The sequence below is a fragment of the Scardinius erythrophthalmus genome (genome assembly GCF_964197995.2).
Source record: "Scardinius erythrophthalmus genome assembly, contig: HAP1_SCAFFOLD_76, whole genome shotgun sequence".
Classification (NCBI taxonomy): domain Eukaryota; kingdom Metazoa; phylum Chordata; class Actinopteri; order Cypriniformes; family Leuciscidae; genus Scardinius; species Scardinius erythrophthalmus.
In genome coordinates this window covers 79-72,167 of record NW_028296527.1, presented here as the reverse complement: position 1 = coordinate 72,167, position 72,089 = coordinate 79, and the positions used below count along the sequence as shown (strand labels likewise).

Genomic DNA, 72,089 nt, shown 5'->3' with positions numbered 1-72,089 from the left:
TTTGGTCAAAAGTGACAATCCATTAAATCATATTTTGAATCACTTTTTACATGATTTTTCAGCCATTTCGCCTAAAATCCTCTTTAAATGTCTTTAATTGCTCATTGTTGCAGTTGGTCTGACACTTTCAGACATGTTGGCATGTCTTGTCGTCTTATTCTGCTTGGCCCCGGTAATTGCTGCTTGCAGCTATATTTATTATTATTATTATTCTTCCTTCTTCCGACTGGGAGTCTATGGCAGCCCATAGAACCGATCGCGGGAAAGTTGTAATGGTTTGACATTCTGATAGAGGATAGTCCCAACATTAAATACACCAATTTTGGTGTGTCTAAGTCATTCCCTCTAGCGCCACCACCTGTCCAAAGTTGCAGTCATGTTTATGCTAATAACTTTTGAACCACAAGGGCTAGAAACAAAATTCTTTTTTCCTCTAATTCCTGAGCTCATGACGATTCGATTGCACCATATGACGTCATTTTCCGTCATTATAATTTTTCCGCCATTTTGAATTTTTCAAAAAACCTACTTTTTCGAACTCCTCCTAGGCCGTTGCTCCAATTTCCACGAAAATTGAATCAGATCATCTTCAGACCATGCCGACAAAAAGTTATGCAATTCGTGTTGATTCGTCAAACCGTTCTCGAATACCGCGCAAACAAATTTTATGTAGCGCTTCCGAAAACAGACACAAGCCTGTATCTCCGCAACACTTTATCGTATTCAGACCAAACTAAACACATATCATCACAAGCATGACCTGAGCCTACATGCTGCGTTTCGGCGCAGTGCCACCTACTGGTCCGGAGATATGAAAAATGGCTGTTTTTGCTTATAACTTCTGAATGGTTTGTCCAAAAATCATAAAAGTGGTCTTGTTAGATTCAGGGCATCATGCTGAGTCGACTGATATCCAATTTTCCCAGATCAGCCATTTTGGCTGTCGGCCATTTTGAATTATGTGCTAAAATGCTGTATTTTAGGAATGCATGAACCTATCGTTACGAAACTCGGTATGGGTCATCAGCATGATGTCCTGAAGGAGCCTGAGAAGTTTCGAAACAGTGCCATCTAGTGGTGAATTTTTTTCCCCAAATGCTTCCAAATGCTTATAACTTTGGGTGTGGTCGACTTATTTTCACGAGACTCATCTCATTAGAGTCCTGAATCGTTGCCGAGTCCCACGATACCAAACATGCTAGGTTTCGCCTTACGGTTTGTGTAGCGTTGTGATTTAGCGCTTAAAAAACATTTGGCTATATCTTCGAAACCGCTAGTCCGATCGAGACGAAACCACCGTCAGAAGTTTGGAAACATAGGTCGATAGCCATACGCCAATGCCCAAATGCAAAAATATTGATGTTTAGGGGTAGTAAATTCCAATCAAAGTCATGTGTCAGTCATTTTTTACGTGTTTTTTCATATAAATGTCTATAACTCCGAAGCGAATTGAGATATCTTCACCAAAATTGACACACATATGTATGGGCTCACTCTGAGGACACATAAAAAAAATGGTGTGACTGAGCCTCTTGGTGGCGCTATAACAGAACAAAACATGAAATTCCCATTGACTTCAATACAGTTTTGTGAAATAAAATGCTATACTAAACAAATACATTGGTGTAAAATTACGAAACTCAGAATGTGCCATCAGCTCCATCCCCTGAAGGTACCCAAAATATTTCGAGACAGCGCCACCTAGTGGTCAAAAGTTATAACAAAATTTACAAAAAGGCTAATAACTTTTGAATACATTAGGCTATTGAAATGCCACTGGTCTTAATAGATTCCCTGGGTCAAGCCGAGAACATAGATACCAAGTTTTCCTTATTTGGCCTAACTTCCTGTCCGCCATCTTGATTTTCATTCAAAACCTACTTTTTCGAACTCCTCCTAGACCGTTTGTCCGATTTTCACCAAAATCAAATCGTATCATCTCCAGACGGTGCCAACTAAAAGTTATGGATTTCGTGTCGATTGACGAAACCGTTTTCGTATAGCGCAGCAGCAAAGTTGAGGCATGATGCCAAAAGCACTATTCAGGCGTTATCTCTGCAATCCGTTGAAATATTGACACCAAAATTTGAATGTGTCATTGTCACTTCACTCTGACCACATCACATCAGTTTTGTAACTGCTCCACCTATTGGTCGAAAGTGATAATCCATTAAATCATATTCTGAATTACTTTTTATATGATTTTTCAGCCATTTCGCCTAAAATCCTCTCTAAATGTCTTTAATTGCTCATTGTTGCAGTTGGTCTGACACCTTCAGCCATGTTGGCATATCCTGTCATCTGCTTGCGCTTGGCCCCGATAATTGCTGCTTGCAGCTATATTTATTATTATTATTATTAGGGGCCAAGCACCGAAGGTGCGGAGGCACCTATTGTATCTGTTCCCGTTCTTATTATTATTCTTCATTTTTCCGACTGGGAGTCTATGGCAGCCCATAGAACCGATTGCGGGAAAGTTGTTTTGGTTTGACATTCTGATAGAGGACAGTCCCAACATTAAATACACCAATTTTTGTGTTTCTAAGTCATTCCCTCTAGCGCCACCACCTGTCCAAATTTTCACTTTTATTTTGCTAATAACTTTTGAACCGTAAGGCCAATCAACAAAATTATTTTTTCCTCTTATTTCTGAGCTCATGCCGATTCGTTTGCACCCTATGACGTCATTTTCCGTCATATAAATATGGCCACCATTTTGAATTTTCTGAAAAAGCTACTTTTTCGAACTCGTCCTAGACGGTTTGTCCGATTTGCACGAAAATTGAACCAGATCATCTTCAGGCAGTGCTGACCAAAAGTTATGGAATTCAAATTGATTCGTCAAACCGTTTTCGATAAACGCACGAATACATTTTACGTAGCGCTAGCAAAAACAGTCGTAAGGCTGTATCTCCGCAACGGTTTATCGTATTCAGACCAAACCTGGTACATGTACTCACAAGCATGACCTGAGGCTACATGCTGCGTTTCGGCGCAGCGCCACCTACTGGTCTGGAGATATGAAAAATGGCTATTTTTGCTTATAACTTCTGAACAGCTTGTCCAAAAATCATAAAATTGGTCTTGATAGATTCAGGGCGACATGCCGAGTCGACTGATATCCAATTTTGCCATATCGGCCATTTTGACTGTCGGCCATTTTGAATTTTGTGCTAAAATGCTGTATTTTAACAACGCATGAACGGATTGTTACGAAACTTGGTATGGGTCATCAACACGATGTCCTGAAGGAGTGTGAGAAGTTTCGAAACAGCGCCACCTAGTGGTGAATTCTTTTTTTCAAATGCTTATAACTTTGGGAGTGATCGACTTATTTTCACGAAACTCATCTCATTAGACTCCTGAATCGTTGCCGAGTCCAACGATACCAAACATTCTAGGTTTCGCCTTACGGTTTGTGTAGCGTTGTGATTTAGCGCTTAAAAAACATTAGGCTATATCTTCGAAACCGTTTGTCCGATCAAGACGAAACCACCGTCAGAAGTTTGGAATCATAGCTTGTTAACTATGTGTCAAAGCCCAAATGCGAAAATATTGATGTTTAGGGGTAGTAATATTCAATCAAAGTCATGTGTCAGTCATTTTTTACGTGTTTTTTCATATAAATATCTATAACTCCGAAGCAAATTGAGATATTTGCACCAAAATCGACACATATATGTATGGGCTCACTCTGAGGACACATAAAAAAAATTGTGGGACTGAGCCTCTTGGTGGCGCTATAATTGAACAAAATATGAAATTCCCATTGACTTCAATACAGTTTTGTGAAATAAAATGCTATACTAAACAAATGCATTGGTGTAATATTACGAAACTCAGATTGTGTCATCAGCACCATCCCCTGAAGGCAACCAAAATATTTCAAGACAGCGCCACCTAGTGGTCAAAAGTTATAACAAAATTTCCAAAAAGGCTAATAACTTTTGAATAAATCTGGCTATTGAAATGCCACGGGTCTTAATAGATTCCTTGGGTCAAGCCGAGAACATAGATACCAAGTTTTCCTTATTTGGCCAAACTTCCTGTCCGCCATCTTGATTTTCATTCAAAACCTACTTTTTCGAACTCCTCCTAGACCGTTTGTCCGATTTTCACCAAAATCGAATCGTATCATCTCCAGACTGTGCCGACAAAAAGTTATGGATTTCGTGTCGATTGATGAAACTGTTTTCGTATAGCACAGCAGCAAAGTTGAGGCATGATGCCAAAATGACTATTCAGGCTTTATATCTGCAATGCCTCGACATATTGACACAAAACTTTGTATGTGTCACTGTCTCCTTACTCTGACCACACCACATCAATTTCGTAACAGCGCCACCTTTTGGTCAAAAGTGACAATCCATTAAATCATATTTTGAATCACTTTTTACATGATTTTTCAGCCATTTCGCCTGAAATCCTCTTTAAATGTCTTTAATTGCTCATTGTTGCAGTTGGTCTGACACTTTCAGACATGTTGGCATGTCTTGTCGTCTTATTCTGCTTGGCCCCGGTAATTGCTGCTTGCAGCTATATTTATTATTATTATTCTTCCGCCATGGGAGTCTATGGCAGCCCATAGAACCGATTGCGGGAAAGTTGTTTTGGTTTGACATTCTGATAGAGGACCGTCTCAACATTAAATACACCAATTTTGGTGTTTCTAAGTCATTCCCTCTAGCGCCACCACCTGTCCAAAGTTTCACTTTTACTTTGCTAATAACTTTTGAACCGTAAGGCCAATCAGCGAAATTCTTTTTTTCTCTGATTCCTGAGCTCATGGCGATTCGATTGCACCCTATGACGTCATTTTCCGTCATAAAAATATGGCCGCCATCTTGAATTTTCAAAAAAAGCTACTTTTTCGAACTCGTCCTAGACGGTTTGTCCGATTTGCACGAAAATTGAACCAGATCATCTTCAGGTAGTGCTGACAAAAAGTTATGGAATTCAAATGGATTCGTCAAACCGTTTTCGATAAACGCACAAATACATTTTACGTAGCGCTAGCAAAAACAGTCGTAAGGCCGTATCTCCGCAACGGTTTATCGTATTCAGACCAAACTTGGTACTTGTACTCACAAGCATGACCTGAGGCTACATGCTGTGTTTCGGCGCAGCGCCACCTACTGGTCCGGAGATATGAAAAATGGCTATTTTTTCTTATAACTTCTGAACAGTTTGTCCAAAAATCATACAATTGGTCTCGTTAGATTCAGGGCAACATGCCGAGTCGACTGATATCCAATTTGACCATATCGGTCATTTTGGCTGTCGGCCATTTTGAATTTTGTGCTAAAATTCTGTATTTTATGAACGCATGAACGGATTGTTACGAAATGTGGTATGGGTCATCAGCACAATGCCCTGAATGAGCCTGAGAAGTTTCGAAACAGCGCCACCTAGTGGTGAATTTTTTTTTTCAAATGCTTATAACTTTGGGTGTGGTCGACTTATTTTCACGAAACTCATCTTTTTAGACTCCTGAATCGTTGCCGAGTCCTACGATACCAAACATGCTAGGTTTCGCCTTACGGTTTGTGTAGCGTTGTGATTTAGCGCTTAAAAAACATTTGGCTATATCTTTGAAACCGCTAGTCCAATCGAGACGAAACCACCGTCAGAAGTTTGGAAACATAGGTCGATAGCTAAACGCCAATGCCCAAATGCGAAAATATTGATGTTTAGGGGTACTAATTTCCAATCAAAGTCATGTGTCAGTCATTTTTTTCGTGTTTTTTCATATAAATGTCTATAACTCCGAAGCGAATTGAGATATTTTCACCAAAATTGACACACATATGTATGGGCTCACTCTGAGGACACGTAAAAAAAATTGTGGGACTGAGCCTCTTGGTGGCGCTATAATTGAACAAAATATGAAATTCCCATTGACTTCAATACAGTTTTGTGAAATAAAATGCTATACTAAACAAATGCATTGGTGTAATATTACGAAACTCAGATTGTGTCATCAGCACCATCCCCTGAAGGCAACCAAAATATTTCAAGACAGCGCCACCTAGTGGTCAAAAGTTATAACAAAATTTCCAAAAAGGCTAATAACTTTTGAATAAATCTGGCTATTGAAATGCCACGGATCTTAATAGATTCCTTGGGTCAAGCCGAGAACATAGATACCAAGTTTTCCTTATTTGGCCAAACTTCCTGTCCGCCATCTTGATTTTCATTCAAAACCTACTTTTTCTAACTCCTCCTAGACCGTTTGTCCGATTTTCACCAAAATCGAATCGTATCATCTCCAGACTGTGCCGACAAAAAGTTATGGATTTCGTGTCGATTGATGAAACCGTTTTTGTATAGCACAGCAGCAAAGTTGAGGCATGATGCCAAAATGACTATTCAGGCTTTATATCTGCAATGCCTCGACATATTGACACAAAACTTTGTATGTGTCACTGTCTCCTTACTCTGACCACACCACATCAATTTCGTAACAGCGCCACCTTTTGGTCAAAAGTGACAATCCATTAAATCATATTTTGAATCACTTTTTACATGATTTTTCAGCCATTTCGCCTAAAATCCTCTTTAAATGTCTTTAATTGCTCATTGTTGCAGTTGGTCTGACACTTTCAGACATGTTGGCATGTCTTGTCGTCTTATTCTGCTTGGCCCCGGTAATTGCTGCTTGCAGCTATTTATTATTAGGGGCCAAGCACCGAAGGTGCGGAGGCACCTATTGTATCTGTTCCGTTTCTTATTATTATTATTAGGGGCCAAGCACCGAAGGTGCGGAGGCACCTATTGTATCTGTTCCGTTTCTTATTATTAGGGGCCAAGCACCGAAGGTGCGGAGGCACCTATTGTATCTGTTCCATTTCTTATTATTATTATTATTCTTCCGCCATGGGAGTCTATGGCAGCCCATAGAACCGATTGCGGGAAAGTTGTTTTGGTTTGACATTCTGATAGAGGACAGTCCCAACATTAAATACACCAATTTTGGTGTGTCTAAGTCATTCCCTCTAGCGCCACCACCTGTCCAAAGTTTCACTTTTGTTTTGCTAATAACTTTTGAACCGTAAGGCCAATCAACAAAATTCTTTTTTCCTCTGATTCCTGAGCTCATGCCGATTTGACTGCACCCTATGACGTCATTTTCCGTCATAAAACATGGCCGCCATTTAGAATTTTCCAAAAAAGCTACTTTTTCGAACTCGTCCTAGACGGTTTGTCCGATTTGCACAAAAATTTAACCAGATCATCTTCAGGCATTGCTGACAAAAAGTTATTAAAAGAAAGTTGATTCGTCAAACCGTTTTTGATAAACGCTCGAACAAATTTTAGGTAGCGCTTGCAAAAACAGTCATAAGGCTGTATCTCCGCAACGGTTTATCGTATTCAGACCAAACTTGGTACATGTCATCACAAGCATGACCTGAGGCTACATGCTGCGTTTCGGCTCAGCGCCACCTACTGGTCCGGAGATATGAAAAATGGCTATTTTTGCTTATAACTTTTGAACAGTTTATCCAAAAATCATAAAATTGATCTCGTTAGATTCAGGGCAACATGCCGAGTCGACTGATATCCAATTTTACCATATCGGCCATTGTGGCTGTCGGCCATTTTGAATTTTGTGCTAAAATGCTGTATTTTAACAACGCATGAACGGATTGTTACGAAAATTGGCATGGGTCATCAGCACGATGCCCTGAAGGAGCCTGAGAAGTTTCGAAACAGCGCCACCTAGTGGTGAATTTTTTTTTCCAAATGCTTATAACTTTGGTTGTGGTTGACTTATTTTCACGAAACTCTTGTCATTAGACTCCTGAATCGTTGCCGAGTCCTACGATACCAAACATGCTAGGTTTCGCCTTATGGTTTGTGTAGCGTTGTGATTTAGCGCTTAAAAAACATTTGGCTATATCTTTGAAACCGCTAGTCCGATCGAGACGAAACCACCGTCAGAAGTTTGGAAACATAGGTCGATAGCTATTCGCCAATGCCCAAATGCGAAAATATTGATGTTTAGGGGTAGTAATTTCCAATCAAAGTCATGTGTCAGTCATTTTTTTCGTGTTTTTTCATATAAATGTCTATAACTCCGACGCGAATTGAGATATTTTTACCAAAATTGACACACATATGTATGGGCTCACTCTGAGGACATGTAAAAAAAATGGTTTGACTGAGCCTCTTGGTGGCGCTATAATAGAACAAAACATGAAATTCCCATAGACTTCAATACAGTTTTGTGAAATAAAATGCTATACTAAACAAATGCATTGGTTTAATATTATGAAACTCAGTATGTGCCATCAGCACCATACCCTGAAGGTACCCAAAATATTTCGAGACAGCGCCACCTTGTGGTCAAAAGTTATAACAAAATTTACAAAAAGGCTAATTACTTTTGATAACATCTGCCTTTTGAAATACCATTGGTCTTCTTACATTCCTTGGATCAAGCCGAGAACATAGATACCAAGTTTTCCTTATTTGGCCTATTTTCCTGTGCGCCATCTTGATTTTTATTCAAAACCTACTTTTTCGAACTCCTCCTACACCGTTTGTCCGATTTTCACCAAAATCGAATCGTATCATCTCCAGACCGTGCCGACTAAAAGTTATTGATTTCGTGTCGATTGACGAAACCGTTGTCGTATACCGCAGCAGCAAAGTTGAGGCATGATGCCAAAGGCACTATTCAGGCTTTATCTCTGCAATGCCTTGACATATTGACACCAAACTTTGTATGTGTCATTGTCACTTCACTCTGACCGCATCACATCAGGTTTGTAACTGCGCCACCTATTGGTTGAAAGTGATAATCCATTAAATCATATTTTTATTTACTGTTTCTATGATTTTTCAGGCATTTGGCCTAAAATACTCTTTAATGTCTTTAATTGCTCATTGTTGCAGTTGGTCTGACACTTTCAGCAATGTTGGCATGTCTTGTCATCTGATTGTGCTTGGCCCCGGTAATGGCTGCTTGCAGCTATATTTATTATTATTATTCTTCCGCCATGGGAGTCTATGGCAGCCCATAGAACCGATTGCGGGAAAGTTGTTTTGGTTTGACATTCTGATAGAGGACCGTCTCAACATTAAATACACCAATTTTGGTGTTTCTAAGTCATTCCCTCTAGCGCCACCACCTGTCCAAAGTTTCACTTTTACTTTGCTAATAACTTTTGAACCGTAAGGCCAATCAGCGAAATTCTTTTTTTCTCTGATTCCGGAGCTCATGGCGATTCGATTGCACCCTATGACGTCATTTTCCGTCATAAAAATATGGCCGCCATCTTGAATTTTCAAAAAAAGCTACTTTTTCGAACTCGTCCTAGACGGTTTGTCCGATTTGCACGAAAATTTAACCAGATCATCTTCAGGTAGTGCTGACAAAAAGTTATGGAATTCAAATGGATTCGTCAAACCGTTTTCGATAAACGCACAAATACATTTTACGTAGCGCTAGCAAAAACAGTCGTAAGGCCGTATCTCCGCAACGGTTTATCGTATTCAGACCAAACTTGGTACTTGTACTCACAAGCATGACCTGAGGCTACATGCTGTGTTTCGGCGCAGCGCCACCTACTGGTCCGGAGATATGAAAAATGGCTATTTTTGCTTATAACTTCTGAACAGTTTGTCCAAAAATCATACAATTGGTCTCGTTAGATTCAGGGCAACATGCCGAGTCGACTGATATCCAATTTGACCATATCGGTCATTTTGGCTGTCGGCCATTTTGAATTTTGTGCTAAAATTCTGTATTTTATGAACGCATGAACGGATTGTTACGAAACGTGGTATGGGTCATCAGCACAATGCCCTGAATGAGCCTGAGAAGTTTCGAAACAGCGCCACCTAGTGGTGAATTTTTTTTTTCAAATGCTTATAACTTTGGGTGTGGTCGACTTATTTTCACGAAACTCATCTTTTTAGACTCCTGAATCGTTGCCGAGTCCTACGATACCAAACATGCTAGGTTTTGCCTTACGGTTTGTGTAACGTTGTGATTTAGCGCTTAAAAAACATTTGGCTATATCTTTGAAACCGCTAGTCCGATCGAGACGAAACCACCGTCAGAAGTTTGGAAACATAGGTCGATAGCTATACGCCAATGCCCAAATGCGAAAATATTGATGTTTAGGGGTACTAATTTCCAATCAAAGTCATGTGTCAGTCATTTTTTTCGTGTTTTTTCATATAAATGTCTATAACTCCGAAGCGAATTGAGATATTTTCACCAAAATTGACACACATATGTATGGGCTCACTCTGAGGACACGTAAAAAAAATTGTGGGACTGAGCCTCTTGGTGGCGCTATAATTGAACAAAATATGAAATTCCCATTGACTTCAATACAGTTTTGTGAAATAAAATGCTATACTAAACAAATGCATTGGTGTAATATTACGAAACTCAGATTGTGTCATCAGCACCATCCCCTGAAGGCAACCAAAATATTTCAAGACAGCGCCACCTAGTGGTCAAAAGTTATAACAAAATTTCCAAAAAGGCTAATAACTTTTGAATAAATCTGGCTATTGAAATGCCACGGGTCTTAATAGATTCCTTGGGTCAAGCCGAGAACATAGATACCAAGTTTTCCTTATTTGGCCAAACTTCCTGTCCGCCTTCTTGATTTTCATTCAAAACCTACTTTTTCGAACTCCTCCTAGACCGTTTGTCCGATTTTCACCAAAATCGAATCGTATCATCTCCAGACTGTGCCGACAAAAAGTTATGGATTTCGTGTCGATTGATGAAACCGTTTTCGTATAGCACAGCAGCAAAGTTGAGGCATGATGCCAAAATGACTATTCAGGCTTTATATCTGCAATGCCTCGACATATTGACACAAAACTTTGTATGTGTCACTGTCTCCTTACTCTGACCACACCACATCAATTTCGTAACAGCGCCACCTTTTGGTCAAAAGTGACAATCCATTAAATCATATTTTGAATCACTTTTTACATGATTTTTCAGCCATTTCGCCTAAAATCCTCTTTAAATGTCTTTAATTGCTCATTGTTGCAGTTGGTCTGACACTTTCAGACATGTTGGCATGTCTTGTCGTCTTATTCTGCTTGGCCCCGGTAATTGCTGCTTGCAGCTATATTTAGGGGCCAAGCACCGAAGGTGCGGAGGCACCTATTGTATCCGTTCGCGTTCTTATTATTATTATTCTTCTTCTTCTTCTTCTTCTTCTTCTTCTTCCGCTCTTGGAGTCTATGGCAGCCCATAGAACCGATTGCGGGAAAGTTGTTTTGGTTTGACATTCTGATAGAGCACAGTCCCAACATTAAATACACCAATTTTGGTGTTTCTAAGTCATTCCCTCTAGCGCCACCACCTGTCCAAAGTTTCACTTTTATTTTGCTAATAACTTTTGAACTGTAAGGCCAATCAACAAAATTATTTTTTCCTCTGATTCCTGAGCTCATGCCGATTCGATTGCATCCTATGACTTCATTTTCTGTAATAAAAATATGGCCGCCATTTTGATTCATTCGAAAAACCTACTTTTTCGAACTCGTCCTAGACGGTTTGTCCGATTTGCACGAAAATTGAACCAGATCATCTTCAGGCAGTGCTGACCAAAAGTTATGGAATTCAAATTGATTCGTCAAACCGTTTTCAATAAACGCACGAACAAATTTTACGTAGCGCCTGCAAAAACAGTCGTAAGGCTGTATCTCTGCAACGGTTTATCGTATTCAGACCAAACTTGGTACATGTCATCACAAGCATGACCTGAGGCTACATGCTGCGTTTCGGCGCAGCGCCACCTACTGGTCCGGAGATATGAAAAATGGCTATTTTTGCTTATAACTTCTGAACAGTTTGTCCAAAAATCATAAAATTGGTCTCGTTAGATTCAGGGCGACATGCCGAGTCGACTGATATCCAATTTGACCATATCGGCCATTTTGACTGTCGGCCATTTTGAATTATGTGCTAAAATGCTGTATTTTATGAACGCATGAACGGATTGTTACGAAACTTGGCATGGGTCATCAGCACGATGTCCTGAAGGAGTGTGAGAAGTTTCGAAACAGCGCCACCTAGTGGGGAATTTTTTTTTTCAAATGCTTATAACTTTGGGTGCGGTCGACTTATTTTCACGAGACTCATCTAATTAGACTCCTGAAACCTTGCCGAGTCCTACGATACCAAACATGCTAGGTTTCGCCTTACGGTTTGTGTAGCGTTGTGATTTAGCGCTTAAAAAACATTAGGCTATATCTTCGAAACCGCTTGTCCGATCGAGACGAAACCACCGTCAGAAGTTTGGAAACATAGGTCGATAGCTGTACGCCAATGCCCAAATGCGAAAATATTGATGTTTAGGGGTAGTAAAATTCAAACAAAGTCATGTGTCAGTCATTTTTTACGTGTTTTTTCATATAAATGTTTATAACTCTAAAGCAAATTGAGATATTTTCACCAAAACTGACACACATATGTATGGGCTCACTCTGAGGACACGTAAAAAAAATTGTGGGACTGAGCCTCTTGGTGGCGCTATAATAGAACAAAACATGAAATTCCCATTGACTTCAATACAGTTTTGTGAGATAAAATGCTATTTTCATTCAAAACCTACTTTTTCGAACTCCTCCCACACCGTTTGTCCGATTTTCACCAAAATCGAATCGTATCATCCCCAGACTGTGCCGACTAAAAGTTATGGATTTCGTGTCAATTGACGAAACCGTTTTCGTATAGCGCAGCAGCAAATTTGAGGCATGATGCTAATAGCACTATTCAGGCTTTATCTCTGCAATGCCTTGACATATTGACACCAAACTTTGTATGTGTCATTGTCTCCTCACTCTGACCATATCACATCAGTTTTGTAACTGCGCCACCTATTTGTCGAAAGTGATAATCCATTAAATCATATTTTTAATTACTGTTTCTATGATTTTTCAGCCATTTCGTCTAAAATCCTCTTTAAATGTCTTTAATTGCTCATTGTTGCAGTTGGTCTGACACTTTCAGACATGTCGGCATGTCTTGTCGTCTTATTCTGCTTGGCCCCGGTAATTGCTGCTTGCAGCTATATTTAGGGGCCAAGCACCGAAGGTGCGGAGGCACCTATTGTATCTGTTCCGTTTCTTATTATTAGGGGCCAAGCACCGAAGGTGCGGAGGCACCTATTGTATCTGTTCCGTTTCTTATTATTATTATTATTATTATTATTATTATTCTTCCGCCATGGGAGTCTATGGCAGCCCATAGAACCGATTGCGGGAAAGTTGTTTTGGTTTGACATTCTGATAGAGGACCGTCTCAACATTAAATACACCAATTTTGGTGTTTCTAAGTCATTCCCTCTAGCGCCACCACCTGTCCAAAGTTTCACTTTTACTTTGCTAATAACTTTTGAACCGTAAGGCCAATCAGCGAAATTCTTTTTTCTCTGATTCCTGAGCTCATGGCGATTCGATTGCACCCTATGACGTCATTTTCCGTCATAAAAATATGGCCGCCATCTTGAATTTTCAAAAAAAGCTACTTTTTCGAACTCGTCCTAGACGGTTTGTCCGATTTGCACGAAAATTGAACCAGATCATCTTCAGGTAGTGCTGACAAAAAGTTATGGAATTCAAATGGATTCGTCAAACCGTTTTCGATAAACGCACAAATACATTTTACGTAGCGCTAGCAAAAACAGTCGTAAGGCCGTATCTCCGCAACGGTTTATCGTATTCAGACCAAACTTGGTACATGTACTCACAAGCATGACCTGAGGCTACATGCTGTGTTTCGGCGCAGCGCCACCTACTGGTCCGGAGATATGAAAAATGGCTATTTTTGCTTATAACTTCTGAACAGTTTGTCCAAAAATCATACAATTGGTCTCGTTAGATTCAGGGCAACATGCCGAGTCGACTGATATCCAATTTGACCATATCGGTCATTTTGGCTGTCGGCCATTTTGAATTTTGTGCTAAAATTCTGTATTTTATGAACGCATGAACGGATTGTTACGAAACGTGGTATGGGTCATCAGCACAATGCCCTGAATGAGCCTGAGAAGTTTCGAAACAGCGCCACCTAGTGGTGAATTTTTTTTTTCAAATGCTTATAACTTTGGGTGTGGTCGACTTATTTTCACGAAACTCATCTTTTTAGACTCCTGAATCGTTGCCGAGTCCTACGATACCAAACATGCTAGGTTTTGCCTTACGGTTTGTGTAACGTTGTGATTTAGCGCTTAAAAAACATTTGGCTATATCTTTGAAACCGCTAGTCCGATCGAGACGAAACCACCGTCAGAAGTTTGGAAACATAGGTCGATAGCTATACGCCAATGCCCAAATGCGAAAATATTGATGTTTAGGGGTACTAATTTCCAATCAAAGTCATGTGTCAGTCATTTTTTTCGTGTTTTTTCATATAAATGTCTATAACTCCGAAGCGAATTGAGATATTTTCACCAAAATTGACACACATATGTATGGGCTCACTCTGAGGACACGTAAAAAAAATTGTGGGACTGAGCCTCTTGGTGGCGCTATAATTGAACAAAATATGAAATTCCCATTGACTTCAATACAGTTTTGTGAAATAAAATGCTATACTAAACAAATGCATTGGTGTAATATTACGAAACTCAGATTGTGTCATCAGCACCATCCCCTGAAGGCAACCAAAATATTTCAAGACAGCGCCACCTAGTGGTCAAAAGTTATAACAAAATTTCCAAAAAGGCTAATAACTTTTGAATAAATCTGGCTATTGAAATGCCACGGGTCTTAATAGATTCCTTGGGTCAAGCCGAGAACATAGATACCAAGTTTTCCTTATTTGGCCAAACTTCCTGTCCGCCATCTTGATTTTCATTCAAAACCTACTTTTTCGAACTCCTCCTAGACCGTTTGTCCGATTTTCACCAAAATCGAATCGTATCATCTCCAGACTGTGCCGACAAAAAGTTATGGATTTCGTGTCGATTGATGAAACCGTTTTCGTATAGCACAGCAGCAAAGTTGAGGCATGATGCCAAAATGACTATTCAGGCTTTATATCTGCAATGCCTCGACATATTGACACAAAACTTTGTATGTGTCACTGTCTCCTTACTCTGACCACACCACATCAATTTCGTAACAGCGCCACCTTTTGGTCAAAAGTGACAATCCATTAAATCATATTTTGAATCACTTTTTACATGATTTTTCAGCCATTTCGCCTAAAATCCTCTTTAAATGTCTTTAATTGCTCGTTGTTGCAGTTGGTCTGACACTTTCAGACATGTTGGCATGTCTTGTCGTCTTATTCTGCTTGGCCCCGGTAATGGCTGCTTGCAGCTATATTTATTATTATTATTATTATTATTATTATTCTTCCGCCATGGGAGTCTATGGCAGCCCATAGAACCGATTGCGGGAAAGTTGTTTTGGTTTGACATTCTGATAGAGGACCGTCTCAACATTAAATACACCAATTTTGGTGTTTCTAAGTCATTCCCTCTAGCGCCACCACCTGTCCAAAGTTTCACTTTTATTTTGCTAATAACTTTTGAACCGTAAGGCCAATTAGCGAAATTCTTTTTTCCTCTGATTCCTGAGCTCATGGCGATTCGATTGCACCCTATGACGTCATTTGCCGTCATAAAAATATGGCCGCCATCTTGAATTTTCAAAAAAAGCTACTTTTTCGAACTCGTCCTAGACGGTTTGTCCGATTTGCACGAAAATTGAACCAGATCATCTTCAGGTAGTGCTGACCAAAAGTTATGGAATTCAAATGGATTCGTCAAACCGTTTTCAATAAACGCACAAATACATTTTACGTAGCGCTAGCAAAAACAGTCGTAAGGCCGTATCTCCGCAACGGTTTATCGTATTCAGACCAAACTTGGTACTTGTACTCACAAGCATGACCTGAGGCTACATGCTGCGTTTCGGCGCAGCGCCACCTACTGGTCCGGAGATATGAAAAATGGCTATTTTTGCTTATAACTTCTGAACAGTTTGTCCAAAAATCATACAATTGGTCTCGTTAGATTCAGGGCAACATGCCGAGTCGACTGATATCCAATTTGACCATATCGGTCATTTTGGCTGTCGGCCATTTTGAATTTTGTGCTAAAATTCTGTATTTTATGAACGCATGAACGGATTGTTACGAAATGTGGTATGGGTCATCAGCACGATGCCCTGAATGAGCCTGAGAAGTTTCGAAACAGCGCCACCTAGTGGTGAATTTTTTTTTTCAAATGCTTATAACTTTGGGTGTGGTCGACTTATTTTCACGAAACTCATCTTTTTAGACTCCTGAATCGTTGCCGAGTCCTACGATACCAAACATGCTAGGTTTCGCCTTACGGTTTGTGTAGCGTTGTGATTTAGCGCTTAAAAAACATTTGGCTATATCTTTGAAACCGCTAGTCCGATCGAGACGAAACCACCGTCAGAAGTTTGGAAACATAGGTCGATAGCTATACGCCAATGCCCAAATGCGAAAATATTGATGTTTAGGGGTAGTAATATTCAATCAAAGTCATGTGTCAGTCATTTTTTTCGTGTTTTTTCATATAAATGTCTATAACTCCGAAGCAAATTGAGATTTTTGCACCAAAATCGACACATATATGTATGGGCTCACTCTGAGGACACATTAAAAAAATGGTGGGACTGAGCCTCTTGGTGGCGCTATAATAGAACAAAACATGAAATTCCCATTGACTTCAATGCAGTTTTGTGAAATAAAATGCTATACTAAACAAATGCATTGGTGTAATATTACGAAACTCAGAATGTGCCATCAGCACCATCCCCTGAAGGTACCCAAAATATTTAGAGACAGCGCCACCTAGTGGTCAAAAGTTATAACAACATTTCCAAAACTGCTAATAACTTTTGAATACATCGGCCTATGTAAATGTCACTGGTCTTAATAGATTCCTTGGGTCAAGCCGAGAACATAGATACCAAATTTTCCTTATTTGGTCAAACTTCTTGTCCGCCATCTTGATTTTCATTCAAAACCTACTTTTTCGAACTCCTCCTAGACCGTTTGTCCGATTTTCACCAAAATCGAATCGTATCATCTCCAGACCGTGCCGACTAAAAGTTATGGATTTCGTGTCGATAGACGAAACCGTTTTCGTATAGCGCAGCAGCAAAGTTGAGGCATGATGCTAATAGCATTAATTAAGGCTTTATCTCTGCAATGCCTTGACATATTGACACCAAACTTTGTATGTGTCATTGTAACTTCACTCTGACCACATCACATCAGTTTTGTAACTGCGCCACCTATTGGTCGAAAGTGATAATCCATCAAATCATATTTTTAATTATTGTTTCTATGATTTTTCAGGCATTTTGCCTAAAATCCTCTTTAAATGTCTTTAATTGCTCATTGTTGCAGTTGGTCTGACACTTTCAGACATGTCGGCATGTCTTGTCGTCTTATTCTGCTTGGCCCCGGTAATGGCTGCTTGCAGCTATATTTATTATTATTATTCTTCCGCCATGGGAGTCTATGGCAGCCCATAGAACCGATTGCGGGAAAGTTGTTTTGGTTTGACATTCTGATAGAGGACCGTCTCAACATTAAATACACCAATTTTGGTGTTTCTAAGTCATTCCCTCTAGCGCCACCACCTGTCCAAAGTTTCACTTTTATTTTGCTAATAACTTTTGAACCGTAAGGCCAATCAGCGAAATTCTTTTTTCCTCTGATTCCTGAGCTCATGGCGATTCGATTGCACCCTATGACGTCATTTGCCGTCATAAAAATATGGCCGCCATCTTGAATTTTCAAAAAAAGCTACTTTTTCGAACTCGTCCTAGACGGTTTGTCCGATTTGCACGAAAATTGAACCAGATCATCTTCAGGTAGTGCTGACAAAAAGTTATGGAATTCAAATGGATTCGTCAAACCGTTTTCAATAAACGCACAAATACATTTTACGTAGCGCTAGCAAAAACAGTCGTAAGGCCGTATCTCCGCAACGGTTTATCGTATTCAGACCAAACTTGGTACTTGTACTCACAAGCATGACCTGAGGCTACATGCTGTGTTTCGGCGCAGCGCCACCTACTGGTCCGGAGATATGAAAAATGGCTATTTTTGCTTATAACTTCTGAACAGTTTGTCCAAAAATCATACAATTGGTCTCGTTAGATTCAGGGCAACATGCCGAGTCGACTGATATCCAATTTGACCATATCGGTCATTTTGGCTGTCGGCCATTTTGAATTTTGTGCTAAAATTCTGTATTTTATGAACGCATGAACGGATTGTTACGAAATGTGGTATGGGTCATCAGCACAATGCCCTGAATGAGCCTGAGAAGTTTCGAAACAGCGCCACCTAGTGGTGAATTTTTTTTTTCAAATGCTTATAACTTTGGGTGTGGTCGACTTATTTTCACGAAACTCATCTTTTTAGACTCCTGAATCGTTGCCGAGTCCTACGATACCAAACATGCTAGGTTTCGCCTTACGGTTTGTGTAGCGTTGTGATTTAGCGCTTAAAAAACATTTGGCTATATCTTTGAAACCGCTAGTCCGATCGAGACGAAACCACCGTCAGAAGTTTGGAAACATAGGTCGATAGCTATACGCCAATGCCCAAATGCGAAAATATTGATGTTTAGGGGTACTAATTTCCAATCAAAGTCATGTGTCAGTCATTTTTTTCGTGTTTTTTCATATAAATGTCTATAACTCCGAAGCGAATTGAGATATTTTCACCAAAATTGACACACATATGTATGGGCTCACTCTGAGGACACGTAAAAAAAATTGTGGGACTGAGCCTCTTGGTGGCGCTATAATTGAACAAAATATGAAATTCCCATTGACTTCAATACAGTTTTGTGAAATAAAATGCTATACTAAACAAATGCATTGGTGTAATATTACGAAACTCAGATTGTGTCATCAGCACCATCCCCTGAAGGCAACCAAAATATTTCAAGACAGCGCCACCTAGTGGTCAAAAGTTATAACAAAATTTCCAAAAAGGCTAATAACTTTTGAATAAATCTGGCTATTGAAATGCCACGGGTCTTAATAGATTCCTTGGGTCAAGCCGAGAACATAGATACCAAGTTTTCCTTATTTGGCCAAACTTCCTGTCCGCCATCTTGATTTTCATTCAAAACCTACTTTTTCTAACTCCTCCTAGACCGTTTGTCCGATTTTCACCAAAATCGAATCGTATCATCTCCAGACTGTGCCGACAAAAAGTTATGGATTTCGTGTCGATTGATGAAACCGTTTTCGTATAGCACAGCAGCAAAGTTGAGGCATGATGCCAAAATGACTATTCAGGCTTTATATCTGCAATGCCTCGACATATTGACACAAAACTTTGTATGTGTCACTGTCTCCTTACTCTGACCACACCACATCAATTTCGTAACAGCGCCACCTTTTGGTCAAAAGTGACAATCCATTAAATCATATTTTGAATCACTTTTTACATGATTTTTCAGCCATTTCGCCTAAAATCCTCTTTAAATGTCTTTAATTGCTCATTGTTGCAGTTGGTCTGACACTTTCAGACATGTTGGCATGTCTTGTCGTCTTATTCTGCTTGGCCCCGGTAATTGCTGCTTGCAGCTATATTTATTATTATTATTATTATTATTATTATTATTCTTCCGCCATGGGAGTCTATGGCAGCCCATAGAACCGATTGCGGGAAAGTTGTTTTGGTTTGACATTCTGATAGAGGACCGTCTCAACATTAAATACACCAATTTTGGTGTTTCTAAGTCATTCCCTCTAGCGCCACCACCTGTCCAAAGTTTCACTTTTATTTTGCTAATAACTTTTGAACCGTAAGGCCAATCAGCGAAATTCTTTTTTCCTCTGATTCCTGAGCTCATGGCGATTCGATTGCACCCTATGACGTCATTTTCCGTCATAAAAATATGGCCGCCATCTTGAATTTTCAAAAAAAGCTACTTTTTCGAACTCGTCCTAGACGGTTTGTCCGATTTGCACGAAAATTGAACCAGATCATCTTAAGGTAGTGCTGACAAAAAGTTATGGAATTCAAATTGATTCGTCAAACCGTTTTCGATAAACGCACGAATACATTTTACGTAGCGCCAGCAAAAACAGTCGTAAGGCCATATCTCCGCAACGGTTTATCGTATTCAGACCAAACTTGGTACTTGTACTCACAAGCATGACCTGAGGCTACATGCTGTGTTTCGGCGCAGTGCCACCTACTGGTCCGGAGATATGAAAAATGGCTATTTTTGCTTATAACTTCTGAACAGTTTGTCCAAAAATCATAAAATTGGTCTCGTTAGATTCAGGGCAACATGCCGAGTCGACTGATATCCAATTTGACCATATCGGTCATTTTGGCTGTCGGCCATTTTGAATTTTGTGCTAAAATTCTGTATTTTATGAACGCATGAACGGATTGTTACGAAACGTGGTATGGGTCATCAGCACAATGCCCTGAATGAGCCTGAGAAGTTTCGAAACAGCGCCACCTAGTGGTGAATTTTTTTTTCCAAATGCTTATAACTTTGGGTGTGGTCGACTTATTTTCACGAAACTCATCTTTTTAGACTCCTGAATCGTTGCCGAGTCCTACGATACCAAACATGCTAGGTTTCGCCTTACGGTTTGTGTAGCGTTGTGATTTAGCGCTTAAAAAACATTTGGCTATATCTTTGAAACCGCTAGTCCGATCGAGACGAAACCACCGTCAGAAGTTTGGAAACATAGGTCGATAGCTATACGCTAATGCCCAAATGCGAAAATATTGATGTTTAGGGGTACTAATTTCCAATCAAAGTCATGTGTCAGTCATTTTTTTCGTGTTTTTTCATATAAATGTCTATAACTCCGAAGCGAATTGAGATATTTTCACCAAAATTGACACACATATGTATGGGCTCACTCTGAGGACACGTAAAAAAAATTGTGGGACTGAGCCTCTTGGTGGCGCTATAATTGAACAAAATATGAAATTCCCATTGACTTCAATACAGTTTTGTGAAATAAAATGCTATACTAAACAAATGCATTGGTGTAATATTACGAAACTCAGATTGTGTCATCAGCACCATCCCCTGAAGGCAACCAAAATATTTCAAGACAGCGCCACCTAGTGGTCAAAAGTTATAACAAAATTTCCAAAAAGGCTAATAACTTTTGAATAAATCTGGCTATTGAAATGCCACGGGTCTTAATAGATTCCTTGGGTCAAGCCGAGAACATAGATACCAAGTTTTCCTTATTTGGCCAAACTTCCTGTCCGCCATCTTGATTTTCATTCAAAACCTACTTTTTCGAACTCCTCCTAGACCGTTTGTCCGATTTTCACCAAAATCGAATCGTATCATCTCCAGACTGTGCCGACAAAAAGTTATGGATTTCGTGTCGATTGATGAAACCGTTTTCGTATAGCACAGCAGCAAAGTTGAGGCATGATGCCAAAATGACTATTCAGGCTTTATATCTGCAATGCCTCGACATATTGACACACAACTTTGTATGTGTCACTGTCTCCTTACTCTGACCACACCACATCAATTTCTTAACAGCGCCACCTTTTGGTAAAAAGTGACAATCCATTAAATCATATTTTGAATCACTTTTTACATGATTTTTCAGCCATTTCGCCTAAAATCCTCTTTAAATGTCTTTAATTGCTCATTGTTGCAGTTGGTCTGACACTTTCAGACATGTTGGCATGTCTTGTCGTCTTATTCTGCTTGGCCCCGGTAATTGCTGCTTGCAGCTATATTTATTATTATTATTCTTCATTGTTCCGACTGGGAGTCTATGGCAGCCCATAGAACCGATTGCGGGAAAGTTGTTTTGGTTTGACATTCTGATAGAGGACAGTCCCAACATTAAATACACCAATTTTTGTGTTTCTAAGTCATTCCCTCTAGCGCCACCACCTGTCCAAAGTTTCACTTTTATTTTGCTAATAACTTTTGAACCGTAAGGCCAATCAACAAAATTCTTTTTTCCTCTGATTCCTGAGCTCATGCCGATTCGATTTCACCCTATGACGTCATTTTCCGTCATATAAATATGGCCGCCATTTTGAATTTTCTGAAAAAGCTACTTTTTCGAACTCGTCCTAGACGGTTTGTCCGATTTGCACGAAAATTGAACCAGATCATCTTCAGGCAGTGGTGACAAAAAGTTATGGAATTCAAATTGATTTGTCAAACCGTTTTCGATAAACGCACGAATACATTTTACGTAGCGCTAGCAAAAACAGTCGTAAGGCTGTATCTCCGCAACGGTTTATCGTATTCAGACCAAACTTGGTACATGTACTCACTAGCATGACTTGAGGCTACATGCTGCGTTTCGGCGCAGCGCCACCTACTGGTCCGGAGATATGAAAAATGGCTATTTTTGCTTATAACTTCTGAACACTTTGTCCAAAAATCATAAAATTGGTCTTGATAGATTCAGGGCGACATGCCGAGTCGACTGATATCCAATTTTGCCATTTTGGCCATTTTGACTGTCGGCCATTTTGAATTTTGTGCTAAAATGCTGTATTTTAACAACGTATGAACGGATTGTTACGAAACTTGGTATGGGTTATCAGCACGATGTCCTAAAGGAGTGTGAGAAGTTTCGAAACAGCGCCACCTAGTGGTGAATTTTTTTCCCCAAATGCTTATAACTTTGGTTGTGATCGACTTATTTTCACGAAACTCATCTCATTAGATTCCTGAATCGTTGTTGAGTCCTACGATACCAAACATGCTAGGTTTCGCCTTACGGTTTGTGTAGCGTTGTTTTTTAGCGCTTAAAAAACATTAGGCTATATCTTCGAAACCGCTTGTCCGATCGAGACGAAACCACCGTCAGAAGTTTGAAAACATAGGTCGATAGCTATATGTCAATGCCCAAATGCGAAAATATTGATGTTTAGGGGTAGTAAAATTCAAACAAAGTCATGTGTCAGTCATTTTTTACGTGTTTTTTCATATAAATGTTTATAACTCTAAAGCAAATTGAGATATTTTCACCAAAACTGACACACATATGTATGGGCTCACTCTGAGGACACGTAAAAAAAATTGTGGGACTGAGCCTCTTGGTGGCGCTATAATAGAACAAAACATGAAATTCCCATTGACTTCAATACAGTTTTGTGAGATAAAATGCTATTTTCATTCAAAATCTACTTTTTCGAACTCCTCCCACACCGTTTGTCCGATTTTCACCAAAATCGAATCGTATCATCCCCAGACTGTGCCGACTAAAAGTTATGGATTTCGTGTCAATTGACGAAACCGTTTTCGTATAGCGCAGCAGCAAATTTGAGGCATGATGCTAATAGCACTATTCAGGCTTTATCTCTGCAATGCCTTGACATATTGACACCAAACTTTGTATGTGTCATTGTCTCCTCACTCTGACCACATCGCATCAGTTTTGTAACTGTGCCACCTATTTGTCGAAAGTGATAATCCATTAAATCATATTTTTAATTACTGTTTCTATGATTTTTCAGCCATTTCGTCTAAAATCCTCTTTAAATGTCTTTAATTGCTCTTGTTGCAGTTGGTCTGACACTTTCAGACATGTCGAAATGTCTTGTCGTCTTATTCTGCTTGGCCCCGGTAATTGCTGCTTGCAGCTATATTTATTCTTCTTCTTCTTCTTCCGCCATGGGAGTCTATGGCAGCCCATAGAACCGATTGCGGGAAAGTTGTTTTGGTTTGACATTCTGATAGAGGACAGTCCCAACATTAAATACACCAATTTTGGTGTGTCTAAGTCATTCCCTCTAGCGCCACCAACTGTCCAAAGTTGCAGTCATGTTTATACTAATAACTTTTGAACCACAAGGGCTAGAAACAAAATTCTTTTTTCCTCTGATTCCTGAGCTCATGACGATTCGATTGCACCCTATGACGTCATTTTCCGTCATAATAATTTTTCCGCCATTTAGAATTTTCTGAAAAAGCTACTTTTTCGAACTCGTCCTAGACGGTTTGTCCGATTTGCACGAAAATTGAACCAGATCATCTTCAGGCAGTGCTGACCAAAAGTTATGGAATTCAAATTCATTCGTCAAACCGTTTTCGATAAACGCACGAATACATTTTACGTAGCGCTAGCAAAAACAGTCGTAAGGCTGTATCTCCGCAACGGTTTATCGTATTCAGACCAAACTTGGTACATGTACTCACAAGCATGACCTGAGGCTACATGCTGCGTTTCGGCGCAGCGCCACCTACTGGTCCGGAGATATGAAAAATGGTGATTTTTGCTTATAACTTCTGAACAGTTTGTCCAAAAATCATAAAATTGGTCTTGATAGATTCAGGGCGACATGCCGAGTCGACTGATATCCAATTTTGCCATATCGGCCATTTTGACTGTCGGCCATTTTGAATTTTGTGCTTAAATGCTGTATTTTAACAACGCATGAACGGATTGTTACGAAACTTGGCATGGGTCATCAACACGATGTCCTGAAGGAGTGTGAGAAGTTTCGAAACAGCGCCACCTAGTGGTCAAAAGTTATAACAAAATTTCCAAAAAGGCTAATAACTTTTGAATAAATCTCTCTATTGAAATGCCACTGGTCTTAATAGATTCCTTGGGTCAAGCCGAGAACATAGATACCAAGTTTTCCTTATTTGGCCGAACTTCCTGTCCGCCATCTTGATTTTCAGTCAAAACCTACTTTTTCGAACTCCTCCTAGACCGTTTGTCCGATTTTCCCCAAAATCGAATCGTATCATCTCCAGACTGTGCCGACTAAAAGTTATGGATTTCGTGTCGATAGACGAAACCGTTTTCGTATAGCACAGCAGCAAAGTTGAGGCATGATGCTAATAGCACTATTCAGGCTTTATCTCTGCAATGCCTTGACATATTAACACCAAACGTTGTATGTGTCATTGTCACTTCACTCTGACCACATCACATCAGTTTTGTAACTGCGCCACCTATTGGTCGAAAGTGATAATCCATAAAATCATATTTTTAATTATTGTTTCTATGATTTTTCAGGCATTTTGCATAAAATCTTCTTTAAAGTCTTTAATCGCTCATTGATGCAGTTGGTCTGACACTTTCAGACATGTTGGCATGTCTTGTCGCCTTATTCTGCTTGGCCCCGGTAATTGCTGCTTGCAGCTATATTTATTATTATTATTCTTCCTTCTTCCGACTGGGAGTCTATGGCAGCCCATAGAACCGATCGCGGGAAAGTTGTAATGATTTGACATTCTAATAGAGGACAGTCCCAACATTAAATACACCAATTTTGGTGTGTCTAAGTCTTTCCCTCTAGCGCCACCAACTGTCCAAAGTTGCACTCATGTTTATGCTAATAACTTTTGAATCACAAGGGCTAGAAACAAAATTCTTTTTTCCTCTGATTCCTGAGCTCATGACGATTCGATTGCACCCTATGACGTCATTTTCCGTCATTATAATTTTTCCGCCATTTTGAATTTTTCAAAAAACTTACTTTTTCGAACTCCTCCTAGGCCGTTGCTCCAATTTCCACGAAAATTGAACCAGATCATCTTCAGACCATGCCGACAAAAAGTGATGGAATTCGTGTTGATTCGTCAAACCGTTTTCGAATACCGCGCAAACAAATTTTATGTAGCGCTTGTGAAAACAGACACAAGCCTGTATCTCCGCAACGCTTTATCGTATTCAGACCAAACTAAGCACATATCATCACAAGCATGATCTGAGCCTACATGCTGCGTTTCGTCGCAGTGCCACCTACTGGTCCGGAGATATGAAAAATGGCTTTTTTTGCTTATAACTTCTGAATGGTTTGTCCAAAAATCATAAAAGTGGTCTCGTTAGATTCAAGGCATCATGCTGAGTCGACTGATATCCAATTTTCCCAGATCAGCCATTTTGGCTGTCGGCCATTTTGAATTATGTGCTAAAATGCTGTATTTTAGGAATGCATGAACGTATCGTTATGAAACTCGGTATGGGTCATCAGCACGATGTCCTGAAGGAGCCTGAGAAGTTTCGAAACAGTGCCATCTAGTGGTGATTTTTTTTCCCCAAATGCTTCCAAATGCTTATAACTTTGGGTGTGGTCAACTTATTTTCACAGGACTCATCTCTTTAGACTCCTGAATCGTTGCCGAGTTCAACGATACCAAACATGTTAGGTTTCGCCTTATGGTTTGTGTAGCGTTGTGATTTAGTGCTTAAAAAACATTTGGCTATATCTTTGAAACCGCTTGTCCGATCGAGACGAAACCACCTTCAGAAGTTTGGAAACATAGGTCGATAGTTGAACACCAATGCCCAAATGCGAAAATATTGATGTTTAGGGGTAGTAATATTCAATCAAAGTCATGTGTCAGTCATTTTTTACGTGTTTTTTCATATAAATGTCTATAACTCCGAAGCAAATTGAGATTTTTGCACCAAAATCGACACATATATGTATGGGCTCACTCTGAGGACACATAAAAAAAATGGTGGGACTGAGCCTCTTGGTGGCGCTATAATAGAACAAAACATGAAATTCCCATTGACTTCAATGCAGTTTTGTGAAATAAAATGCTATACTTAACAAATGCATTGGTGTAATATTACGAAACTCAGAATGTGCCATCAGCACCATCCCCTGAAGGTACCCAAAATATTTAGAGACAGCGCCACCTAGTGGTCAAAAGTTATAACAACATTTCCAACACTGCTAATAACTTTTGAATACATCGGCCTATGTAAATGCCACTGGTCTTAATAGATTCCTTGGGTCAAGCCGAGAACATAGATACCAAATTTTCCTTATTTGGTCAAACTTCTTGTCCGCCATCTTGATTTTCATTCAAAACCTACTTTTTCGAACTCCTCCTAGACCGTTTGTCCGATTTTCACCAAAATCGAATCGTATCATCTCCAGACCGTGCCGACTAAAAGTTATGGATTTCGTGTCGATAGACGAAACCGTTTTCGTATAGCGCAGCAACAAAGTTGAGGCATGATGCTAATAGCACTAATTAAGGCTTTATCTCTGCAATGCCTTGACATACTGACACCAAACTCTGCTTGCAGCTATATTTAGGGGCCAAGCACCGAAGGTGCGGAGGCACCTATTGTATCTGTTCCCGTTCTTATTATTATTCTTCTTCTTCTTCCGCCATGGGAGTCTATGGCAGCCCATAGAACCGATTGCGGGAAAGTTGTTTTGGTTTGACATTCTGATAGAGGACAGTCCCAACATTAAATACACCAATTTTGGTGTGTCTAAGTCATTCCCTCTAGCGCCACCAACTGTCCAAAGTTGCAGTCATGTTTATACTAATAACTTTTGAACCACAAGGGCTAGAAACAAAATTCTTTTTTCCTCTGATTCCTGAGCTCATGACGATTCGATTGCACCATATGACGTCATTTTCCGTCATAATAATTTTTCCGCCATTTAGAATTTTCTGAAAAAGCTACTTTTTCGAACTCGTCCTAGACGGTTTGTCCGATTTGCACGAAAATTGAACCAGATCATCTTCAGGCAGTGCTGACCAAAAGTTATGGAATTCAAATTGATTCGTCAAACCGTTTTCGATAAACGCACGAATACATTTTACGTAGCGCTAGCAAAAACAGTCGTAAGGCTGTATCTCCGCAACGGTTTATCGTATTCAGACCAAACTTGGTACATGTACTCACAAGCATGACCTGAGGCTACATGCTGCGTTTCGGCGCAGCGCCACCTACTGGTCCGGAGATATGAAAAATGGTGATTTTTGCTTATAACTTCTGAATCATAAAATTGGTCTTGATAGATTCAGGGCGACATGCCGAGTCGACTGATATCCAATTTTGCCATATCGGCCATTTTGACTGTCGGCCATTTTGAATTTTGTGCTAAAATGCTGTATTTTAACAACGCATGAACGGATTGTTACGAAACTTGGCATGGGTCATCAACACGATGTCCTGAAGGAGTGTGAGAAGTTTCGAAACAGCGCCACCTAGTGGTCAAAAGTTATAACAAAATTTCCAAAAAGGCTAATAACTTTTGAATAAATCTGTCTATTGAAATGCCACTGGTCTTAATAGATTCCTTGGGTCAAGCCGAGAACATAGATACCAAGTTTTCCTTATTTGGCCGAACTTCCTGTCCGCCATCTTGATTTTCAGTCAAAACCTACTTTTTCGAACTCCTCCTAGACCGTTTGTCCGATTTTCACCAAAATCGAATCGTATCATCTCCAGACTGTGCCGACTAAAAGATATGGATTTCGTGTCGATAGACGAAACCGTTTTCGTATAGCACAGCAGCAAAGTTGAGGCATGATGCTAATAGCACTATTCAGGCTTTATCTCTGCAATGCCTTGACATATTAACACCAAACGTTGTATGTGTCATTGTCACTTCACTCTGACCACATCACATAAGTTTTGTAACTGCGCCACCTATTGGTCGAAAGTGATAATCCATCAAATCATATTTTTAATTATTGTTTCTATGATTTTTCAGGCATTTTGCATAAAATCTTCTTTAAAGTCTTTAATCGCTCATTGATGCAGTTGGTCTGACACTTTCAGACATGTTGGCATGTCTTGTCGTCTTATTCTGCTTGGCCCCGGTAATTGCTGCTTGCAGCTATATTTATTATTATTATTCCTTCTTCCGACTGGGAGTCTATGGCAGCCCATAGAACCGATCGCGGGAAAGTTGTAATGGTTTGACACTCTGATAGAGGACAGTCCCAACATTAAATACACCAATTTTGGTGTGTCTAAGTCATTCCCTCTAGCGCCACCACCTGTCCAAAGTTGCAGTCATGTTTATGCTAATAACTTTTGAACCACAAGGGCTAGAAACAAAATTCTTTTTTCTTCTGATTCCTGAGCTCATGACGATTCGATTGCACCCTATGACGTCATTTTCCGTCATTATAATTTTTCCGCCATTTTGAATTTTTCTGAAAAACCTACTTTTTCGAACTCCTCCTAGACCGTTACTCCAATTTCCACGAAAATTGAATCAGATCATCTTCAGACCATGCCGACAAAAAGTTATGCAATTCGTGTTGATTCGTCAAACCGTTCTCGAATACCGCGCAAACAAATTTTACGTAGCGCTTGCGAAAACAGACACAAGCCTGTATCTCCGCAACGCTTTATCGTATTCAGACCAAACTAAGCACATGTCATCACAAGCATGACCTGAGCCTACATGCTGTGTTTCGGTGCAGTGCCACCTACTGGTCCGGAGATATGAATAATGGCTGTTTTTGCTTATAACTTCTGAATGGTTTGTCCAAAAATCATAAAAGTGGTTTCGTTAGATTCAGGGCATCATGCCGAGTCGACTGATATCCAATTTTCCCAGATCAGCCATTTTGGCTGTCGGCCATTTTGAATTATGTGCTAAAATGCTGTATTTTAGGAATGCATGAACGTATCGTTACGAAACTCAGTATGGGTCATCAGCACGATGTCCTGAAGGAGCCTGAGAAGTTTTGAAACAGTGCCATCTAGTGGTGAATTTTTTTCCCCAAATGCTTCCAAATGCTTATAACTTTGGGTGTGGTCAACTTATTTTCACAGGACTCATCTCTTTAGACTCCTGAATCGTTGCCGAGTCCAACGATACCAAACATGTTAGGTTTTGCCTTACGGTTTGTGTAGCGTTGTGATTTAGCGCTCAAAAAACATTTGGCTATATCTTTGAAACCGTTTGTCCGATCGAGACGAAACCACCGTCAGAAGTTTGGAAACATAGGTCGATAGTTATACGCCAATGCCCAAATGCGAAAATATTGATGTTTAGGGGTAGTAAATTCCAATCAAAGTCATGTGTCAGTCATTTTTTACGTGTTTTTTCATATAAATGTCTATAACTCCGAAGCAAATTGAGATTTTTGCACCAAAATCGACACATATATGTATGGGCTCACTCTGAGGACACATAAAAAAAATGGTGGGACTGAGCCTCTTGGTGGCGCTATAATAGAACAAAACATGAAATTCCCATTGACTTCAATGCAGTTTTGTGAAATAAAATGCTATACTTAACAAATGCATTGGTGTAATATTACGAAACTCAGAATGTGCCATCAGCACCATCCCCTGAAGGTACCCAAAATATTTAGAGACAGCGCCACCTAGTGGTCAAAAGTTATAACAACATTTCCAAAACTGCTAATAACTTTTGAATACATCGGCCTATGTAAATGCCACTGGTCTTAATAGATTCCTTGGGTCAAGCCGAGAACATAGATACCAAATTTTCCTTATTTGGTCAAACTTCTTGTCCGCCATCTTGATTTTCATTCAAAACCTACTTTTTCAAACTCCTCCTAGACCGTTTGTCCGATTTTCACCAAAATCGAATCGTATCATCTCCAGACCGTGCCGACTAAAAGTTATGGATTTCGTGTCGACAGACCAAACCGTTTTCGTATAGCGCAGCAGCAAAGTTGAGGCATGATGCTAATAGCACTAATTAAGGCTTTAATCTCTGCAATGCCTTGACATATTGACACCAAACTTTGTATGTGTCATTGTAACTTCACTCTGACCACATCACATGAGTTTTGTAACTGCGCCACCTATTGGTCGAAAGTGATAATCCATTAAATCATATTTTTAATTATTGTTTATGATTTTTCAGGCATTTTGCCTAAAATCCTCTTTAAATGTCTTTAATTGCTCATTGTTGCAGTTGGTCTGACACTTTCAGACATGTCGGCCTGTCTTGTCGTCTTATTCTGCTTGGCCCCGGTAATGGCTGCTTGCAGCTATATTTATTAGGGGCCAAGCACCGAAGGTGCGTAGGCACCTATTGTTTTCGTTCCCGTTCTTATTATTATTATTATTCTTCCTTCTTCCGACTGGGAGTCTATGGCAGCCCATAGAACCGATTGCGGGAAAGTTGTTTTGGTTTGACATTCTGATAGAGGACAGTCCCAACATTAAATACACCAATTTTTGTGTTTCTAAGTCACTCCCTCTAGCGCCACCACCTGTCCAAAGTTTCACTTTTATTTTGCTAATAACTTTTGAACCGTAAGGCCAATCAATAAAATTCTTTTTTCCTCTTATTTCTGAGCTCATGCCGATTCGATTGCACCCTATGACGTCATTTTCCGTCATATAAATATGGCCGCCATTTTGAATTTTCTGAAAAAGCTACTTTTTCGAACTCGTCCTAGACGGTTTGTCTAGGGTGTGTAAGTGCATGAGTTTCGAAACAACGGACTTCCAAAATAATCCGGCGGGCCAGAAAATATTGCTGGCGGGCCAGTTTTGGCCCGCGGGCCGCCTATTGCCGACCCCTGCTCTAGGTTGTAAAACCTTATAAATGTAGACGGGGAGGCCCAGCCCGCCGCCGTACATATATCTTGCAAGGCAATCCCACTCGACCAGGCCCACGATGAAGCCATGCCTCTCGTGGATTGCGCTCTGACACCCAACGGGCATTGCATGCCCTTGGAGGCGTATGCTAGCGCGATAGCATCAACTATCCATCTGGATAGGCTCTGTTTCGACGCGGCTAGTCCCTTAGAGCGCCCGCTGAACGCAGTCTTGAAAGACAGGTGTTTCAGATCAATCGTCTGTAAAGGCTCGAATGGGCCACCTTTCATAGCTTCCAGCACCGTAGAAAGGTCCCATACGGGGACTGAGGGAGGTCTGGGAGGATTCAGTCTCTTAGCCCCTCTAAGGAAGCGGATGACTAAATCGTTCCTTCCTATTGACTGACCAAGCGTTGTTCTCGAGAACGCTGCTATAGCCGCCACATAAACTTTGAGCGTGGAAGGGGTCCTGCCCTTATCCAACAGCTCTTGTAGGAAGGAAAGCACCTCCGTCACTCCACAGTCTGTGGGTGACACGCCACGGGCTGTGCACCAGCCCGAAAACACTGACCATTTCGAGGAGTAGAGACGTCTCGTAGACGGAGCTCTAGCCTGCGTGATCGTGTTTAACACCCCCTTTGGGAGTTCAGCATGTACCCGTTGATGGCCCAGACATGAAGGGACCACAATTCTGGGTGAGGATGCCAAATCGAGCTGTGGGCCTGAGAGAGGAGGTCTCTCCTCACTGGCACTGGCCACGGGGCAGTGCTCGCTAGCTGCATCATAACTGGGAACCAAGGTTGGTTTTTCCAGAACGGTGCTACGAGCAGTACTGAGCATCCTTCTTCCCTGATCCGCTCTATCACCTGAGGCAGGAGAGAGACGGGGGGGAAAAGCATAGAGTGGGCGGCGGGGCCATACATGAGCCAGCGCGTCCCTGCTCTTGGAGAAAAATTCCGGATAGTGAGCGTTTTCTTGAGACGCGAACAGGTCTACTTCCGCTCTGCCGAATTTCTTCCACAGCAGTTGGACTGTCTGTGGGTGTAGAGACCATTCGCCTGCCGGAACATTGTTCCTGGACAGTCTGTCTGGTCCTATGTTTAGGAGCCCTTGCACGTGCGCTGCTCTCAGCGAGCGCAGGTTGCGCTGAGCCCATACCAGGAGGCGTTCTGCTAGCCTGTGCAGGTTCCAGGACCTGAGGCCGCCCTGGCGATTTATGTAGGACACCACAGACATGTTATCCGAGCGTACCAGGACCAGGACGTGGCGTCCTTTTATTTGGGGACAAAAACGCGTAAGCGCGTTGTCTACTGCCAGCATTTTGAGGCAGTTTATGTGCAGAAGCTTCTCCCGTTCTGACCACTGGCCGAAGAACGGTCTGCCCTCGAGCAGCGCTCCCCATCCCGAGGTGGATGCGTCCGTAGACACCACACTCACCCTCGAGGAAGTCCCCAGGCTTACACCTGATTGGTACCAGTCGTCCGCTTTCCAAGGTTTCAGAGCTGTGACGCACTTCTGATTGACCTTGAGACGAAGCAGACCGGATGTCCACGCTCGGCGTGGGACTCGCGCTTTCAGCCAGAACTGCAGTGGGCGCATGCGGAGCAGGCCCAGCTGGAGCACTGATGATGCTGAGGCCATGAGACCCAGCATCTTCTGAAATTTCTTGAGCGGGACAGATGCGCCGCAGCGGAAAGAGTCCGCTGCACGCTGAATGTCTACCGCGCGCTGTGGTGATAGTCGTGCTATCATGGACAGCGAGTCCAACTCTGTGCCCAGGAAAGATATCGTCTGACTGGGGGACAGAGAGCTCTTCGCCCAATTGACTCTGAGACCCAAATTCTCGAGGTGATTGAGTAAAATGGTCGTGTGCTCTATGAGCTCTGAGCGAGATTGAGCTAGAATCAGCCAATCGTCCAAATAGTTCAGTACTCGCACGCCCCTCATTCTGAGGGGTGCGAGCGCCGCATCCATGCACTTCGTAAATGTACGGGGTGCCAGGGATAAACCGAACGGCAGGACTGTGTACTGATATGCCTGGCCCTCGAAGGCGAATCTCAAAAATCGCCTGTGACGTGGCGCTATCTGTATTTGAAAATACGTGGATTTTTATACGGATTTTAATACTGATTTTTCTGGTCGTGAGCATCCTGAACTGTCGCTTCACAAGCACTCTGTTCAGTTGCCTTAGATCTACTATGGGTCCGAGACCCCCGTCTTTTTTCGGTACCAGGAAGTATCTGCTGTATAGCCCTCCTTCGCTCTGAACTTGAGAGAACGGCTCTATGGCCCATTTGCTCAATAGTTTCACAACTTCAGCTGGAAGTAAATGTGCTACTTCCGTTTTTACTGTGGTCTTGACGCGCGCCGTATAGCGGCGAGGGCGTCGGCGAAACTGCAGCGAATAGCCTCTTTTTATAATGTCTAGCACCCACTTCGAAACCCCAGGCCTTGCCCATGCATCTGCATGAATAGCTAGGGGTTGAATACGAAGCGCGCTCCAATCGCTCAGCGATGGAGAGGCTTCGGTGTGCTGTAACACAAGCGTCGCGCTCATGACATTTGAGGCAGGGGGCGCGCTGACAACAGCGGGCAGATTGCCCGCGCTCGACTCCTCTGCGGCGATCAACCGAGAGGGGGAGGGCTGGGCAAGTCCCGTAGGAACTGTCATGTCTGTGTGTGGATGTGGGCGCGGGATAGCGGGTACATTTACCACACCGAAAGCATTGTTCGCTTGAGTGAAGCGAATGCACGTTGGTTTCGTTTTTACAGAAACCTTGAGACATGCATAACGTATTGTTTGTGGGCACTGGGTAGTGGGCACATTTACCACGTTTAATGCGCAATCGATCTGAGTCAATTTTATGTGCTCGAGCCCTGTGTGACGGGCTGTGCTTGTGTGTAGAGATGGGCACTGGGCAGTGGGCATTCTTTCTACACATAAAACACCATCTGCCGTGGCCGGGACACCAGAAAATACACTCTCTTGGGGATTTATCTGGGTAGCCGTAAAAACGGCATTTGTGTGCAGGCAAGCGGGCGATACAACCGGCTTGTTGGCTGCAGAAAACACTGGACCAGTCACATTTGCTGGAACTGGACGAGCGAAGAGCTTTGGTGGAAGTCCGGCCGCGGCGGGACTCGAACACCTTCGTTTTCCTAGGCGTGCTAGGACGACTTCGGGGCCTCGGGCTTTACCACAATCCTAGGCCGCGGGCCACGCAGGGCGGGGCGGCGGCCGGATGAGCGAGAGCGCGGTCTCGCGCTTCGGGCCTGACAGCACTGCGAAGTGGCGGCAGTGGGCGGTGGCTGGGGCTGTGAGCTCTGGGCAGACGGCTTCGCACGGCCTGCTGCAGAGCTGGAGCGCTTCGGGAGGAAGTGCTTCATGGCCTGTGACGCTTTCTGTACCTCGGCGAATCTCTCCGCAAAATCCTTCACGGAGGATCCGAAGAGGCCAGCGGGAGAAAGCGGAGCGTCGTGGAACGCGGTGCGCTCGGACTCAGCCATCTCTGAGAGCATTAGCCACAGGTGCCTCTCGGTTACAGTGAGAGAGGCCATACTCTGTCCAATGGCCTGTGCTGCAGACCTGTGCTCGCACGGAGAGCGAGGTCCATGGCGCTTAAGTCCGGCACGCAGATCGCGTCAGGTCCTTTCTCATCCAGCTTTCGGAGGAGATCGGCCTGGAAGATCTGCAACGTGGCCATGGTGTGCAGCGCTGACGCAGCTTGCCCGGCGGCGGAGAAAGCGCGGCGGAGCAGGCTTGACGTCGTGCGGCAAGCTTTTGAGGGTAGGGCCAGCTTAGCGCGCCGTCCAGCGGAGGGCGGGCATAAGTGGGCCGCTATCGCCTCTTCGACCGGCGGCAGCGAATGGTATCCCCTGTTCTTGGCATCGTCAACCGCAGAGAATGCCAAAGAAACAGATGGACGCACTCTAGCTGAATAGGGGGCGTTCCAGGACTTAGCGACTTCTTCATGTAGCTCAGGAAGAAAGGGCGCTGGTTTGGACACAGGCGAAGCGCGCTCCCCAGGCAGAAAAAAGCCATCCAGCCGGTTGTGAGCGGGCTGCTCGGGCGAAGACCACTCGAGGCCGAGGCTCTCCGCGGCCTGTGCGAGTACTCGCATGAGCTCCGTCTCGATGGACACTCTCTTGCCTGATGATGTGCGGGTAGGGGGTGCGAGATCCTCAGAGCTCGCCCAATCCTCACTGCCTGACGCCAGGATAGAGCAGGAATCATCCTCTCCCGGCAGGGTTTCCTCGTCAGCGATGTCAACGGAAGCGGCGGCAGACAGCGGCCGCTGTCCGTCAGGAAGAGAAGCTGACGAAGCCGGTGAAGCAGGCGGGCGAAACGGCGAGCTTTGGCGGCTGGGAGAAGGTTCCGGGACCCGCTGGGCACGGCGCTTTTTACGGCGCGACACCGCGGCGGGCGGGGGAGCAGTCTAGGCGAAAAATGCCAGGCGAGTCCTCAGAGTCGCCATGGGCAATAGCTCGCAGTGAGGGCAGCCGCCATCAGCGAGCGCGAGAGCTGCATGTTCCTCACCCAGGCAGGAAACGCAGATCACGTGGCGGTCCCCGTCGCTGAGTGTGGCTCTGCATGAGCCGCAGGAAGGCATCTTAAAAAAGACGCTACTCTTTTAGGATGTGTGTCGCTGCGGCGACACACACACACACACAATACAGAGAGTAAAAGGATATGAGCGCCGGATAGCGTAGCAGGAAGGCAAGGAAGGCGGCGCGGCCAGCGACTTCAGTGACTCTTTCAGACGGCGCGGCTTCTCTCCGGCTCCAGCGATGCGTGTGCTTTGCTTGAAGGATGAAAAATCAGATAATAGCTGCCTGCGAGCGGTATTTATAGGCCTAGACCACGCCGTTTCGGCGGGATGTGACGCAGCGGGCGCGAAGCACCCTCATTGGGTCTGACGTCACGCCAGGCCTCGCTCGAAAGGCTGCCTCAGTTGCCGCAGAGCAGCCAATAGGCGCGCGAGCTGCCTCGCCTATGTCTGTATGCTGCCGCAACGCGTTTTGCATTATTGAAAAATTAAGGATAATTTTTGGCTTCAATAGCTTGCGGAAAAAGGATTTTCCCCTAGCGTAAGATATCTTACGCAGTACAAGAGACCTCTCGTAAGAGAACAGGGAGAGAACAGAGAACTGACTAACACAACAGAGCTGAACCAAATGAACTAATGAAGACAGTGAACATGGAAACAAGGAGTGGCTAGAAACTGCACACAATGAACATTTATATTAGTTGAAAAACTAATAATGAATCAAAATGATTCAATAATAATTTATTATAATAATTATTAGTATGTATTATTAGTATATATGTAATGTATGTATTATTAGTATTAAAATAATTCAGACAAAATGAATCCCTGCCGCCATTTTGAAGTGCGTTTGTGAAGTGGACGAGGGAAGTTTATATGGACAGACCCTCCTTCCCTCGATTCTGACCGAGGGAGCGAGTCTACTTCATATGTACACTTCAGGCACCTATATGTCCCACAATGCAGTACGACTGTGACGTCACCACATACCTCATCTAATCACCACCACAACAAACAACTCTATGATATATTAATTATATATTTTTTTATTTAAAACAACCCAAACACACTATATACATTTGGATGCTGCATTAAACAAATTCTTAAAGGGAAAAAAAATGTAAATAACTAGATGTACCGCAGGGCGGTACAAAATATGACCGCCGCTCAGGCCTGCACTGGCTTTCCACAAAAATAAATGTGGAGCAATTTGGCTGTATTGCGTGTTTATGTATATACCTAAAAAAAAGTAGTAGTATGTGCATGTCTGTGTGTGTGTTTGTGTATGTGTGTGTCTGTGTGTGTGTCTGTGCGTGTATGTGTGCGTGCGTACATGTGTGTGCGCGTGTGTGTTTGTGTGTGTGTGTCTGTGCATGTGGATTTGTATGTGTGTGTATGGGTGTGTGTCTGTGCGTGTGGATGTCAGTGTGTGTGACAGTATCATCCTAAACCAGCAACCCTTCGCTCAACACCACCATCTACAGGCCGATGAGTGTACAGTCACTAAATGTGCACATAAATGAATTTATTTTATACCCCCCCATAGATGAAATTCTACGAAACTTAGCATACCCCCAGAGGATGTCAAGTTAATCATACACATGAAATATGGTGCAGTTCTGAACATCTCAACTGAAGATAGGGGCGATTAAAGTAGAATAATATTGCATTTTCATTTTTTATGGGAGGGGCGTAAATCACAAATGAGTGATTATGGGCTAGGTTGGTGTGGGCCCTTAAGACCAACATACCATAAAAATTTCTTCATCCTCGGTGCCACGGTTCAGGTAGTTATGTAGGAAAAACTGCATTTTTGGGGTTTGGGGGGGCCCAGCTCGGGGGGGGGAGTGGCCCCCGGAGACCAAACGAAATTTTTCCGTAAAAGTCTAGTGGGGCTACATGCCCACAAAATTTCATGTTCCCCGGTGTTTCGGTGTCCCTGGTATCGTTGACGAAAAATTCAGTAGATGACGAAAAAAAAAAAAAAAAAAAACTTTGACAATCGATTATGGGCTAGATTGATGTGGGCCCTTAAGACCAACATAGCATAAAAAATTCGTCATCCTTGGTGCCACGGTTCAGGTAGTTATGTAGGAAAAACTGCATTTTTGGGGTTTGGGGGGACCCAGCTCGGGGGGGGGAGTGGCCCCCGGGGACCAAACGAAATTTTTCCGTAAAAGTCTAGTGGGGTTACATGCCCACAAAATTTCATGTTCCCCGGTGCTTCGGTGTCCCTGGTATCGTTGACGAAAAATTCAGTAGATGACGAAAAAAAAAAAAAAAAAAAACTTTGACAATCGATTATGGGCTAGGTTGATGTGGGCCCTTAAGACCAACATACCATAAAAAATTGGTCATCCTCGGTGCCACGGTTCAGGTAGTTATGTAGGAAAAACTGCATTTTGGGGGTTTGGGGGGCCCCAGCTCGGGGGGGGGGAGTGGCCCCCGGGGACCAAACGAAATTTTTCCGTAAAAGTCTAGTGGGGCTACATGCCCACCAAATTTCATGTTCCCTGGTGCTTCGGTGTCCCTGGTATCTTTGACGGAAAATTCAGTAGGTGACGAAAAAAAAAAAAAAAAAAAACTTTGACAATCCCCATATGACCGCTTTCGCTAGCTACGCTAGCGGCGGTCATAATAAACAAACTCCATAGCTGATTCCAAGTGATCAAGGGCTTAGGCCGTTCCAATTCAGCCCACCGCAGTTTCCGCCAGTAGTGGGCACTCGTGGAACGTAAGCAATGACGTACATCCGAGTGAACGAGACGGAGGGAAGTTAGCGAGTGAAGGGCATGACAATTTTGGACTGGAACGCAGCCCAGTCCATTTTTAGACACACACTATTGCGAAGCACTTCCCCTCGGGTGCGTTCTACTTTGTGAAGTGGACGAGGGAAGTTTATATGGACAGACCCTCGCTCCCTCGATTTTGACAGAGGGAGCGAGCCTACTTCATTCAGGCAGCTCCATATACCACAATGCAATACGATTGTGACATCAACACATATTGCGATTAATTCACCCTTCTTATACTGTCTATGAATTTACCCCACCACAAACAACTCTATGATTTTTTATAAAATATATATATAAACAACTCAACTCCTAACCCACACCTATATGCATTAGACATGCTGCATTAGACAATTTCGTAAGGGAAAAAAATCAATAATAAATCAACCCCATAGTGGATTTCAAGTGATCAAGGTTTTCAAGCAGTGACGCACATCCGAGTGAACGAGATGGAGGGAAGTTAGCAAGTGAAGGGCATGACAATTTTGGACTGGAATGCAGCCCAGGGCCGACGCTGCCTATCCATGTTATAGATTAAATACGAAAGTAAAACGGCCAGTAGGTGGTGGCAAGTTACTGTCTTTTCAAGTGATTCATTCGTTCAAACTTATCATTCAAATCAGGAATTATTTTATGAAACACTGTGTTTTGCTCGGAGAGAATCTAAACTGTTTTCGTCAAAATATTGTTTAAAACTCACTCAAAATTAACTTGTTATATTGATTTATACAACAGCTCAATAAACATTTGCAATCGCTCTAATGATACGGGGGGGAAACTATTGCTCGTGTGATATTGCTTAACTGTATAATTTTATAATCTCAGTGCTAAAAATGTGATAATTTATAAAAACCAACACCCTTGTTAATGACATACTGTATGGAAGACAAAAGCTACAAATATGTTTAAAGGGAAAACAATACATGACAAAATATGCAGACAGTTTACATTTAGCAATATACAATGATCTAAACAATTGCGATGGATGGCATATCTTTAACCCCTTACTCAACACCCCCAATTTTGGCAAGTGCTGCATACATGACATACCCAAATAAAAAGGTTGCTGCTCATAAGTCATTCTGAATAGACACATAACCAACATACATTTAGAAAGCCAACCCTTGAGAGTTTACAGTTCAAGACTCAAAATTAACCAGACTGTTATTAATATTGAGATATATAAGCTCAAACATAAAAACAAAAACAACAAATATTAAGAATATATTTATTAAATGTATAAAAATATTATGTGAATTTAGGATAGCAACTTATAACCACAACTAAAGTGTAGCCACAACTGTGGCCATGCTTCATTTCAAATCTGAGAATGATATCTCCAAAATTATGCATTTTATGAAGCCTATTGTGAGACCATGTCAGGGGAGGATTTGGAGAAGTTTTACAGAAGGCAAACAAGTTTCTCATCAAATAGTTTATTGCCCTCTAAACACCCATTTACAGTCTCTGACTAATGTCTGGCGATGAAAACTGGACCCATTCATGTTCTTTTCATTTAAATTGACCAACCTTTCACACCTCTGCCAGTATGCGACTTAATCTTCATTATTCTTTTATCCTTATTCTTTTGTTTGAATTCAGCCATTATAGGCTTTCTTCTAGCATAAGGCTTGGTCATTTACACCTAATGTAACCCCCTATAGACGAATAATCCACCCATTAACTTAAGTCTTGTTAGAAAACAAACAACAAAAAACTATTATTGGAACTTTAAATGCGAATTATTTTAAAAATATATATATTATGGAATAGAAAGCTCCTGCAGCAGGTGCATTAGCACAACAGTTAGCCTCAAGCTACATGACACAATTTAATTTATTAATATTACACTTAAAGCTCACTTTTAAACACCATCGAGTATTTGTATCCTATTCCGGTCGCGGTTTAGAATGGTTTCAAGTCCAAAAAAGATTTTGAAATATATGAAGCTATGGGCTATGCTTATCCGGCTTACCTTTATTTTTTATTCATATAAAAATACCCCAAATCGCACGAAAATAACACACAAAACACATATACTTAAATCGTGCATTTATTAGAACTTGTTTCGGTGAAGAAATGTCACTTTCGCTTTGTTTATCACGGATGTCCAGAATGAGGAAGTGCACACAGGACGCGTCATGCAGAAGAGGTCACGTTGAACCACGTGAGATGATTGACAGCTGTACAGCGAATGTTATAGCTTTGAGGTCAAAAGTCACGCAAATCAGGAAGAGGAGATACACATCTAGCTACGTTAGCTGTTTGAGCTCTTCAGATCGCATAATTCAGGGGAAAATGAATAGAATTGGTATTCTGTATGACGAAAATATTTTACTAACATGTGATTATTAATCATTATTTCTCCAAATATGCGCACCATTGTAATAATTGCCCTGGCGGATTCTGTATATTATATGTATTTGAGCACAAATAAACTGGAGAAGACGAGAATGAATGTTGTGTGAGTGATAATTTCTATTCAAAATAACGAACGTTACAGATTAATTATTTTGCACTCCTGGCATAAATTAAGAAATTAATGTCAACCAGTTTAATCATAAACAGTGGTCAAATATCGAAGCTGGAGTCTTAAACCTTCCGATGCTGATTTTGTCCAGATCAAGTAAGAGTGTGCTGTTTTGACGAGTAATTCATTTTGAACAACAATAATCCGGGATCACCAGTGATCCCTGCCGAGCAATTGGAACTGTAATTCAAGAGCAAATATATTAGTGAGGTACAGTAGTAGGCTATATATGATATATTCTCTTGTGCAAAAGACAGGAATTGAAGAGGCAACAAGCAAGCATATATTATTATTATTATTGTATGAATACTGAAAAAATCTAATAGTAATATAACAGGTATAGACGATGTACACATAAGAGTGACGTTGTTAGGCCGGTGCATAGGCCATATTGGCAGCTGCGTTTCGCTGTTGCTGGCAAGTTGCAGGCACATAGACATACAGTATAACGGTGTCCTGCCACGGAAAGATTTTATCCCAGCTGGCCAGCTCTGAAATTGCCAGCTGACGGTTATCTTCACCTGTACGAGTGAGCATCAGTAGCCATGAGTCGCAATGGAGTGGTGCGACTCTCAGGTGCGGAGGAGAGACCTGACACTCATTACTGTGGATGCTCAAAAGAAGTTGGAAGCCATAGGGAGAGGTGGGTGCCAGTTTTATTTTTGTAAAATCATTTTTTCCTGTTTTTTCTTAGTTAGGGAGTTAGTGTTGCATGCAAAACCTGACCTTTTGACTTGTGCATTTGAAGAATAACTCCTACATTGTGCTCTACTTCATTGCATTGCATAAAACAGTGGTTCTCAGTTTTGCTCGTGCCCCCTTTAAAAATAAATAAAAATCTGGTGTCACACAAAATAATTTCACTAAAAATTATAAAAATGGAAAGAGCTGCAATCATTTTATTGACTGGTCTAAGGTCTCAAAGCTAAGAGATGTTATTATTATTGCTACTATTGCTATTGATAAAATTATTATTACAATTACTACTATGATGGTTTCAAATTGTCTTGAGTTTATATCTATATATTTTTCTCTCCACAACATCACCAGAAGAATGTAAGTAATAATGATTGTTATTATATTAATCGATTGCTTAAACTTATCACTGTACCTGCATACACTATACATCTATATATTTTGGTGATCTTTTTTTTCCATGTATGTGTATGTATATAGTCATAGGTCTCTTACTTTTTATAAGCTGCTATGTCTTGTAGTTTTTTTTTTTCTTCACAGTAATGAATCATAATAGAAAGATTTTAATAGATCAGAACTTAATTAAAATGAACAAAAAAATTAAATATTTCAGTGACGCCAATATATAACCCAATATATAACAGCTTTTGACATCGCCTCATGAGCTCAGCTTCTTTTATGTCTTCTCACCAGAACACGTATAGCAGCGGAACGGGGCGTTAACAATAGCAGGTTATGATTCAGTCCGCTGAACTGGTGCTTTTCTATAGCGAGCAACTTCTATATGGGGCTTGTTCAGATGGTGACAAGTCAACGTCTGAAGAAGAATGATTCAGTGTAATAATAGCTGTATTTGTGATGTTTGAGTTGGGGGATGTGCGGTGGCTGAAAGGGGCATTTGCAAAATTTACAAACATGAGGACAAAAAAATCCTAGATTTAAGCGTTTTGCTCCTATAGTGTGTGGTGTGCCATGATGTGACAAAGACAGCATACCACACACGAACATATTTTCAACCAGAGTCTCGACTGTGAACACCGGAAATCCCGCGAGACTTCAGAATAAGCATGGTGGATGATATGCAGGAAATTGAAAGTGTTTGGAATGATTTTCACAGAAAATTCACGTGAAAAAAAAAACATTGTACCCACAATTATATATAACCTTTTATACAGAAATATATTAATTCTTTATTGTATTTATTGGATCTATTGTCTCTTTAGAAAAAGTTATTTAATCTCTCTATAGAACCTCACTGAACCCTTAACACTCAGCTAGGATTGTCGGAAGGGGGGAAATCGGCCCAAAATCAGCCCGATTATCTTTTGGTGTGTACCCAGCATAAGGTTGCAGTATTGGTCTCTGTATTGGACATGAAAAAGTGGTATTGAGCCATGCCCATTATCATGCTGCAGACTCAAATAGGCAATATGCCAAAAGAGCAACAAAAACTTGCGATTGCCATTTATTTCAGTCTTGAAAAACTTAATTTTACAGAAAAGACAATGAAATGAAATACTGTTACACACATCACCTATTTACTAAAATAAACTTGTGATAAAAAAGTGATGGTAGAAATATAAAATGTAAAATAATGTGAAATTAAAAATATACAAATTCTCTAAGATTAAGAGACTAAAATCAAAGAATGATGTTTTTAATAAATCATGTTTTAGATAATGTCCAGTTAAGCAAGCTAAATAACTCAAATGAAAAGATTATTTTCATAGTGTATGTTGCAATATTTTTTTGGGAAAATGCTAAATAAAGCTAAGGCTTACAATTAGAAAAGGAAAACAAAACATACATAGCAACTAAATATCTATTTAAAGTCTTACAAAATATTATATATATTGTCAAATGATTTTAAAATGGATGAATTAATTTTTTCCCCAAATAGAACCTGAAGATATTTTCATTGAAATACCAGAACACGCCCTCTTTGCAAAATATATGATTTGCAGGAATTAAGCCCACATTAAAAATTGTGACATAGCCTATTACAAGTATTGTGATAATTGTACTATTTTTTTCCAAATATAAAAAGGAATTTTATAGTAAAAGTCAGCTGCATTCATTTGCCTCTACTAAAGTCATATTGTTTATTTGAAAGGTTCTAGATTGCCAGTTAAGGCAGAGTCCATGAGGTCATCATCATCTGTATGCATAAACACAGGACTTGGACGTGAGGACCGCTCAGAGCTAAGCAACAACATTGAAGTTTCTGAAGATATAGGGGATCTGGACCAGCCATCTGTCTTCGCTGTGTGAGAGGAGGGCCCACAAGACATCGTTGACTTCTTCTTTTCTTTTTCTCGATCTCTGTCCCTATCCCGCTCTTTCTGCTTCTTCTTCTCTTTTTTATGTTTCTTGTGTTTTTCACTCTGGTTAATGGATATGGAACTCATGTAGTCTTGAATGGGTTGGTGTGGTCTCATAGTTTGGTCATCATCAGAGCTAGGACTGTTCTGATGAGACTTTTCAGCAAATGAACTGCTACCAGACTCGCTCTCACTGTCTGGATTTATAGGCGTGTACCCAGGGGAACGGCTGTGGCTAGGGGAGCTGCGGTCATGTTTTGGTGTAGAGCCACTAAAAAGGGGTGATGCTTTGTGGCCTGAGTGCTGGGAACGCATGGCACCATCTCCAGAAATTTCTCCAGGTTTCTGAAGAGTTACTTTAGATTTAATGCTTGGAGAGCCCCCTTCTGGCTTGCTAATAATAATCTTTGCCACACCAGTGCCAGTCACTGCACTGCTTTTGGAATCAACCATCTTCTTGTCACAAGAATTGCTCCCTGATCCAGACACCTTGGATTTGCCATCTTTGTCTATCTTGTCACGCTTGCTCAAAAACTCACCTCCCTGGGAGGAAATACCATGCTTGGAGGATGTAGGACCAGCGTTTTGTGGCACTACCCCACCTGCAGTGCCACCACAGCCTTCACTCTCCTCCCCACCAATACCCCCACTACCCACACTCTTCAGTTTGTCAATGACTGCGGTTAGAGAAGGCTTTTTGTTTCGGCTTGGGGACTTTCCCTTTGCATTAGGGTTGTTTCCACTCCCACCACCACTGCAACTCCCACCACTGTTCCCATATTGTGACTGACCACTTGAAGAAAAGGGCATGGGGCCAGATGATGAGGAGGAACTTACAGAGGAAGTAGAAGATGTGGAAGTGTTTGTGGATGAACTACTGCCTAACAGTTTTTGGGTACCCATTCCACAACCTGAAGAGGACTTGGACCCTCCTGATCCTCCACTGCCCGAGCCAATAGGGGATTTAGCCTTAGATGAGGGTGGGGTTCCAGGCACCTGGCCTTGAAGTTTCATTGGAGAGGACAGCTTGTCAGAACTTCCAGAACGAGAGTGTGAGGGTGATATGTTGGGCTTCATGTTAGGGTTCATGAGTGAGCCAGGAGGCTTACCACCTTGAGGCTTATTTTTGTTTCCACTTCCTGTTCCACTGCCGCCACCACTGAATGACCCTGACAAACCGTGCTTTGTTATGGGAGAGGAGGATTGCTTGCCTGCGCCCATTCCCATGGAAGATCCTTTGGATTGAGAAGGCATACTACTCCCTACAATGCTTGATGGTTTGGGAATATTGCCTTGTCCAACAGAGCCCTCAAGTTTACTACTTTTAATCTTCCCTGAAGAAGAGGAAGAGTAGGAATGGTGACTTTTGCTATTGCTTGTGCCACTTGTACTACCAGTGCTTCCGCTTGTTGAGCTACTTGATGTGTAGCCTCCATGAGATGATGTTTTTCCTCCAGTTAAAGTCCTGGGAATTTGTATAGTGATTTTGGGGATTGGTGGAGTAGCACCTCCTGGTGGGGTTTGAGACCTGCCTGAGCTCCCTGGGGATTTTGATCCACCTGCACTTACTAATCCTCCGGAAGTGGCACTCCCACAAGGAGGAGTGTAAGGTCGACTCCCTGAGCTGTGTGAAGGTGACTTGCCATCTGGATCCAGCTTCTTGCGTTTTGATGATTTGTCTTTTGATTTGCCCTCACTTGAAGGAGTGCGACTGCGTTTTACCGGCTTCATTTCAGAAGAGCATACACTCCCCATTCCTGTTCCAGAATTTCCTGGTCCATGATCTTCCTTTGCCCTTATCTGCTGCTGTTTAACCTTTGTATCATCATTTTTAAAATCATTACCAGCTACCACAATGCCCATCATGAGTGGACTTTGGCCCCCACTAGTGTGAGAAAGGTGGGAGTCTGCCATATCTGATGCTGGACCCAGTATTGGCTTTCCTCCAGCACCATTCCCACCAAAAATACCCATTTCAAAAGGGTCTTTCAATAAAGCCTCTGGAGTATTTTGGCCATGTGAGGCAGGGTTCTGAGGTGTGCCTGTAGGAGTGTTCTGCTGACTTCCTCCACTAAAACTTTTAACCAATTCAAGATCTGGGTCAGGGCTGGAGGAGCTGTCTTCAAAGTAGGTCTGTGAAAAGCTTCCCTGTCCAGGTAAAAGCTCTGGGTTGAAGTCTGTGTCTGGGAAGAAATTAGTTGAGGAAGAATCGCTATTGGGTGTTGCTGCAGTAGCAGCTTCTGCAATCAAGTCTGCTGCATCCGTAAAGGGATTTTCATTGCTGTTTGCATTAAACAGGTCTGCCTCAAACACTGTGCTACCTTGGCCCGAACTGGAAGAATCCCGGAGTGGAGTTCCCAAGGAACCTCCTTCTTCACCAGCCATGAGGTGCTGACCATGACTGCTATTGCTTCCTTTGTTGGCCTGATCAGGAATATCAGACAGAATGTCATTGATATCAGGCCCAATACTGTCAGAGCTGGAGAGGCGAACCATACGGGCTATGGGTCCATGTGGCTGAGACTGGACTTGTGTCTGGGGTTGGACATGACAGTGTGGGTGGTATGGCATTCCAGGCCCTGAAGGTGGTGTTCCACACTGACTTGGAGCTGGAGTGATACTATGAGGAGTGTCAAGTCCATCACCTGGAAGACTAACATCAAAAATAGGGTTCTGGGAGGCATCAACGTCCATAGAGAAAAGCTCTCGGTGGAAATCATCTTCAGAATGGTGTGTGTGATGATGCTGTTGAGTCACGCCTCCCACTTGCTGTTGGAATTGTTGTTTCATGCTCATTCCGCCACCTGCCCCCATTACTCCTTTATCAGAGCCTCTTGGACGCTTTTTCTTGCCCTTGGTGCCAGGGCAAGACTGCCCTTGGTTATCTGTCCGTGGAGACCCAGATGAGTTCTGTCTTTCTAGAGGGCTACTGCTGTACAATGCAGCAAAATCTTGTGAGGGATTATCCTTCAGTAGGTTCATCAGCATAGGGTGGTTTTTGGTGTTGCTTGCTGGTGAGGTGGTTGTTGGTGGGGTTTGGTGGGGCTGAGGTGGCTGGGGAGTAGGACTGGACCCAACACTGCCTGTTATTTGCAGAAGACTGGTTAGGATTGGATTCTGAGTAACTTTGTTAAAGTCATCTGAACCATGGCTCTGAGATTGTTGTTGTTGTTGTTGCATTGCTTGCTGCTGGCCTCCAACCATGGTGTCCATACATGAGCCTACCTGACCAGTACGACTCATGTTGAAAAGTGACGTGATTGGGCCTTGGAAAGAACTGCTTCCCCCTACATGGTTGCTTCCTGCAGTGCTGGTCCCACTACTTAAACCAGGAAGACCCATTGGGTTGCTCCCATCTGGCCCTGTACCCATTCCCATGTAACCTGGGCTGCCAGTTGGTGGCAAGTTCTTCTTCACTATATTTTCCACAGTTTCAGCTATAAGGGACAATGCTGGAGTGTCTGCCTGAATGGTCTCTGCCTTGCGTCGGATGGCGCGCATTGTCACAGGAATGGACATGCATCTAGGGAGGGAAAAATAGATACAACAGATAATTATTTCTGACTCATTAACATTTAAAGATACATTATTAAGACCACAATTTTCACTACTTTCCAGTAAGTAGTAATTAAGCATATACTTTGTCCACATACAGTTCACTATTAATGGAGGAGTTTGACCGTTCATGTATCACACCTTGTGTGATGCAAACCTACTTAAAGTAATGTTCACCCAAAAATAAAAATTGTCATTAATTACTCACCCTCATGTCATTCCAAACCCATAAGACCTTCGTTCATCTTCGGAACACAAATTAAGATCTTTTAGATGCAATCTGAGAGCTTTCTGCAGTTTTCATATACAGATACGCAACTACCACTTTGACTCTTCAAAAAGTTCATAAAGAGATTGTAAAACTAATCCATATGAATAGAGTGGTTTAGTTCAAATTTTCTGAAGAGACTCGATCACTTTATTTGATGAAAAGATTTAACTTCTTTTTTTTAATTAACATTTAACCACCTCATTGGTTCTTGCGGAAGCTCAAACGTGCTGCGTAAACCACGAGAATGAACCACATTGGTTCTCGCACATCAAGCGAACATGCTTGAGCTTCCGCTTACCACAACTGATGTGCAAGTTGATGAATGATTGTGAATAAAAGCCTAAATTCAATCTGTCCATCATATAAAACGATCGTGTCTCTTCGTAAAATTTGGACTAAACTACTCAATTCACATGGATTAGTTTTACAATCTCTTTTTTTTGAAGTGTCAAAGTGGTAGTTGTGTAGCTGTCTATGGAGTACAGAAAGCTCTCAGATTTCATCAAAAACATCTTCATTTGTATTCTGAAGATGAACGAAAGTCTTGCGGGTTTGGAACGGCATGAGGGTGAGTAATAAATGACAGAATTTTTATTGTTGGGTGAAATATCCCTATAAAATATTTTCCACAATAAAAGCCATATTGTTAATCTAGATCAGACCTGGGCATTGTACGGCCCCCGGGCCAAATCAGGCCCTCTGGCTATCCTTGACCAGCCCGTGTTATTTCGTAAATTAGAGCTAGAGTCCATAACTTTTTTTGCGTGTGTTCAAAATTTACAAAAATGATATATTGAGTAAGTACATCATGAATAAATTTTCCAAACCGTGTTTTTGTCTTATCCTGAATCACTATGGTACACCTACAATCAGTGTTTATATTCTATTTTAGGCCGGTCGGTTTAACCGCTGCAGAGTAGCCTAGTGCCTGCGTGACTCGTCATAGACATGATAGAAGTAGCTCCGGCTGCAATGTTCTTCCGCAAGACGCATGCAAATCTGTTTATTAACCCCTAGAGTGCCAACAGTTATGGACTGCTGCTTTAAAAGTCAAGGCAACTGACTTTTCTACATAAATGCCAACACTGGGGGCATTTATTGCTTTTTTATATAGTTAATGTGATGCTAGTCTTTGAAATACTTTTTTGTATAAAGTTGTGATGCTAGTTTTTGAAACACTGCAAAAAATGAAAATTGAAAATCCACATTTTCATTTCATTCATTTCCTGTTTTTATTTTTTTATAAATAGAAATAATATATTGGGCAGAACTGAGTTATACCCAGGGGGCAAAGGGGGTTTAGCAGACATGGGCTGCTGTAAAAGGTTGTCATATAAAAATGAAATCTATGATGTCTGAGGATCACAACCTGGGTGGCCAACCCGGTCAACAAGCTGCTGGAAACTTGTAATTAGGGTCAAAACAATGCTACCTCAAATTCGGCTTTAACTTCCAGAATCACCCAAACATGCTAAAACGGTTTAATTATATTCATGAATCGTGAGCCATATCTCCCTGATACTTTATGCTAGAAACAAACTGAGCACACATTTAGAAAGAGTGGAAGATAAGCTTTCATCTGATGCCTTGATTGTACATGTAATTAGAATGTAAGAGTTAACAATGCCTCTTAATTCATAGGTAGGCAAAAAAAAAGAAAAAAATATTGAACATTCCATTTGTAATCGGTAGCATTCTTTTCCCTTTGTTGTTGTTACAATAAACAAATTACCATGTAAAGTTAACTTTTACTGGATGAAATCATATTTTGATTTTTTTTTTACTAACCAGACAGTCCTCATGGCCCATAACACATTTAGAGGGAATTCAATTTCAAGCCTATAATAGCCTGTCAATTCAAACAAGAACCAAGAAAGAAGTTTACCATTAACTGGTGTTAATTGTATACTGCTCTGTTTCTGTATGTACAGTATATCGTTTGCATATTTATGCAATATCAATTATTTGTATTGCAATGTCTATTTCTAATATTCTTTCACAAGTGGGATAGCTTTATTTATTCTATTGAAATAAAAAAAAAGGGATTTGAGGATTTTGGGTTAGGCTGGTTAGTGTTCAATCCTGGTGTTTGGAGTGTGAGACAAAGGTACTGACAACTAAATGCTGAAAGACTAAAACACACAGGAGTCATGTGTGGAGTAGGTTTAAAAGTATTTACTGATTAAAACTGTTACATTAAGTAGCAATTTGTACCAAAAAAAAAAAAAAAAAAAACGAAACAGACAAACAGATTACAATTCAGGGTGATAACTAATTTCTGTAATAATGTTTATACAATTTGTTTAGCTGTTTCGGAATCACCGCTGCTGTCGCTGCTCTCTAGTGTTTCAGCATGCTGTGTCCAACTACATTTGGTTGCCAACCCCTAGCAACGGCATCCTATGTAGCATGGAGCAGTTCTTCTGACAACCTTTAACCAGAGATGGGCACAAATACATCAAAAAGTATTTAATTAAAATACAAGTAATTTGTAATTTGAAAATACAAAAATATATTTTTTACAGTCTTCTGTAGTGTAAGTGTGGCGTTAGGTACATGTAAGAGTCTAGAATATTGCAATATTATTGTTTAGTGCAGAAGATGCGCTTTTAACGTACATGTTGCCACATACTGTCATAATAAAATATAATTACGCATATAACACTATATTTGTATTATTTACACAAAAACTAGTTAACGCTGCTGTGAGGGTGTTTCTAATAGCGCGGCTGTGACAAAGTTGACAACTTTCTCTCTTCCGACTGCCATTATCTATTTTCTTACTCTTTTTGAAAGTTGTGAAAACACTGTTGTGGCGTTTTTCTTTTGCTATTTGAGCAAATTGGAACACAAAAATATATATTTAATGTAGTCTTTCATTCACTGCTATAGAAGTTAACCCAACTATGATGCCTTACACTTCTGAGAAACCCAGAAATGTGAACAGGGTCAATAGGATGTGTCACATCACGTGATTTACTTGCCAAAAACTGTGATAGGCAATTTGGTAGTCCTATTTGTATTTTATGTCTATGGTCCTAGGGATAGTTCACCCAAAAAGGAAAATTAGCCCATGATTTACTCACCCTGACATCATCCTAGGTGTATTTTACTTTCTTCTTTCAGAAGAATACAATCAGAGTTATATTAAAAAGTGTCGTGGCTCTTCAAAGCTTTATAATGACAGTCAATGGGTATATTTTTCATCAAAGTGCATCTATCCATCATAAAAGCATATCTACCCATCATAAAAGTAAATCTATCCATCATAAAAGTGCATCTGTCCATCATAAAAGTGCATCTATCCATCATAAAAGTGCATCTATCCATCATAAAAGTGCATGTGTCAATCATAAAAGTGCGTCTATCCATCATAAAAGTGCATCTATCCATCATAAAAGTGCATGTGTCAATCATAAAAGTGTGTCTATCCATCATAAAAGTACATCTATCCATCATAAAACTGCATCTGTCCATCATAAGTGCATCTATCCATCATAAAAGTGCATGTCAATCATAAAAGTGCATCTGTCCATCATAAAAGTGCATCTATCCATCATAAAAGTGCATCTATCCATCATAAAAGTGCATCTGTCCATCATAAAAGTGCATCTATCCATCATAAAAGTGCATCTATCCATCACAAAAGTGCATCTATCCATCATAAAAGTGCATGTGTCAATCATAGTGCATGTGTCAATCATAAAAGTACATCTATCCATCATAAAAGTGCATCTATCCATCATAAAAGTACATCTATCCATCATAAAAGTGCATCTATCCATCATAAAAGTGCATCTATCCATCATAAAAGTGCACCTGTCCATCATAAAAGCATATTTATCCATCATAAAAGTGCATGTGTCAATCATAAAAGTGCGTCTATCCATCATAAAAGTGCATCTACCCATCATAAAAGTACATCTATCCATCATAAAAGTGCATCTATCCATCATAAGTGCATGTCAATCATAAAAGTGCGTCTATCCATCATAAAAGTGCATCTATCCATCATAAAAGTGCGTCTATCCATCATAAAAGTGCATCTGTCCATCATAAAAGTGCATCTATCCATCATAAAAGTACATCTATCCATCATAAAACTGCATCTGTCCATCATAAAAGTGCATCTATCCATCATAAGTGCATGTCAATCATAAAAGTGCGTCTATCCATCATAAAAGTGCATCTATCCATCATAAAAGTGCGTCTATCCATCATAAAAGTGCATCTGTCCATCATAAAAGTGCATCTATCCATCATAAAAGTGCATCTACCCATCATAAAAGTACATCTATCCATCATAAAAGTGCATCTATCCATCATAAGTGCATGTCAATCATAAAAGTGCGTCTATCCATCATAAAAGTGCATCTACCCATCATAAAAGTACATCTATCCATCATAAAAGTGCATCTATCCATCATAAGTGCATGTCAATCATAAAAGTGCGTCTATCCATCATAAAAGTGCATCTATCCATCATAAAAGTGCGTCTATCCATCATAAAAGTGCATGTGTCAATCATAAAAGTGCGTCTATCCATCATAAAAGTACATCTATCCATCATAAAACTGCATCTGTCCATCATAAAAGTGCATCTATCCATCATAAGTGCATGTCAATCATAAAAGTGCGTCTATCCATCATAAAAGTGCATCTATCCATCATAAAAGTGCGTCTATCCATCATAAAAGTGCATCTGTCCATCATAAAAGTGCATCTATCCATCATAAAAGTGCATCTATCCATCATAAAAGTGCATCTATCCATCATAAAAGTGCATCTGTCCGTCATAAAAGTGCATCTATCCATCATAAAAGTGCATGTCAATCATAAAAGTGCGTCTATCCATCATAAAAGTGCATCTATCCATCATAAAAGTGCGTCTATCCATCATAAAAGTGCATCTGTCCATCATAAAAGTGCATCTATCCATCATAAAAGTGCATCTATCCATCACAAAATTGCATCTATCCATCATAAAAGTGCATGTGTCAATCATAAAAGTGCATGTGTCAATCATAAAAGTACATCTATCCATCATAAAAGTGCATCTATCCATCATAAAAGTACATCTATCCATCATAAAAGTGCATCTATCCATCATAAAAGTGCATCTATCCATCATAAAAGTGCATCTGTCCGTCATAAAAGTGCATCTGTCCATCATAAAAGCATATCTATCCATCATAAAAGTGCATGTGACAATCATAAAAGTGCGTCTATCCATCATAAAAGTGCATCTATCCATCATAAAAGTACATCTATCCATCATAAAAGTACATCTATCCATCATAAAAGTACATCTATCCATCATAAAAGTTCATCTATCCATCATAAAAGTGCATCTATCTATCATAAAAGTGCATGTGTCCATCATTAAAGTGCGTCTATCCATCATTAAAGTGCATCTGTCCATCATAAAAGTGCATCTATCCATCATAAAAGTGCATCTGTCCATCATAAAAGTACATCTATGATGGATAGACACACTTTTATGATAGACACACTTATATGATGGACACATGCACTTTTATGATGATAGATGCACTATTATGATGGATAGATGCACTTTTATGATTGACATGCACTTTTATGATGGATAGACACACTTTTATGATGGATAGATGCACTTTTATGATGGACACATGCACTTTTATGATGGACACATGCACTTTTATGATGGACAGATGCACTTTTATGATGGATAGATGCACTTTTATGATGGATAGATGCACTTTTATAATGGATAGATGCACTTTTATGATGGATAGACGCACTTTTATGATGGATAGATGCACTTTTATGATGGATAGACGCACTTTTATGATTGACACATGCACTTTTATGATGGATAGATGCACTTTTATGATGGATAGATGCACTTTTATGATGGACAAATGCACTTTTATGATGGATAGATGTACTTTTATGACGGATAGATACGCTTTTATGATGGACAGATGCACTTTTATGATGGACAGATGCACTTTGATGAAAAATATACCCATTGACTGTCATTATAAAGCTTTGAAGAGCCACGACACTTTTTAATATAACTCTGATTGTATTCTTCTGAAAGAAGAAAGTAATATACACCTAGGATGACGTCAGGGTGAGTAAATCATGGGCTAATTTTCCTTTTTGGGTGAACTATCCCTAGGACCATAGACATAAAATACAAATAGGACTACCAAATTGCCTATCACAGTTTTTGGCAAGTAAATCACGTGATGTGACACATCCTATTGACCCTGTTCACATTTCTGGGTTTCTCAGAAGTGTAAGGCATCATAGTTGGGTTAACTTCTATAGCAGTGAATGAAAGACTACATTAAATATATATTTTTGTGTTCCAATTTGCTCAAATAGCAAAAGAAAAACGCCACAACAGTGTTTTCACAACTTTCAAAAAGAGTAAGAAAATAGATAATGGCAGTCGGAAGAGAGAAAGTTGTCAACTTTGTCTCAGCCGCGCTATTAGAAACACCCTCACAGCAGCGTTAACTAGTTTTTGTGTAAATAATACAAATATAGTGTTATATGCGTAATTATATTTTATTATGACAGTATGTGGCAACATGTACGTTAAAAGCGCATCTTCTGCACTAAACAATATTGCAATATTCTAGACTCTTACATGTACCTAACGCCACACTTAAACTACAGAAGACTGTAAAAAATACATTTTTGTATTTTCAAATTACAAATTACTTTTAATTTTTTATTTATTTTTAATTAAATACTTTTTGATGTATTTGTGCCCATCTCTGGTTAAAGGTTGTCAGAAGAACTGCTCCTGCTACATAGGATGCTGTTGCTAGGGGTTGGCAACCAAATGTAGTAGGACACAGCATGCTGAAACACTAGAGAGCAGCGACAGCAGCGGTGATTCCGAAACAGCTAAACAAATTGTATAAACATTATTACAGAAATTAGTTATCACCCTGAATTGTAATCTGTTTGTCTGTTTCGTTTTTTTTTTTTTTTTTTTTTTGGTACAAATTGCTACTTAATGTAACAGTTTTAATCAGTAAATACTTTTAAACCTACTCCACACATGACTCCTGTGTGTTTTAGTCTTTCAACATTTAGTTGTCAGTACCTTTGTCTCACACTCCAAACACCAGGATTGAACACTAACCAGCCTAACCCAAAATCCTCAAATCCCTTTTTTTTATTTCAATAGAATAAATAAAGCTATCCCACTTGTGAAAGAATATTAGAAATAGACATTGCAATACAAATAATTGATATTGCATAAATATGCAAACGATATACTGTACATACAGAAACAGAGCAGTATACAATTAACACCAGTTAATGGTAAACTTCTTTCTTGGATCTTGTTTGAATTGACAGGCTATTTTAGGCTTGAAATTGAATTCCCTCTAAATGTGTTGTGGGCCATGAGGACTGTCTGGTTAGTAAAAAAAAAAAAATCAAAATATGATTTCATCCAGTAAAAGTTAACTTTACATGGTAATTTGTTTATTGTAACAACAACAAAGGGAAAAGAATGCTACCGATTACAAATGGAATGTTCAATATTTTTTTCTTTTTTTTTGCCTACCTATGAATTAAGAGGCATTGTTAACTCTTACATTCTAATTACATGTACAATCAAGGCATCAGATGAAAGCTTATCTTCCACTCTTTCTAAAGGTGTGCTCAGTTTGTTTCTAGCATAAAGTATCAGGGAGATATGGCTCACGATTCATGAATATAATTAAACCGTTTTAGCATGTTTGGGTGATTCTGGGAGTTAAAGCCGAATTTGAGGTAGCATTGTTTTGACCCTAATTACAAGTTTCCAGCAGCTTGTTGACCGGGTTGGCCACCCAGGTTGTGATCCTCAGACATCATAGATTTCATTTTTATATGACAACCTTTTACAGCAGCCCATGTCTGATTTCCTAAAAAACAGGTGTTTTGCCCCCTGGGTATTAAGTGTATTGGTCCGGCCCTCTACAACCGCCCAAGTTTCTCATGTGGCCTCTTGGGGAAATTAATTGCCCACCCCTGCTCTAGATAGAGACAGAATTTGCTCAGTTGTGTGAAATGTGGGGCTTTTCAGTAAGACTAAGAATGGCTATAAATAAACAAAATATGTACTGATGTTAAGGCTGGATGATTAATCAAAGTAATCGAAACCGAAATTCAGAGCCTATAACCGACGTAATTTTACCAAGTCGGTTATTTCGTTTTTTTTAATTCTATTAATATTTCCGCCCACTGTGTTAATGTACTTTCCCCTTAAAACATATTACTGCGTGTGTAGTCACGTGACTCCGCCCCGTCCAGCCTGCGACATTGAAGCAACATGGAGGAGAACTCAAACACAGAGGCTGCGTCCGAAACCGCATACTTCCCTACTATATAGTATGGAAAAAGCAGTAGGCGAGCAAATAAGTATGTCCGAATCCTTAGTATCCATAAAAGAGTAGGCGAGAATTACCAGAGTGACGTACTAATTATCGCGAGATTCGGGCGTACATATACTTATAGTGCGTCCGAATATTCCTACTTTCCTACTATATAGTAGGGGAAAACAGTACGTGAACGGAGTAGTATGTCCGAAACCTCAGTACTCACAAAAGAGTAGGCGAGAAGTTCCCGGATGGCTTACTGCTTCAACCCAGATTTTGAAGAGCTCGAAGATGAATACTTTTCTATCCCAGGAGGCCACGCGAGAGGATACGTCATTATCAAACATCGCAGAGATCAGCGACGCGGGTGCTTTCAAATGTGAGTAAACACGGGTCCTTGTGTTAAAATTGCATGTGTTGAACTACTGTAGAGTAAACTGTTGAATTGTTGAAGGTGTAAAGACGTTACACAGTAAAGTATAGTTGTGATTTTGCTGTAAAAACACGTTTTATTATGTATAACGTTAGCTAACAGGCGAGCTCCAGTAAGGACACGTAAGTTACGTCTCTAAAGTGGAGTTACATAAACCATATACATCCTAAAGACGCTTATTTTAAATGTACATTTACATCTGACAGGAAAATCTTCAGTAAGTATTGCAGAAAAGCACATCACAACACAAAATACCGTAGACATCTGAGTGATGAATGTGTGCTATTATGTAGAACAAATCTATAAAGTAACTAAACATAAGTTATCTATTTTATTTGTCCATTAGTACTGTTGATAAATTGAGGAACATTTATGTTGGATAAAAAGTTAAAACAAGCTCATAAATCACAGAGGTAATGTGAATCTTGTCTGGATGTTACAGGGTCAGATGAACAGATGTGTTTTTATCCGGTGGAGAGTGGCTCATGAAGCTGAATGCTGCCATCAAAGGCTTTGAGTGAGTATACTACAGAAATTAATAACAACAACTAATTATTGTAATTTCAAACAGAGCTATTACAGCACTTTTCTGATTCTTGATTTCTGTGCATTAGCTGCACAGCTTCTGAGGTGGAGCAGGACCTGCAAGGGAAGATGATGGCGGCGTTTGTGAAAAAAAGTGGTTTTGTCTTAATAATACTGAAATCATATGACATTGTGCTGTTAAAATGACTGCTTTTGTGTTATGTTTGTGCATTTTGTAGAATCTGAAATGTCAGCAGGCTGGTGTGAGTGCTGAGGATGAGGAGCCCAGAGCTGAATCCTGGAGATGGTGCCATGGATGAGTCACTCCATCAATCCACCTGCCCTTATGAGACCCTCCATCGCTCCACCTGCCCTTATTGCTTTAGATTGTGAAGCACAACACAACACGCAACAACCTCAGCGCCTTCAGCCTACATACATGATTGTAGTTTGAATAAAGCTTTGTTTCATGTGTAGACTTGTATATGCATTTGTTTATTGTGTGATGGTGACTTTCATTCATTCTTTTACTAATTTATTAATATTTCTCATTGTTGTCAGTAAATACAATATAATTATTTAATTAATGCTTTAATTGTTTGAATGCAAATGTAGATATGTTCACTATATACACATGTAGAGTGTATTCAGTCCTGCATAGCTATGTCATATGACATACATTACATTTTGTTTGTTTTATTGAATTGAATATTTTCAGTAAAAAGTAATATAATTAAGTATTGGTCAGCATTTATCGTTGTTATTATTGTATGTTTTGGGGTGGGATATCAATGCAATTCATTCTGGGGTAATATTAATTTTTAATATTAATGATACTTAAATTTTTTTGAGTATAAAATCAACAGTTTTCTCCAAAGGCAAATCTTTGCACAGCTGCCCTTTGTGCAGACATTACAAACGCTGAGGAAACCCGTTCTAGGTAGGGCTGTTGAGTTACTGATGTTATGAGGTGTATATATATATATATATATATATATATATATATCATGGGTTTGCATACATAATATGAGATTTTTTTACACAGAAAAAAAAAAAAAAAAAAAAAGAACCTAGTACAAGGTTGAATATTTTAATATATTTTTTCTTAAAAAATTAATTATAATACATTTAAAAATGCATTTAAAAAATATATATATTTATAGGCCTAGGCCTGAGGGATGAAACGGGAGTTAAATTCAACAAGAAAGAGGAAAACAAAGCAGTTAGCCACTTTTGCTTGTGGATAAAAATGTTTGGATATAAAATAAAGAAATTAACAACATTCAAGAGATGACCATTTTGGGATTTCGTAATAAAAATAAATAATATTGTAAGGATAAAACGGTGGGTCACATTAGTAGGGTTAAATATAAGAACTTTAATCAACCCTAAATGTATTCACAAAATAAATGGGCAGCAGTTTCTTCAAAATGAGCAAGTTTAATCAATATCAATATTTACAGATAGATGAATTAAACGTGTCGTTCAAATCTTTTAAGTTGTTGCGTCGTAGGTCACATGATAACGTCAACATGGCAGATGTCCGGTTCGCATTCATACTCAACGAGATTTGGCTATAAAACCTACTCTTTTAGCGCTCGTTAAGTAGGTACTCATTGAAATTAAGTACCTACTCATTGAGTACGCGGTTTGGGACGCAGCCAGAAGGTTTGTTCGACTTGAACCGGCGCTGCACAGACCAATCGGTTTATGACATCAAAGAACCGCGAGAGCAATTCAAAAGCATAAGGAGCCGTCTACTTTCTATTCGCTCTCGCGGTACTTTGATGTCATTCACAGATCGGTCTGTGCAGCGCCGGTTCAAGTCGAACAAGCCTAGAGTCAACTCATCAACGGCCGCTTGTACCAAAGAAACACGCAGTGTCCGTCGTTTGGACACATTTTGGCTTCAATAAAGACAACACCGAACAAACTCAAGTCAAATGCAAACACTGCAGAAAAACTGTTACAGCGACCAAAGGTAATGCCACCAATCTGTTTCAACACTTGGAGCACAATCACATTACCGAATATAATTTATTTTGTTTACAAGAGATACAAGTTATATTTTACTTTTAAGATGGCATGGCAATATTTACAATAATTTATTTTGTATAATTTTTGTATAATTATTGTATAATTTGTATAATTTAGTTCTTTATTTTCTACATTTTTTGGAAAGTTTCTTTTTACATTAAAACTTAAATTACTTTTTTATAAGACGTTTTTATTTCAAGCATTGCATGCTTTGTTTGATTCAATTGTTTGAAATATTTAATAACAAAGCATTAATAGCTATCTGTGTTTCCTTATTTTAGAATCACAAAGATAGGATTATGCACTCTTTCATTAGAAAAAATAACCGCAAACATATTTACAGTATAAGCCTTGCCAGTGACATATGAGAAAGAAAAAGAAAAGAAAAATAATCGTTCAATAATCGTAATCGAGGTAACTTGTTCGATTAATTGCGATTATGATTTTAGCCAAAATCGTCCAGCCCTAACTGATGTGTTACAATTCATATATCACTTATGCCAAACAACACAAAGAAGATGCAGTAAAACAATGCTAATAAATGGTAAACTTTACTGAAAACACAGCATCCTCCACACATATTAGAACCCATGGTAAATTTAAGCAAAACAAACAAAAAATAGCCTTTTATGTTCATCTTCTTAGTCTTAATTCAAAATATTCTCACAAATCTAACACATCTTTATCATATGAACAACAAAACATGTAAGACAAAGTTATTGGAACCGTTACAAATTCCAATAAGTACAAATCTAAAAGAAATATTTTCTCATTCATATTGCATATTTTTAAGTTCAGCTGGCCTCTAGATATGAGGTGACACACAGGTAAAATTCTATAGTCATCAATTACTATGAGAAAGACCAGTGAATACAGGTTTGATGCAGTTTTTTCTTTTCTTTTTTTTTTTTCATTGTATGGTGGTTGTGTCCACACACTGCAAAGACACATTTATATGCAAACACCATATGCCAACATGTGGGTGTGCATTAAACGCCCCTTTCCGCTGAATGGTCAATCAAAGATCAACCTGTGCCACTTTCAGTTCTTCCAGAGTTACATGCAATAGAATAATAGTTATCCGCTGCTATAGTTGGATGGATTCTTAAAGCATTTATTACAAATAATCTCCCTCTCATCAAACAACTGGACTCAGGAATGAGACAAACCACAATGGTCAACGATGTAGACCATTAATAACACAGACTGTTAACAATTGTTTTTAATTAGTATTTAAACATTCTCTATGATAAAAAATGTTTGTAAAAAATATTTTAATAACACGGTTTTGGCGGTTATAGAGTTGTAATGACGGTGTTCAACTATAACCGTCGGTCTCACGGTTGGTTTTAACAAAATCTATGTGGCAAAGCTGCATGACCCGCTGCATGAAAGCTGCAAAGCGTCGATTTACGCAGCAGTCATAACTTTAAGACAATACACTGAGTTTTGGACAAGGGATGAAGTTGAAATATGATTTTTGTATCAATGTCAGTCTGCTATCACAGCACATCTATTGTTTTGGTTATTGATAATTGATTGTTGTTGTTGATCGCTGTTATCGTTACTGAATTGTAAATCTCTCATGACTTGGTCAATTGATTATTGATTAATGCGATGTGTTGATTAAATAAAAGGAAACAACTGTCCAAAAAGAAATACAAAATAAATTCCTGAGAATTTATTCTGATTTTCAGATATATATATCTATGTCATGGCAACTCTCGGAGTAATTGGCATGGTAATGGGTGTGACAATGTTGTATGTTTGGCCTTGGTGGAATAGATCTGCTACGCTGCTGCTTTTATTGCTGCTGCTGCTGTAGGTTATTGCTGCTGCGGCAGAGCAAGTATAGGACTTGCTACTGCCAATACATTCACAACATGCTGCTGTGAGCAAGTAAGACATGCTGCTGCTCCAAAGAGCCATAGGAATGTGTGTATGCTAGGGGTGTGACGGTTAGTATATAACCGTGAGACCGACGGTTATAGTTGAACACCGTCATTACAACTCTATAACCGCCAAAACCGTGTTATTAAAATATTTTTTACAAACATTTTTTATCATAGAGAATGTTTAAATACTAATTAAAAACAATTGTTAACAGTCTGTGTTATTAATGGTCTACATCGTTTCCAACTGTATTTGATTCTTTGCCAAGTACCCCTTGACCGACCGCCAATCATTTGAGATAGAAATAAAAGCTATGATATAGTGATGTGCCATCATTATGAGATTTATTAAACAAATGAAAAACATTTGCAATAATAAACATTAGCAATGAACATTTGCAATCGGGACTCGGGAGGCATGGTTTTCCACTTAATGAAGTTTTGTTTTGTAAATCGTCAGACATGATTTTTACCACTTCATTAAGTTTTGCTTTGTAGAAAGCCTTTCTTTAAAGCAAATTTCGTTTTGTACAAATTGTATCTTAATTTTAATAAATGTTTCATCAACCAATTGCATGTATTTAATAAATAAAATAAAATAAAAAGCAAATATAGGAGACAATATAATAACCGTGACATTGAGGCTCCGATGCGCCGCGTTCACTTGCATTGCATTGTGAAGTTGAACTAGAGCACATCTCATCGTAAATGAATGAAACTCAGCGTAGGCCTCTGCCTCATACATTAGCATTAAATATCTTTGCTGCATCCTTTCTAGAACAGACAAGGGCTTTCTTGCGGCTCGCATCAGCAGAGCATTGCATCGTCCATAGACCGCAAAACAATCAGCGGATGGCGGGCGGGTGCGGCTTTGAAATCTGGTCAAAAAACGTTGTTGCGGATGATGAGTTTTGTGATGCGGTTGCGGATGAACTAATACCCCATCCGCGTATCTCTATTGATAACATTGAACACTACACAAATATTAATTTTATTAACGCCCCCCCAACGACGGTTATGTTACGAACCGTCACATTTGACTCACGTCATAACCGTCATCACCAATTCTGAAACCGGCACACCCCTAGTGTATGCCATCTATGTGTGCCTGGCCCTTTAGTTTTGAGTATGAGGCAAATGCTTGGTCTTGGCAGACTAGATCTACATACGCAAGATCCCCCAAGCAGATCTAACCATTAGAAATGTGGGCTGCCATGAGGTGCATATAAGGCGCGTGAAGCATCTCGCAGTGTAGCCCTATGTGTACTAATGTACCTTTTTTTTTTTTTTTTTTTTTTTTTTTTTTTTTAAAGGGGTGTCCCTAGTGACTTACCAATGTGATGTTCTACATATGTGCCTACATACCAGTGTATGCGTGCCACTAGTATGGGCTGTAAGGCTTGGCTCTAGTGGCCTATTAGACTGTGCCTGGGCCTGTTTTGCCGAATGGCTTAACTCTATTGGCCTGTGACTGTGTTGCTGAATGGGCCGTGACTATATGCGCCTGGGCTACCACGCCTAATGGCTTAACTCTAGTAGCCTAAAAAATTGTTTGTTTTTTTTAAACCCACCTGAGAAAATAGTATGATAATCGTCATTGTCAAACCCTCTATACTCAAGAGGTGCACATAACTGGAAAGTAGGTAGAACAGAAAATGTGGACGGCAGCACTTTTGAGTAATACGATTTTTGGGGACACGGACATGTTTACTTACTGGAGTAGGATTTTTCTCCATCTCTGGTAAGATACCAATCATGATTAGGGCAGCACAATATAATGTTTTAGCATTGATATGGCGATCTGCGTATCTGCAAAATAATCACATTGCAGGATGTGCGATGTCATGCACGTATAAGGATCTTAGTTGATCGGTTCCGGTTCGGGAACCTTGTGATTCGTGAATTAATTGCAAAGTTTACCCATCATAGAGTGAAAGTTTATCATTTGCATGTGTTTTTAAGTTCTGTCAGTTTAAACATCATGCGCAAGAACAAGACTGGAACTCGTGCACTGTTTTGTGCGTGCACACAGAGCCACGCAGACAGCACGTGAACACCGAATTCAGGCCTCTTTCTCTTCTTTTGAGCTTGAACCATGGCTTGAACAGATATGCTATAATTAAATAAACTAATCGAATATTCAAAAATCGTGACTCATCCCTGCATGGAATCTAATTGTTTCTTTTCCCAAATCTTCACTCATGTCTCACCCATTTTCTAAAGGGATTATAAACGTTTCTTCATTGGTTCGCTTTTAATTAGGCCTATTATATTCGTATTCTTATCGATGGTCTCTTTCCTGCTCGTGTCCCACATCCCTCTCAAAAGCGCAGAGTGGTAGGCTATATCACGCGTCTTTGTGTGGAAATATAAAACGAGTTTTTTATTTTTATTTTTTTTTAAACAACCCCCCAACCACCGCCGGTAGTTGGTCCATTACCACCGCGGTGGTAAAAAACTGCCACCGTCACAGCTCTAAATATAACAAGATAACCTTGTTTGAAATACTATATTGACTGGGTTAAATAGAATTGCATTACTAAATAGAGGCTAAAATACAATTTTCATTGACTAAAACTAGACAAAAATGTCATCAGTTTTCGTCGACTAAAACTTGACTAGACTAAAAAGAGTATGAACGTGACTAAAACTAATAAAAACTAAAATGACAGACTAAACTAAAACTAAAATTAAAGGGGTGGTAAAACACCTTTTTTCAAAGGCTTGATTGTGTTTGTGGGGTGCACTGTAACATGTTCATGCTTCGTTTGTAAAAATTCGCATTATTTTTCACATATTTAACCATTATTCTACACTGCTCTGTCCCTCCTTGTAAAAACGGTCGGATGATTTCCGGGTTCTATGAAGCCCCCCCTTCAAAATACGCAATGGGCTCAGATTGGTTAGCTGGCCCAGTGTGTTGTGATTCACTAACCGCCAAGTGCACGTTGTTCGGAAACGTCACGCCCCCTTATCTTTACCGGTAGTTTGTGCTTCAGTAAACAACCGCGTCAATATTGCCATACCAGTTTGAGCCCGAATCAGACCCAGAGAATGTTAGTGGAGAGGATCGAGCAGAACCTGTTCAAGAACGGCTGTTAAAGGACGTTTCAGAAAGGTATGTTTTTTAAGACTGCAGATCGGTATATGACACTGTTACTTTTGTATATTTAGAGCGATTGTAGCTAAATATCTGTCGCCTGAACTATTAATCCAATACGAACACTAAACATTGGCTTTACAACAGTAGCCAAATCAAACACAAAACCATGTTTAGCATGCCTGTAGATAAACAAGCATGTAGATAAACAATACATAAAAGCTATAATCAAAGAATAATTTACACTGATCACATAAACGACAACAACCACGAACCACATTCCAAGTTCGCTGCGCTGGTGATATTAAACAGAAGTTTGTATGTGTTTGTCGGATAAGTATGAATTAACGTTAGCATTTAACAAACTGGTTTGTGGAGCCAAACAGCATTGTCCTTCGTTTACTTCCTTGCTACAACGTACAATTAACAATACGAACTATTACAGGAAAACACAACGACGAAAAATAAATCATACTTACAGGTTGTGGCACGTAAACAGTTTCTGTTTTTAAAGTTGGAACTGCTCCATCTTTCAGGACTAGCCGTTGTCGCAATCCTTCATCGGAGGAGGGGTTTATGTAAATATTGGGCTTAGTGATGTCAGCAAGCCAGCAGGAATGTCGTGTAGTCCCTACCGGCCGTTTTTTGTAGTTCTTAGAAATTGATTTCTTTAAAAGCAAATATCTCCCTTTGCTTTAAACTTTGAAAGTTGTAACTTTGCAGATGTTGTTTATGCTCAAACAGCAACATTACACACTAACTAAAGTTAGAAAAGTGAAATCGTGTTTTACCACCCCTTTAAAACAGGCCGCCAAAAACAACACTAGTTGTAACGGTCACTTAGTGCATTTACGGTAATTCGAGGTACAAAGAGAACTGCGCATGTGCGTAAAGAGTGTGTCTGTAATAGTTGTGACAGGTGAGCAGGAGAAGAGATAACCGCTCTACCAACTTTTGTACACTTTCTTTTATTTCCCTTTCTATTTATGACCAGAGTTGAATGTTTATTTGTATGCTTTTTCTCACTCTATCCCCATGTATGCAGATGAGTGTGACGTTTAAGTAATTTTATTAAACCCGTGGAAAATACGCCATCTCTCATCTCACGTGCATCTTTTCCTCCAACACCACATTGTTTTTCTCTCTCTGGGCAACAAAATCTCAACTTTGCGTTACAACGTGCAAAATTAAGTCAACATGCCTGTCTTGGCGAGTATTCTCAAACACAGTGGGTTATGTGCTGTAAACAATTGAGAAAGAAAACTGGATGCGTATCATTGTCTATGCATTTGTCTTAAAATGATAGTAGCCCAATATACCAACAGCTGTTTGGTACCACCAATGTTAATCAAACATCAAAAGAGAAAGAGAAAATCACTTTTATAGCTTTAACACAGTATTAATTAGATTAATTAGGCTATATTTAATTTATACAGTGAAAACTATAGTCTTATTTTACATTTGATTATTCAATGTCTGTACCTGAATACAGTTAGATTTACCTGAAAAACAAAGCACTACTTATTTCATTTGTGATGACGACAGCTTGTAGGATAAGTGTGCCGCATAAAGCGTGAGTACCAAGCAGCATCTCCAGGTGCTCCCTTGAGAACCAGACCAATAAAGTTATGTGCACCCCGTCTATACTCCTATTTGTAAATGTGGAGTCATTTGGACAACGGATGAATAATGGAACATGACTAACATGTATTCAGCTGACCGAGCCTGACACGCACAAGTAAATGAAAACATCAGCCTTGAAAAGTGTTGTTGGAAGTTGGTAAATAAAGTAATAAGCCACAGTTACAGTAAATGGCTATTTGTTTTCTCATGTCCTCTATGCTTAGTCGCAGTAACCTTCTGTTAAAAGGCTTGCTGCTGCTGTATCTTATTACGTATCTCTGCTGCTGAACGCTAGTATTTTACTCCGGCATCAAATGCAATATTGTAAAACACCTTCTTAAACAAATAAGGCATTGTTTGATGTTTCGTAGATTAAGCAAAGGTTAATATTTAAACGAGAATGCCCATCCCATCTCTGTTCTGGAACCTAGAGTTCCCAAATTTTAGTTAAGGTGCTTAAGCAGATGCTGTATAGCAGTGTCCACCAAGAGAATATAAATGTACCACAAACATTCAATTTAGGAGTCATTTTTTTTACGATATTTGGAAAATAACTCAAATATTTGAGCTGATATTCTATTATATCTATGGGAATTTATTTGCCCCCTCAATTGCATTTTTTCATTGCATTTTATTTAACCTTTATAAGGGCAATTTTTCTAACTAAAAAATTATAATTATTTATATGTATAAATAATACATATACGTATATATCATATGTATCATCATCTTTTATGTTAAATTCCTAATATAATCAGAATAATAAGACAATAGGCTGTTAGCAATCAAATTAAATCAGTATCAACCAAAGCAGCTGCACCTGAAATCGCATTTAGATGCATTTACAAACTGTTTAATGCTGCTCAGAGGATTTACACAGAAATTACAATTGCGTAGTGTTGTCAGATTAATGTTTTAAATATAATATTTTGAATAGAAATATGTAATTAATAACAAAATGAAAAGATACTTAAATTATGAGAGTAAGACCACCAGTACAGTGGAGAAAATTATTATTTGATCCCCTGATGACTTTGTAAGTGTCTATAATTTGTATGGTAGGTTTATTTTTAACGGATAGAGACCGAATATCAATCAAAAAATCCAGAAAAAACACATTATATAAAAGGTTATAAATTGGCATTTGATCGAGTGAAATAAGTATTTGATCCCCAACCAACCAGCAAGAATTCTGCCTCCCACAGATTGCTTATGTGCCCATGTGAAACACAGATTAGTCCTCTCACTTTAAGGAAGTACTCCTAATGTCAGCTCATTATGTGTATAAAAGACACTTGTAAAGGTTAATAATATTCGGAAATGGAAGAAATACAAAATAACCATCAATCGCCTCGGTCTGGAGCTCCATGCAAAATCTCGCCACATGGGGTAAGGATGATAATGAGAAAGGTGAGGGGTTAGCCCAGAACTACACAGGAGGAGCTTGTTAATGATCTCAAGGCAGTTGGGACGACAGTCACCAAGCAAACCATTGGTAAAGCACTACGCCACAACGGATTAAAATCCTGCAGCGCCCACAAGGTCCCCCTGCTCAAGAAGGCACATGTACAGGCCCGCCTGAAATTTGCCAATGAACATCTAATGATTCAGAGAAGGCTTGGGAGAAAGTGCTGTGGTCAAATGAGACCAAAATTGAGCTCTTTGGCATCAAATCAACTCGTTGTGTTTGGAGGAAGAGAAATGCTGACTATGACCCCAAGAACACCATCCCTACAGTCAAGCACGAAAGTGGAAACATTATGCTCTGGGGCTGTTTCTCTACTAAGGTTACAGGACGACTTCACCGTATTGAGGGACTGATGGACGGGCCCATGTACTATAAAATCTTGGTCGAAAACCTCCTTCCCTCAGCCAGAACACTGAAGATGGGTCGTGGATGGGTCTTCCAGCATGACAGTGACCCAAAACATATCGTCAAGGCAACAAAGGAGTGGCTCAAGAAGAAGCACATTAAAGTGCCCCTATTATGCTATTTTAAAATTTCCTAATGTTGTTTTGGACACTCCTACGACAGGTTTACATACAAAGGTCAAAAAACGGTTTAATTTTCTCATAATATACATTTGCACATCACCACATTTTCAAAGATTCTCAAACGACTCGTCAGATGAATCAGTCTCTCTAAATCCCTCCTTTCTGCGAGCTACTCTGTTCTGATTGGCCAGACAGCGCAGTCTGTTGTGATTGGTTTACCGCGTACAGCGCGTGTGTCGAAAACAAAAACGTCCATTGCCATAACAACGTCAGCTCTGTGTGTCCTGAGACTTCCTACACCATAAACTAAACAGTAACGAACAATGACGTCGATTTTACCATATCAATCCGAGTGCGAGTCCGATGATGAAACATTGTAAGAATTCATTCAACCCGAACCTCCATCGCAAGGACGACTTGAGCAGGACATTTCTCAATGATATACTACTCGGTTTGAGGTACATTATGAGATATTGCAACTGTAATTACTCACCATCAGTATTAACAAGTGCATGTCCATCAACAAACCGATTATTTTACTTATAGGCCTACTTATTTATTTACCGAGTATTTTTCTAATTTATTGCGGTGAACATGTGGAAACTGTATCAATAACAGTGCATACATTAGCCAAGCTCTAGCGTGAATGACTGATGTAACATAAACGTGGGTGTAAAAAATCTTGCTCCATGCTTAATCTTTACTCAAAGTAGTGAGACCGACAGACGATCTGCATTAATGTACAGTTTTAGGTAATAGTGGCCGACAACTGATCAGCAGAAGTATTTCAGTAAGACAGTAATAATGTGAGTTAGCCAGAAGCAGGAGACCTACACAATATAAAACTCAAAACTAAGTATTTCGAACACCATCTTTCAAGAGAAAGCAGTTTGTGAATCCTGGATTGAACTCTGAGATTTGAGAAGCAGTCGTATGTAAAATAAAGGGAACACAGCAAAAGTGTAGGATTATACTGCTGTGGTATCGTGGTAAAGATGAATTTTAACCACTGATTCTTCACATGCTCGTCCTTGGGCAGTAAAAAAACCTGGCTTTACCTTCACATTGTAGTGCACAGCTTCTTGTAGAGCACAGCAGGAATCAGCTGCAGAATTGAGGGCGTTCAAGTTTTCCCTGATGTCTACGTGCGCAATATGCTAATGTTTCATCTTGACGTCACAATGAAACGGCTTATGACTCGTTTGAAAAACGATTCATTTAATTGACTCAGAGTCGACTCTTACTTTTTAAAGACAATAACTTTTTATACAGTGGACTTTCAGATTTAAAACTTTGCAGGATGTTTTCATTCACTTAGAGCTACAGTATGTTACACACTACATGGAAGGTCATTTTCAAAAATCCATAATAGGGGACCTTTAAATGCTGGTTGTTTGCTCCATCCAAATCCCAGGTCAGAGCAGCTTTCGACTTGAATTTGTAGAGGCTTTTTGTCCACAAATGAATCCAAAATTAAAGCCACCCATCTTGTGTAAAGGTTGAGGGATTCTTTGACACATATTCCAAGAAATGACCTCCATTCCCAATATAAATGCAAAATCAAGCATTTATTTCCAAAAGAAAGCAACAAAAAAAGGTTAATGTTGTGCAATTAAACAATGTGTGGTCGAAAGCTCTCTCCACCTTCACACCGGATTTCAATCTGACAACTTCCTTATACAGAGTCACCTTACAAAATAAAAGTAATCTCCTTTAAATTCATCAAAAACATTAAATCAAAGTTGTAGGTAAAGTACGAGTAAGCAGTTAATAAGCAAATTGTGTTCTATGGAGATTTTCTTGTTATCTTTCATATTTTATGGTATGAGATATGGTAAAAAAAAAGAGTTAAAGCAAGAGCAGAACAACCGGATTCAACACCAATGGGCTGAATTATATCTAGGTTTTTAACTTGGGCAGTGCAAACTTGTAAATCAACATTTTCTTCAATATAAAATTTCAAAATTAGGTTCTAATTTAATTTTCTCAAATTTAGCATTCATCATCTATATATTTTTTTAAAGCTTGTGAGGACAACTGTTTTCTTGCCACTATGCATGCTTAAACTCACATATCATAGTCATGTATGAGGAGCACAAACGCAAAAAGTCTTTGGGTAAGCATAGGTTCAATGCCATCTGTTACACCTACCTCTGAACTACTTTGGTAATGAAGTCATCAGTGCAGATCAAAGCATCAGATAAACCCTTATAGAGCTTACAGGCTACCTGCATCGAATCAATCACCTCCATCACCACTGAGAGCAAAAACAGACTGAGTCAGACTTCAGAAGAGGCAACACTGATAACTTAAATGTAAATTGTGAGAGGTAAACATTTTTCCTTACCACATACAAGTGATTCATTTACAGGGTGTTGAAAGGACACACTAAAGCTTGAGTCTGTTAGTGGACACACTTCAAACTGCAGCAGTCCAGGAGTATCTGTTAAAAACATGAAATTATTTGGGTTGCACTTTATTTTACAGTACATGAACTTACATGTACTTACAATATACTTGACTAAGAAGGTACTGGGTAAAATAAGGTTAAGTTTAGGGTTAAGGTTACGTTTAGGGGTAGGTTCAGGGTTAGTACCTAGTTATTACCCAGCTATTGTAATTTCTATAATAAATAGTATGTACATGGGGAACAGGACTGTAAAATAAAGAGGGTTACACTTTATTCGAAGCTGTCATTGTTACAGTGTAAATATATATTTAAGTACTGTATAATATTATTTAACAACATGTACTTACTATAAGGTTAGGGTAGGATTAGGATTTAGTTGAGGGTTAGTTGCATGTAATTATGCATAATTTACAGTTATTACTATGATAAGTACATATAACATATGTAACAAGGACACTGTAAAATAAAGTTTTACCATAAAGTGCTACCATTATTTGCAAAACTCTGCATTTATGAGCAGAATATATAATTAACTTAGTATTACAATAGTTGATTTCAGATCTCATTTTAGCAGTGTTTAGAACAAACTCTCACCAAAGCAAATTAAAATGACAAATTTGGACTTGGACTTTTAACATTAATTATATATTACTTTGTCCACCTCAATAAAAAAAATATTTTTACTAATCTACCAACTCCTACAGCCATAATTATTACAAAAACAAACCACCCACCTTCCTTAATGTAGGTCTTTTTGACGCAGCTGCTAATAAGAGTGTTGTAAGCGGCCTGGTGTCTTATAATGTCGAGGAGAGCAGGCACCTGAGCAGGATGTCTGAAGGGAATCTTGGAAACCAAAGCTCCTTGAAGACACCTCCCATCCTGTACTGGGGCACCACCATTTAGGAAATAACAATGCTGCTGGCCTGGTAAAGACTAGTTGGATAGAAAGACAAACCATTTAAAGAATCAGATGAAAATCATAATAATTATATACTTTATACGTTATATACTTTAACTATACAGGGATATACTTTATATTACACAGGGATATACTTTTTTCCCTGTTATGTCCTGTCATAACAAGGACAGATGTTAAACAAACTGTTAAATGTGCTGATTTTTTATTCATATATTAGATGAATCATGTTCTGGTCAGAATATAGTTGACCGATTTCTGGACTAACTTATTTCCTAATCAAATTTGGCCTAAAAGAATTTGTCTGACCTGGGGCCATATGTATAAAACTTCTCAAAAATGCTCTTAAGAATGGACTTAAGCTTTTGACTTAAGGCCGCGTGTCCACCAAAGTGTTTTTAACTGTGGGCATAAATATAGCTGCAAGCAGCGATGACGGGCCTGAGCCGATGGCACCACCCCGGTGCCTTCGGGGTAATTGTGCACGACGGCAATATGAAGTTAAGCCCGGTAAATGTTAAAGAACCATATCAAAGTTGTCTGAATACGCCACATTTACTGCATCATGCTGATATCCATGAGATCATTTAAATTGAGATGGATTTCATGCCATGGAATGTCATAGGTCACTTTGTTATCTTTAGCAGCTCAAAAATGATTTTGTCCATAAGTACAGTATTTATCTCAAGGTCTTTTTATAGTTTTATTAATCTAATTATTAAACTAATTATATAAAACTGTGTTGTCAATGCACTTCAAATATGTTAATCAAACTTATTAAAGAGACAAGGCCTAATACAGTT

The 72,089-nt window shown here is 39.9% G+C and overlaps 1 protein-coding gene and 1 long non-coding RNA gene across 2 annotated transcripts; one reads left to right on the top strand and one right to left on the bottom strand.

The window, feature by feature from the left end:
- Positions 1-42,374: 42,374 nt before the first annotated feature.
- Positions 42,375-71,303, bottom strand: LOC308686272 (mediator of RNA polymerase II transcription subunit 1-like; the record flags this gene model as incomplete). Its single annotated transcript, XM_081394637.1, has 4 exons — positions 42,375-47,677; positions 70,109-70,214; positions 70,305-70,400; positions 71,102-71,303. Coding segments are annotated over 4 exons (4,146 nt in total), but the record flags the coding sequence as incomplete, so codon positions are not given.
- Positions 54,987-57,786, top strand: LOC308686271. Its single transcript, XR_014029559.1, has 3 exons — positions 54,987-56,731; positions 57,228-57,302; positions 57,400-57,786. It is a non-coding gene; the product is annotated as an uncharacterized lncRNA (long non-coding RNA).
- Positions 71,304-72,089: the final 786 nt, after the last annotated feature.